Source organism: Bombina bombina, chromosome 6, assembly GCF_027579735.1.
Source record: "Bombina bombina isolate aBomBom1 chromosome 6, aBomBom1.pri, whole genome shotgun sequence".
NCBI classification, from domain to species: Eukaryota; Metazoa; Chordata; class Amphibia; order Anura; family Bombinatoridae; genus Bombina; species Bombina bombina.
Genome location: NC_069504.1, coordinates 949,793,467 through 949,865,555, shown reverse-complemented (window position 1 = coordinate 949,865,555; position 72,089 = coordinate 949,793,467).

The window sequence follows — 72,089 nt, the reverse complement described above, 5'->3', positions numbered from 1 at the left end:
GCTAGTGCTCCCCCATCTTCAAAAGTCACCAGCGGCCACTGATGCTGGCCAGTTTGTATTAGTCAAGAATGAAGGTGAAAATGGCACTCAGAACTGATAACCTGACAACTTGGAGGGACAAACTGATTTGCAGGGTGCGTAAGGTCCAATAAAAAGAGGGCATGCTTTGTGAGGGAGAAGTGCAACAGCAGGAGCCAGATATTTGTCTAACTTCTACCAGCAGCACAAAACAACTGAGTGGAGCAGCTGCATTTTGTTTAGAGGAAGAAGACTGCTTGGTGGGACCTACTGAAGCCCTCTCAAGAAAGGGGTGGTTATCATCCCTCAATGCCAAATCCTCAGGGAACTGCTGGCTGCTGTGATCAAGGGGTTCTTGAGCACATGCTTGCCCTCCTTTTCCCCTGGAGGTGTATTTTTGAGGTTTATGTACTGTCAAGCCTACCTACCTAATTCAGTAACTGCTGTGTGCTGCTACTGCCACTCCTGCTCCTTAACTGCTCTGTGTTGGTCATCATCCCTCAATACCAAATCCTCAGGGAACTGCTGGTCACTGTGTCCTAGGGGCTCTCTGTACATGTTTACCCTCCTCCTCTAGAGCTGTATTTTTGAGGTTTATATACTGTCAAGCCTACCTACCTAGTTTAGTAACTGAGCTGCTTGCTGCTGCATCCACTTCTGCTCCTGACCCTCCCTGCTCTATGGTGGCTGGTGGTCATCATCCGTCAATGCCAAATCCTCAGGGAACATATGGCCACTGTGTCCAAGGGACTCAAGCAAACACACATTTGCCTAGTTCAGTAGCTCTGCTTCCTGCTGCTGCCTCTCCTGTCCCTTTTCTGAGCTAAGTTTCCAAGGCTAACTGTTAACTACAACCTTGTTATGGAGCAGGTGTGTGAGAAAGTGAGGAATGAGGGATTTGGAAAAAAAAAAAAAAAAGAGTTAAATAAAAAAAACTGTAGTGGTTTTATTTTCATTTTATTTTAAATTTTCACCGTCAAACTTGTTCTAGTTCCTGTATGTTTTTTGTGTCCCAGTTAGCACTGAATCTGTTTGTATTGTTTGCATTTGATAGAAATGTTTTCAAGGCTTCCCATAAGCTTTAATTCAATGTAACAAACTTTGTGTCAAACAAAATAATTATCCGAATATTCTGACAACAAGAACCGGCTGAATATTCTGAACTGAAAATGTCGGACAAACCGAACATTTCTCCCGTGCACACATCCAATTCTTGCAATATACTGCAATTAGCAAAACACCACACCTTCTCAGAGAGTCTATCCCTTTTGAACCTAAACTTTATCAAGTTGTACAACTCAGTAAAGAAAATATTGAAACTGATAAAGAAAAAAAAATATTTGTGTTGAAATATTTCTTATGGATAAAATAATACATTTTAATTTGGCGTGTGTCATTAGAAAGGTTTATCATATCAAATGTGAAACGCAAATTTCAAATTGACAAAAAACAAAACAACTAATATGAATATCTTTTCAAAAACCCGTCCAGTACCTCCCTTACTGTATATGCCACCTGCCAAGTAAAAGGACATACGTATCCCCATCTCACACTTGTGGCCAGTGAATTTAGAAGAGCATGTAAAACAGGGACACATGTGCACGTAACTTACAGATGTAGGCTCAGGGGTTTGATACACTGTGTACTTTAAAGTTAAAAACTTCTATCCTTAAAAGGGATAGAAAAGTCAGAATTAAACTTGCATGATTCAGATAGAGCATGTAATTTTAAGACACTTTTAAATTCACTTCTATTTTCAATTATGATTCGTTCTTTTGGTATCCCTTGTTGAAAATGAATATGTACCTATACTACGCTAGGGGCAGCTAGCTGCTGATTGGTGCCTACACACATTTGTATCTTGTGATTGGCTAATTAGATGAGTTAAGCTAGCTGCCAGTAGTGCAATGTTGTTCCTTTACAAAGGATAACAAGAGAATGAAGCAAATGTGATAATAGATGTAAATTGGAAAGTTGTTTAAAATTGCATGTTCTATCCAAATCATAAAATATAGTTTTGGGGTTTCCCGTCCCTTTAAAACTAATAATAGTATTCCGTTCACCAATAACAGATTACTAAATAAATATTACTGAAATAATCATATATTGCATAAAAAAATTACATTTGCTAAATTCCAAAATAAAATGAAAAATGTTGCATTTATAGCAGCACTATTTGCAACCATGTACTGTATACACACTTCTACAAGCAATGTTGCAAACCTCTGCTGCCATAGAGTTAGGGTTGCCACCTCAGCCATGTTTTCCTGGACACTTATGAGTAACACATGCTGCAGGGTGTGCAGAGGGGAACATGAATTGTTCCTCCCTGCACACCCTGTAACATGTGTAACTCATAAGTGTCCAGGAAAACATGGCTGAGGTGGCAACTCTACATAGAGTGCTTAAAGGGATGGTAAACTCAATGCCAATTGCAATGCATCAATGTAAACTACATGTAATTGTAAGTTAAAATGCAATGTTTTTTATTTATTTTTATATCGAATTTATATTTTATTTACCGTTTGTAATTTGTCTCCTTTACAAGTAAAAACTTTGCCCCATGTAAGATTTCAGATTGAGCTCTGTGACGTGTGCAGCTGTCCCACCTCCCGTTTTCGTCACTGGCTCTGCGCGTTCACGATATGGGCATTAAAGTGCTCATGCGCCAAATCGGAAACAAAAGCTCTGTAACGCAGCCCCATTGATGTCTATGGGGAAAGAAAAAGTTATGTTTAACCCCTTAATGACCGGACCATTTTTCAATTTTCTTACCCTTAATGACAATGGCTATTTTTACATTTCTGCAGTGTTTGCGTTTAGCTGAAATTTTCCTCTTACTCATTTACTGTACCCACACATATTATATACCGTTTTTCTCGCCATTAAATGGACCTTCTAAAAATACCATTATTTTCATCATATCTTATAATTTACTATAAAAAATATATATAAAATATGAGGAAAAAATGGAAAAAAACACACTTTTTCTAACTTAGACCCCCAAAATCTGTTACACATCTACAACCACCAAATAACACCCATTCTAAATAGTTTCTAAATTTTGTCCTGAGTTTAGAAATACCCAATGTTTACATGTTCTTTGCTTTTTTTGCAAGTTATAGGGCAAAAAATACAAGTAGCACTTTGCTATTTCCAAACCACTTTTTTTCAAAATGAGCGCTAGTTACATTGGAACCCTGATATCTGTCAGGAATACCTGAATATCCCTTGACATGTATATATTTTTTTTTAGAAGACATCCCAAAGTATTCATAAAGGCCAATTTTGGTATATTTCATGCCACCATTTCACTGCCAAATGCGAGCAAATAAAAAAAATTGTTGACTTATTCACAAATTTTTTCACAAACTTTAGGTTTCTCGCTGAATTTATTTACAAACAACTTGTGCAATTATGGCATAAATGGTTGTAAATACTTCTCTGGGATCCCCTTTGTTCAGAAATAGCAGACATATATGGCTTTGGCGTTGCTTTTTGGTAATTAGAAGGCCGCTAAATGCCACTGCGCATCACACGTGTATTATGCCCAGCAGTGAAGGGGTTAATTAGGGAGCTTGTAGGGAGCGTTTAGGTTTAATTTTAGCTTTAGTGTAGTGTAGTAGACAACCCAAATTATTGATCTAGGCCCATTTTGGTATATTTCATGCCACCATTTAACCGCCAAATACGATCCAATAAAAAAAACTGTTAAATTTTTCAAAATTTTAGGTTTCTCACTGAAATTATTTACAAACAGCTTGTGCAATTATGGCACACATGTTTGTAAATGCTTCTCTGGGACCTCCTTTGTTCAGAAATAGCAGACATATATGGCTTTGGCGTTGCTTTTTGGTAATAATAAGGCCGTTAAATGCTGCTGCGCACCACACTTGTAATATGCCCAGCAGTTAAGGGGTTAATTAGGTAGCTTGTAGGGTTAATTTTTAGCTTTAGTGTAGAGATCAGCCTCCCACCTGACACATCCCACCCCCTGATCCCCCCCTGACCCCCCTCAAACAGCTCTCTTCCCTCCCCCACCTCACAATTGTCACCGCCATCTTAAGTACTGGCAGAAAGTCTGCCAGTACTGAAATAAAAATAATCTTTTATTTTTTTTTATTTTTTTTCATATATTCTGCAGTGATGGATCCCCCCTTACCCCACAACCTCCCTGACCCCCCCATACATCTCTCTAACCCTCCCCCTCTTCCTATTTGCCTCCATCTTGGGTACTGGCAGCTGTCTGCCAGTACCCAATTTGCCCCCAAAAATAGTTTTTATTAACTTTTTTTTATATAAAACCATTGTTTTCTGTAGTGTAGCTGGCCCCCCTAAATAATCTACTTCCCTCCCCCTCCCAGATCCCTTACTAAACAATAGAGCTCCCCCTGCATCTGCCTCTGTATTTTTGTATTTATTAGTTGCGGTCATTTTGCGTGCACGCGTATGCGCGTGCACCCGCCGCCTCCGCCCCCCCCGGCTGCAACCGGAACCGCGCAACCACCGGCAATGTGTTGTTACATTGCGATTGCACCGGTAAGGAACTTGGAGCATACCCTGCTCCTACAAGCTGCTCCCACCCACCAACGAAAGTGTGAACAACAATTGCCGATGTAGAGAGGGCCACAGAGTGGCCCTTTCTGCATCGGTGGGTAAAATAGGGGATTGCAGTGAAGCCTCAATATTGAGGCATCACTACAATCCCTTGTAAGCAGCTGGAAGCGATCATGATCGCTTCCAGCACTTCTAACAACAGATGACGTACCAGGTACGTCAATTGTCATTAAGGGGAGTTTTTCCAATGACGTACCTGGTACGTCCTCTGTCATTAAGGGGTTAAACCTAACACCCTAACATAAAAACCATGTCTAAACACCACTAATCTGCTGCCCCCAACCTCGCCGCAGCCTACATAATGTTATTAACCCCTAAATAAAACTATTAACCCCTAATTGCTACTCCCGATATCGCTGCCACCTACATTATAGTTATTAATCACTAATCTGCCGCCCCCAATGTCGCCGCCACTATACTAAAGTTATTAACCCCTAAAACTCTGGCCTCCAACATCATTAACACTAAATAAATATATTAACCCCTAAGCATAACCCTAACACCCCCTAACTTAAATATAATTAAAATAAAACTGAATAAACCTTACAATTACTACCTAAATAATACCTATTTAAAACTAAATACATACCTGTAAAATAAAACCTAAGCTAGCTACAATATAACTAATAGTTATATTGTAGCTATCTTAGGTTTTATTTTTATTTCACAGGTAAGTTTGTATTTGTTTTAACTGGGACAACTAGTTAGTAAATAGTTATTAACTATTTACTAACTACCTAGTTAAAATAAATACAGTTACCTGTAAAAACATAATTTATGCTTACCTGATAAATTTATTTCTCTTGTGGTGTATCCAGTCCACTGATCATCCATTACTTGTGGGATATTCTCCTTCCCAACAGGAAGCTGCAAGAGGATCACCCACAGCAGAGCTGTCTATATAGCTCCTCCCCTAACTGCCATATCCAGTCATTCGACCGAAGACAAGCAAGAGAAAGGAGAAACCATAGGGTGCAGTGGTGACTGTAGTTTAAAAATAAAATATACCTGCCTTAAAATGACAGGGCGGGCCGTGGACTGGATACACCACAAGAGAAATAAATTTATCAGGTAAGCATAAATTGTGTTTTCTCTTGTAAGGTGTATCCAGTCCACGGATCATCCATTACTTGTGGGATACCAATACCAAAGCTAAAGTACACGGATGAAGGGACGGACAAGGCAGGAACTTAAACGGAAGGTACCACTGCCTGTAAAACCTTTCTCCCAAAAATAGCCTCCGAAGAAGCAAAAGTATCAAATTTATAAAACTTTGAAAAAGTATGAAGCAAAGACCAAGTCGCCGCCTTGCAAATCTGTTCAACAGAAGCCTCATTTTTAAAAGCCCATGTGGAAGCCACAGCTCTAGTAGAATGAGCTGTAATCCTTTCAGGAGGCTGCTGACCAGCAGTCTCATAAGCTAAGTGTATTATACTTCTTAGCCAAAACGAAAGAGAAGTTGCCAAAGCCTTTTGGCCTCTCCTCTGTCCAGAGTAGACAACAAACAAAGCAGATGACGAAAATCTTAAGTAGCTTGTAAATAAAACTTTAAAGCGCAAACCACGTCAAGATTGTGTAATAGACGTTCCTTCTTTGAAGAAGGATTAGGACACAATGACGGAACAACAATCTCCTGATTAATATTCTTATTGGATACCACCTTAGGTAAAAACCCAGGTTTGGTACGCAAAACTACCTTATCTACGAGCCGAGGAAATAGCTACCAAAAACAGAACTTTCCAAGATAAAAGCTTGATATCTATGGAATGAAGAGGTTCAAACGGAACCCCTTGGAGAACTTTAAGAACCAAATTTAAACTCCATGGCGGAGCAACTGGTTTAAACACAGGCTTGATTCTAACTAAAGCCTGACAAAACGTCTGAACGTCTGGAACATCCGCCAGACGCTTGTGCAAAAGAATAGACAGAGCAGAAATCTGTCCCTTTAAGGAACTAGCTGACAATCCCTTTTCCAATCCTTCTTGGAGAAAAGATAATATCCTGGGAATCCTGACCTTACTCCATGAGTAACCCTTGGATTCACACCAATAAAGATATTTACGCCATATCTTATGATAGATTTTCCTGGTGACAGGCTTTCATGCCTGAATTAAGGTATCAATGACTGACTCGGAGAAGCCACGCTTTGATAAAATCAAGCTTTCAATCTCCAGGCAGTCAGTCTCAGAGAAATTAGATTTGGATGGTTGAAAGGACCCTGAAGTAGAAGGTCCTGTCTCAGAGGCAGAGTCCATGGTGGAAGAGATGACATGTCCACCAGATCTGCATACCAAGTCCTGCGTGGCGACGCAGGTGCTATCAAAATCACTGATGCTCTCTCCTGCTTGATTTTGGCAATCAGACGAGGGAGCAGAGGAAACGGTGGAAACACATAAGCCAGGATGAAGGACCAAGGCGCTGCTAGAGCATCTATCAGCGTTGCCTTGGGATCCCTGGACCTGGATCCGTAACAAGGAAGTTTGGTGTTCTGGCGAGACGCCATGAGATCCAGTTCTGGTTCGCCCCAATGTTGAACCAACTGTGCAAACACCTCCGGATGGAGTTCCCACTCCCCCGGATGAAAAGTCTGTCGACTTAGAAAATCCGCCTCCCAGTTCTCTACACCTGGGATATGGATAGCTGATAGGTGGCAAGAGTGAATTATCTTTGAAACTTCCAACATCGCTAGGGAACTCCTTGTTCCCCCTTTATGGTTGATGTAAGCCACAGTCGTGATGTTGTCCGACTGAAATCTGATGAACCTCATTGTCGCTAGCTGAGGCCAAGCTTGAAGAGCATTGAATATCGCTCTTAATTCCAGAATGTTTATTGCGAGGAGGGTCTCCTCCTGAGTCCACGATCCCTGAGCCTTCAGGGAGTTCCAGACTGCCCCCCAGCCTAGAAGGCTGGCATCTGTCGTTACTATTGTCCAATCTGGCCTGCGAAAGGTCATACCTTTGGACAGATGGACCCGAGATAGCCACCAGAGAAGAGAATCCCTGGTCTCTTGATCCAGATTTAGTAGAGGAGACAAATCTGTGTAATCCCCATTCCACTGACTGAGCATGAAGAGTTGCAGCGGTCTGAGATGTAGGCGGGCAAACGGCACTATGTCCATTGCCGCTACCATTAAGCCAATTACTTCCATACACTGAGCCACCGAAGGGCGAGAAGTAGAATAAAGAACACGGCAAGAATTTAGAAGTTTTGATAACCTGGTCTCTGTCAGGTAAATCCTCATTTCTACAGAATCTATCAGAGTTCCCAGAAAGGAAACTCTTGTGAGAGGGGATAGAGAACTCTTCTCTTCATTCACTTTCCACCCGTGCGACCTCAGAAATGCCAGAACTATATCCGTATGAGACTTGGCAATTTGGAAATTTGACGCCTGTATCAGAATGTCGTCTAAATAAGGGGCCACTGCTATGCCCCGCGGCCTTAGGACCACCAGAAGTGACCCCAGAACCTTTGTAAAGATTCTTGGAGCTGTAGCTAACCCAAAGGGAAGAGCTACAAACTGGTAATGCCTGTCCAGGAAGGCAAACGTGAGAAACCGATGATGATCTTTGTGTATCGGAATGTGAAGATAAGCATCCTTTAAATCCACTGTAGTCATGTATTGACCCTCCTGGATCATAGGTAGGATGGTACGAATGGTCTCCATCTTGAATGATGGGACCCTGAGAAATTTGTTTAGGATCTTGAGATCTAAGATTGGTCTGAAGGTTCCCTCTTTTTTGGGAACCACAAACAGATTTGAATAGAAGCCTTGTCCCTGTTCCTCCTTTGGAACTGGGTGAATCACTCCCATAACTAGGAGGTCTTGAACACAATGTAAGAATGCCCCTCTTTTTATCTGGTTTGCAGATAACTGTGAAAGGTGAAATCTCCCTTTTGGAGGGGAAGCTTTGAAGTCCAGAAGATATCCCTGGGATACAATTTCCAACGCCCAGGGATCCTGGACATTTCTTGCCCAAGCCTGGGCGAAGAGAGAAAGTCTGCCCCCTACTAGATCTGTTACCGGATCGGGGGCCAATCCTTCATGCTGTCTTAGAGGCAGCAGCAGGCTTTTTGGCCTGCTTACCTTTGTTACAAGCCTGGTTAGGTCTCCAGACCGACTTGGACTGGGCAAAAGTTCCCTCTTGTTTTGTATTAGAGGAAGTTGATGCCGCGCTCATCTTAAAGTTTCGAAAGGCACGAAAATTAGTCTGTTTGGCCCTTGATTTATTAGACCTGTCCTGAGGGAGGGCATGACCTTTTCCTCCCGTGATATCAGAAAACAGAATTTATGCTTACCTGATAAATTACTTTCTCCAACGGTGTGTCCGGTCCACGGCGTCATCCTTACTTGTGGGATATTCTCTTCCCCAACAGGAAATGGCAAAGAGTCCCAGCAAAGCTGGCCATATAGTCCCTCCTAGGCTCCGCCCACCCCAGTCATTCGACCGATGGACAGGAGGAAATATAAATAGGAGAAACCATATGGTACCGTGGTGACTGTAGTTAGAGAAAATAATTCATCAGACCTGATTAAAAAACCAGGGCGGGCCGTGGACCGGACACACCGTTGGAGAAAGTAATTTATCAGGTAAGCATAAATTTTGTTTTCTCCAACATTGGTGTGTCCGGTCCACGGCGTCATCCTTACTTGTGGGAACCAATACCAAAGCTTTAGGACACGGATGAAGGGAGGGAGCAAATCAGGTTACCTAAACGGAAGGCACCACAGCTTGCAAAACCTTTCTCCCAAAAATAGCCTCCGAAGAAGCAAAAGTATCAAATTTGTAAAATTTGGCAAAAGTGTGCAGTGAAGACCAAGTCGCTGCCTTACATATCTGGTCAACAGAAGCCTCGTTCTTGAAGGCCCATGTGGAAGCCACAGCCCTAGTGGAGTGAGCTGTGATTCTTTCAGGAGGCTGCCGTCCGGCAGTCTCATAAGCCAATCGGATGATGCTTTTAAGCCAAAAGGAAAGAGAGGTAGAAGTCGCTTTTTGACCTCTCCTTTTACCAGAATAAACAACAAACAAGGAAGATGTTTGTCTGAAATCTTTTGTAGCCTCTAAATAGAATTTTAGAGCACAGACTACGTCCAAATTGTGTAACAAACGTTCCTTCTTTGAAACTGGATTCGGACACAAAGAAGGTACAACTATCTCCTGGTTAATATTTTTGTTAGAAACAACCTTAGGAAGAAAACCAGGCTTAGTACGCAAAACCACCTTATCTGCATGGAACACCAGATAGGGCGGAGAACACTGCAGAGCAGATAACTCTGAAACTCTTCTAGCAGAAGAAATTGCAACCAAAAACAAAACTTTCCAAGATAGTAATTTAATATCTATGGAATGTAAAGGTTCAAACGGAACCCCTTGAAGAACTGAAAGAACTAGATTTAGACTCCAAGGGGGAGTCAAAGGTCTGTAAACAGGCTTGATCCTAACCAGAGCCTGAACAAATGCTTGAACATCTGGCACAGCTGCCAGTCTTTTGTGTAGTAAGACAGATAAAGCAGAGATCTGTCCCTTTAGAGAACTTGCAGATAATCCTTTCTCCAAACCTTCTTGTAGAAAGGAGAGAATCTTAGGAATTTTTATCTTATTCCATGGGAATCCTTTGGATTCACACCAACAGATATATCTTTTCCATATTTTATGGTAAATCTTTCTAGTTACCGGTTTTCTGGCCTGAACCAGAGTATCTATCACAGAATCTGAAAACCCACGCTTCGATAGAATCAAGCGTTAAATCTCCAAACCGTCAGCTGGAGGGAGACCAGATTTGGATGTTCGAATGGACCCTGAACAAGAAGGTCCTGTCTCAAAGGTAGCTTCCATGGTGGAGCCGATGACATATTCACCAGGTCTGCATACCAAGTCCTGCGTGGCCACGCAGGAACTATCAAGATCACCGAGGCCCTCTCCTGATTGATCCTGGCTACCAGCCTGGGAATGAGAGGAAACGGTGGAAATACATAAGCTAGGTTGAAGGTCCAAGGTGCTACTAGTGCATCTACTAGAGTCGCCTTGGGATCCCTGGATCTGGACCCGTAGCAAGGAACCTTGAAGTTCTGACGAGACGCCATCAGATCCATGTCTGGAATGCCCCATAATTGAGTTATTTGGGCAAAGATCTTCCGGATGGAGTTCCCACTCCCCCGGATGGAATGTCTGACGACTCAGAAAATCCGCCTCCCAGTTTTCCACACCTGGGATGTGGATCGCACCCATTGAATTATTTTGGTCACTTCTTTCATCGTCAGGGAACTCCTTGTTCCCCCCTGATGATTGAAATACGCAACGGTCGTCATGTTGTCTGATTGGAACCTTATGAATCTGGCCTTTGCTAGCTGAGGCCAAGCCCTGAGAGCATTGAATATCGCTCTCAGTTCCAGAATGTTTATCGGGAGAAGAGACTCTTCCCGAGACCATAGACCCTGAGCTTTCAGGGATTCCCAGACCGCGCCCCAGCCCACTAGACTGGCGTCGGTCGTGACAATGACCCACTCTGGTCTGCGGAAGCTCATTCCCTGGGACAGATGGTCCAGGGTCAGCCACCAACGGAGTGAATCTCTGGTCTTCTGATCTACTTGAATCATTGGAGACAAGTCTGTATAGTCCCCATTCCACTGTTTGAGCATGCACAGTTGTAATGGTCTTAGATGAATTCATGCAAAAGGAACTATGTCCATTGCTGCAACCATCAACCCTACTACTTCCATGCACTGCGCTATGGAAGGACGAGGAACAGAATGAAGCACTTGACAAGAGCTTAGAAGTTTTGATTTTCTGACCTCTGTCAGAAAAATCCTCATTTCTAAGGAATCTATTATTGTTCCCAAGAAGGGAACTCTTGTCGACGGAGACAGAGAACTTTTTTCTATGTTCACCTTCCATCCGTGTGATCTGAGAAAGGCTAGAACGATGTCTGTATGAGCCTTTGCATTTGACAGGGACGACGCTTGTATTAGAATGTCGTCCAAGTAAGGTACTACTGCAATGCCCCTCGGTCTTAGAACCGCTAGAAGGGACCCTAGCACCTTTGTGAAAATCCTTGGAGTAGTGGCTAACCCGAATGGGAGGGCCACAAACTGGTAATGCTTGTCCAGAAAAGCGAACCTTAGGAACTGATGATGTTCTTTGTGGATAGGAATATGTAGGTACGCATCCTTTAGATCCACGATATTCATAAATTGACTTTCCTTGATAGTGGGTAGAATCGTTCGAATGGTTTCCATCTTGAACGATGGTACCCTGAGAAATTTGTTTAGGATCTTCAAATTCAAAATTGGTCTGAAAGTTCCCTCTTTTTTGGGAACTACGAACAGATTGGAATAAAATCCCATTCCTTGTTCCTTTATTGGAACTGGGTGTATCACTCCCATCTTTAACAGGTCTTCTACACAATGTAAGAATGCCTGTCTCTTTATTTGGTTTGAGGATAAGTGAGACATGTGGAAACTTCCCCTTGGGGGTAGTTCCTTGAATTCCAGGAGATAACCTTGAGAAACTATTTCTAGCGCCCAGGGATCCTGAACATCTCTTGCCCAAGCCTGAGCAAAGAGAGAGAGTCTGCCCCCCACTAGATCCGGTCCCGGATCGGGGGCTACTCCTTCATGCTGTTTTGTTAGCAGCGGCAGGCTTCTTGGCCTGCTTACCCTTGTTCCAGCCTTGCATCGGTTTCCAGGCTGGTTTGGGTTGTGAGGCATTACCCTCTTGCTTAGAGGATGCAGAAATAGAGGCTGGTCCGTTCCTGAAATTGCAAAAGGAACGAAAATTAGACTTATTTTTAGCCTTGAAAGGCCTATCTTGTGGAAGGGCGTGGCCCTTTCCCCCAGTGATGTCTGAAATAATCTCTTTCAATTCTGGTCCAAATAGAGTTTTACCTTTGAAAGGGATGTTAAGCAATTTTGTCTTGGATGACACATCCGCTGACCAAGACTTTAGCCAAAGCGCTCTGCGTGCCACGATAGCAAACCCTGAATTTTTCGCCACTAATCTAGCTAATTGCAAAGCGGCATCTAAAATAAAAGAGTTAGCCAATTTAAGTGCGTGAACTCTGTCCATAACCTCCTCATATGGAGTCTCTCTACTGAGCGACTTTTCTAGTTCCTCGAACCAGTACCACGCAGCTGTAGTGACAGGAACAATGCACAAAATTGGTTGTAGAAGGTAACCTTGCTGTACAAAAATCTTTTTAAGCAAACCTTCCAATTTTTTATCCATAGGATCTTTGAAAGCACAACTATCTTCGATAGGAATAGTAGTGCGTTGTTTAGAGTAGAAACTGCCCCCTCGACCTTAGGGACTGTCTGCCATAAGTCCTTTCTGGGGTCGACCATAGGAAATAATTTCTTAAATATAGGGGGGGGGAACAAAAGGTATGCCGGGCTTTTCCCACTCCTTATTTACTATGTCCGCCACCCGCTTGGGTATAGGAAAAGCGTCGGGGTGCACCGGAACCTCTAGGAACTTGTCCATCTTGCATAATTTCTCTGGAATGACCAAGTTGTCACAATCATCCAGAGTAGATAACACCTCCTTAAGCAGTGCGCGGAGATGTTCTAATTTAAATTTAAATGTCACAACATCAGGTTCAGCTTGTTGAGAAATTTTTCCTTGAATCTGAAATTTCTCCATCTGACAAAACCTCCCTCATGGCCCCTTCAGATTGGTGTGAGGGTATGACAGAACAATTATCATCAGCGCCCTCCTGCTCTTCAGTGTTTAAAACAGAGCAATCGCGCTTTCTCTGATAAGTAGGCATTTTTGATAAAATATTTGCTATGGAGTTATCCATTACAGCCGTTAATTGTTGCATGGTAATAAGTATTGGCGCACTAGATGTACTAGGGGCCTCCTGCGTGGGCAAAACTGGTGGAGACACAGTAGGAGATGATGTAGTATCATGTTTACTCCCCTCATCTGAGGAATCATCTTGGGCAATTTCATTATCTGTGGCAGTACTGTCCTTACTTTGTTTGGACGCTATGGCACAATTATCACATAAATTTAAATGGGGAGACACATTGGCTTTCATACATATAGAACATAGCTTATCTGAAGGTACAGACACGTTAAACAGGCTTAAACTTGTCAACAAAGCACAAAAAACGTTTTAAAACAAAACCGTTACTGTCTCTTTAAATTTTAAACAGAAAACACTTTATTACTGAATATGTGAAAAAGTATGAAGGAATTGTTCAAAAAATTCACCACAGTGTCTTAAAGCATTAATAGTATTGCACACCAAATTTCAGAGCTTTAACCCTTAAAATAACGGAACCGGAGCCGTTTATAAATTTAACCCCTATACAGTCCCAGCTATAGTCGTTGCTGAGACCCAACCAAGCCCAGAGGGGAATACGATACCAATTGACGCCTTCTAGAAGCTTTTCCAGCAATTTTTAGATCCTCACACATGCATCTGCATGCCCTGCTCTCAAAAAACAACTGCGCAGTAATGGCGCGAAAATGAGGCTCAGTCTACAACTAGGAAGGCCCCCTGACTGGAAAAGGTGTCTAACACAGTGCCTGCCGTTTAAACGTTCCCCAAGTTTATAAATGCAAATTGTCAGCATACATATGAATAAAATGCCCAAATAAAGCAATCGATTTAGCCCATAAAAATGTCTACCAGTTTTTTAGCCCATAATAAGCCCTTTATTCTGTTTGTTTGACTAAGAAAATGGCTTACCGGTCCCCCTGAGGGGAAATGACAGCCTTCCAGCATTACATCGTCTTGTTAGAAATATGGCTAGTCATACCTTAAGCAGAAAAGTCTGCTAACTGCTTCCCCCAACTGAAGTTACTTCATCTCAACAGTCCTATGTGGAAACAGCAATCGATTTTAGTTACTGTCTGCTAAAATCATCTTCCTCTCACAAACAGAAATCTTCATCCTTTTCTGTTTCAGAGTAAATAGTACATACCAGCATTATTTTAAAATAACAAACACTTGATAGAAGAATAAAAACTACATTTAAACACCAAAAAACTCTTAACCATCTCCGTGGAGATGTTGCCTGTGCAACGGCAAAGAGAATGACTGGGGTGGTCGGAGCCTAGGAGGGACTATATGGCCACCTTTGCTGGGACTCTTTGCCATTTCCTGTTGGGGAAGAGAATATCCCACAAGTAAGGATGACGCCGTGGACCGGACACACCAATTTTGGAGAAATGATCTCCTTCAAACCAGGCCCGAATAGGGTCTGCCCCTTGAAGGGAATATTAAGAAGCTTAGACTTTGAAGTAACGTCAGCTGACCATGATTTAAGCCATAGCGCCCTACGCACCTGAATAGCAAAACCAGAATTCTTAGCCGTTAGTTTAGTCAAATAAACAATGGCATCAGAAACAAATGAATTGGCTAGCTTAAGTGCTCTAAGCTTGTCAAGTATATCGTCCAATGGGGTCTCTACCTGTAAAGCCTCTTCCAGAGACTCAAACCAGAAGGCCGCCGCAGCAGTGACTGGGGCAATGCATGCAAGAGGCTGTAGAATAAAACCTTGTTGAGTAAACATTTTCTTAAGGTAACCTCTAATTTTTTATCCATTGGATTTAAGAAAGCACAACTGTCCTCGACGGGGATAGTAGTACGCTTAGCTAGGGTAGAAACTGCTTCCTCCACCTTAGGGACCGTCTGCCATAAGTCCCGTGTGGCGGTATCTATTGGAACAATTTCTTAAAAATAGGAGGGGGAGAGAACGGTACACCTGGTCTTTCCCATTCCTTAGCAACAATTTCTGAAAACCTTTTAGGCATTGGAAAAACATCAGTGAAAACACGTACTGCATAGTATTTATCCAATCTGCACAATTTCTCTGGCACTGCAATGGTGTCGCAGTCATTCAGAGTAGCCAAAACCTCCCTGAGTAACACGCGGAGGTGTTCAAGCTTAAATTTAAATGTTGCCATATCAGAATCAGGTTGAATCATCTTCCCTGAGTCAGACACATTACCCACAGAAAGAAGCTCTCCTTCCTCAGCTTCTGCATATTGTGAGGGGGTATCAGACATAGCAATTAAAGCGTCAGAGTGCTCTGAATTTCTTCTAACCCCAGAGCTGTCTCGCTTTCCTCGTAACCCAGGTAGTCTGGATAATACCGCTGACAGTGTATTATCCATGACTGCCGCCATGTCTTGCAAAGTAAACGCCATGGGCACGCTAGATGCACTTGGCGCCTCTTGAGCATGTGTCCCTTGAGCGGGAGTCAAAGGCTCTGACACGTGGGGCGAGTTAGTCGGCATAACTTCCCCCTTGTCAGATTCCTCTGGTGATAAATCTTTTAAAGACAAAATATGGTCTTTAAAACTTAAAGTGAAATCAGTACATTTGGTACACATTCTAAGAGGAGGTTCCACCATGGCTTCTAAACATAATGAACAAGGAGTTTCCTCTATGTCAGACATGTTTAAACAGACTAGCAATGAGACCAGCAAGCTTGGAAAACACTTTACAGAAAGTTAACAAGCAAAAAATAAAAACGGTACTGTGCCTTTAAGAAAAATAAAAAAGGTCAGAATTTGAAAAACAGTGAAAAAAAGCAGTAAATCAAACAAAATTTTTACAGTGTGTATAATAGGCTAACAGAGCATCGCACCCACTTGCAAATGGATGATTAACCCCTTAGTTTCAAAAACAGATAAAAAAAAACTAAATAGACGTTTTTTTAACAGTCACAACAAACTGCCACAGCTCTGCTGTGGCCCTACCTTGCCATACAAACGACTTTGGAAAGCACCAAAACCCTTCAGTGAGGTCCTAAGCATTCAGGGAACTCTTTCAAGGAAACTGGATGTCTCAGTCTGCAAAAGCTAATGCGCATTTAGGCGTGAAATTAGGCACCTCCCACTCCTGTCTACACAGTGAGAGGCCTAACAAAACTATCCCTAGGCAAATTTTAGCCAGCCATGTGGAAAAACTGGGCCCCAATAAAGTTTTATCACCAAACAGCATATAAAAAACGTTTAAGGACTCCCAGCAAATGTCTTATATTTCAGTAATTTCAGTGTTACCTCTAATAGTAAGCATGATACTAGTCATTATTAAATTACTGTAATCAGGCTTACCTTAAATAAATCCGGTATCAACAGCATTTTCTAGCATATACATTTCTCTAGAAAAATTTAGACTGCACATACCTCATAGCAGGATACCCTGCACGCCATTCCCCAAGCTGAAGTTACCTCTCTCTTCAGTTATGTGTGAGAACAGCAATGGATCTTAGTTACAACCTGCTAAGATCATCAGAGACCACAGGCAGACTCTTCTTCTATTTTCTGCCTGAGACCAAAAATAGTACAACTCCGGTACCATTTAAAAATAAACTTTTGAATTGAAGAAAAACAACTAAATTACACCACATCTCTCTAACTGCTTCCATGCTTGTCGAGAGCTGCAAGAGAATGACTGGAGGTGGCAGTTAGGGGAGGAGCTATATAGACAGCTCTGCTGTGGGTGATCCTCTTGCAGCTTCCTGTTGGGAAGGAGAATATCCCACAAGTAATGGATGATCCGTGGACTGGATACACCTTACAAGAGAAATAAAACCTAAACTGCCTTACACTAACACCTAATATTACAATAAAATAAATTAAATTATTAAAATACAATTTTCTAAATTACAAAAAGAAATAAACACTAAATTACAAAAAATAAAAAACGAAATTATCAAAAATAAAACCGAATTACTCCTAATCTAATAGCCCTATCAAAATAAAAAAGCACCCCCCCCAATTAAAAAAAAAACTCTAGCCTACACTAAACTGCCAATGGCCTTTAAAAGGGCCTTTAATGGGGCAATGCCCCAAATAAATCAGCTCCTTTACCTTTGTATTTTTTTTTAAACACCCCCCAACAGTAAAACCCACCACCCAACCATCCAACCTATCTAAATAAACCTAAGCTAACCATTGCCCTGAAAAGGGCATTTGGATGGGCATTTAGCTCTTTTACATTGACCAAACCCTAAGCTAAAAAACCCCCACCCAAAAAACCCTTAAAATAAACCTAACACTAACCCCCAATGATCCACTTACAATTATCGAAGTCCGGACATCCATCTTCATCTAGCCGGCGAAGTCATTATCCAGGCGGCAAGAAGTCTTCATCCAGACGGCCTCTCATCTTCATCAAGCCGGCGAAGTCCTCATCTAGACGGCATCTTCTATCTTCATCCATCCGGCGCAGAGCGGGTCCATCTTCAAGACATCCGGCGCGGAGCATCCTCTTCTTATGATCGTCGCTTTCCCTTTAAGTGACGTCATCCAAGATGGCTTCCCATACATTCCTATTGGCTGAAATATTTCTATCAGCCAATAGGATTGAACTCTCATTCTATTGGCTGATTGGAACAGCCAATAGGATGAAAGTTCAATCCTATTGCCTGATTGCAACAGCCAATAGGATTTTTTCCTCTTTAATTCCTATTGGCTGATAGAAATCTTTCAGTCAATAGGAATGTAAGGGACGCCATCTTGGATGACGTCACTTTAAGGGAAACTTCATTTTCCAGCGACGATCGTAAGAAGAGGATGCTCTGCGATGGATGTCTTGAAGATGGACCCGCTCCGTGCCGGATGGCTGAAGATAGAAGATGCCGTCTGGATGAAGACTTTGCCACCCGGATGAAGATGGATGTCCGGACTTCAATAACTGTTAGTGGATCATCAGGGTTTTTTTTTGGGTGGATGTGTTTGGGCAATGTAAAAGAGCTAAATGACCCTTTTAAGGGCAATGACCATCCAAATGCCCTTTTCAGGGCAATGGTTATCTTAGGTTTATTTGGATAGGTTTTTATTTGGGGGGTTGGTTGGTTGGGTGGTAGGTTTTACTGTTGGGGTGTGTTTGTATTTTTTTTTACAGGTAAAAGAGCCGATTTCTTTGGGGCAATGCCCCTCAAAAGGCCCTTTAAAGGGCCATTGGAAGTTTAGTGTAGGCTAGTTTTTTATTTTATTTGGGGGGGGGGGGCTTTTTATTTTGATAGGGCTATTAGATTAGGAGTAATTTGTTTTTATTTTTGATAATTTCGTTTTTTATTTTTTGTGATTTAGGGTTTATTTTTTGTAATTTAGAAAATTGTATTTTAATAATTTAATTTATTTCATTTTATTGTAATATTAGGTGTTAGTGTAAGGCAGGTTAGGTTTTATTTCACAGGTAACTTTGTATTTATTTTAATATTTAGGTAGTTAGTAAATAGTTAATAACTATTTACTCGCTAGTCTACCTAGTTAAAATAAATACAAACTTACCTGTGAAATTAAAATAAAACCTAAGATAGCTACAATATAACTATTAGTTATAGTGTAGCTAGCTTAGGTTTTATTTTACAGATTAGTATGTATTTAGTTTAAATATGAATTATTTAGGTAATAATTGTAAGGTTTAGATTTATTTTAATTATATTTAAGTTAGGGGTGTTAGGGTTAGACTTAGGGTTACGTTAGGGTTAGGCTTAGGGGTATATTTATGTAGAGTTAGTGATGTGGGAGGTCAGAGGTTAAGGGGTTAATAATTTAAGTATATTTTGTTGGGTGCTTGCGGTTTAGTGGTTAATAGGTTTGTTATAGTGGTGGTGTGGGCGGCAGATTAGGGGTTAATAATCTTTAAATTTGTTTGCGATGCGGGAGGGCGGCGGTTTAAGGGTTAATAGGTTTATTATAGTGGCGCCGATGTCGGGAAGCGGCGGAATAGGGTTTAATAATTTTTTTAAATGGCGGCGATATCCGGAGCGGCAGATTAGGGGTAAATTCATTATAGTGTTTGCAATGCGGGAGGGCCTTGGTTTAGGGGTTAATAGGTAGTTTATGGGTGTTAGTGTACTTTTTAACACTTTAGTTATGAGTTTTATGGTACAGATTTGTAACGTAAAACTAATAACTACTGACTTTAGATGGCGGTACGGATCTTGACGGTTATAGGGTGTACCGCTCACTTTTTGGCTTTCCAGGCAAACTCGTAATACCGGCTATAGGGTGTACCGCTCACTTTTTGGCCTCCCAGGCAAACTCATAATACCGGCTATGGGAGTCCAATTAAAAAAGGACTATTTTAAAAGTGCGGTACTGATGTTAGGTGACGGCCAAAAAGGTATGCGGTACACCTATACCTACAAGACCTGTAATAGCGGCCTAACGTTGCTTTTTAACTCCAAACTCGTAATCTAGCTGATTGATAATTATGAAATAATCTCCAGTTTAATAGGTTAATCATTTATATTTGTTAATGTTTCAACTGCACTTTATTAGAAGGAGAAAAATAATAATAACTCACCAATATGTTCAGCTAGCTCCCAGTAGTACATTTCTGCTATTTCAACAAAGGATACCAAGAGAATGAGTCAAATGTAATAATAGAAGTAAATCTGAATGTTGTTTAAAATGGAATGCTCTATCTGAATTATGAAAGAAAAAAAAATGTATATCCCTTTAAGCCTATTTCCTAACTATCTATGTTTGTAGAAATAACATGCCTCTTATTTACAGTAAAAAATGTCTTAGAATACACAGAAATTCATAGTTTTGAGAACTGCAAAACCAATAATATGTGATAATATCTTCTATATAGATAAAAGCCCAATATAATCACACAGAAACCTTTGGTAGAACAGGACATTTGTAATATATTAAAGGGCCAGTAAACCCACTAAATAATGTTAAATAATTCTGCACATAGTGCAGAATTATATAACATTAGCCTAGCGCCAGTTTTCTAAATTAAAGTATTTCAGAAATATTTATCTATAAAAACATAATTTATGTAAAAACTTACCTGATAAATTAATTTCTTTCATATTGGCAAGAGTCCATGAGCTAGTGACTTATGGGATATACAATCCTACCAGGAGGGGCAAAGTTTCCCTAACCTCAAAATGCCTATAAATACACCCCTCACCACACCCACAATTCAGTTTAACGAATAGCCAAGTAGTGGGGTGATAAAGGAGTAAAAAGCATCAACAAAGGAATTTGGAAATAATTGTGCTTTATAGAAAAAAATCATAACGACCATAAAAAAAAGGACTCTTGCCAAAATGAAAAATGAATTTATCAGGTAAGTTCTTACATAAATTATGTTTTATTTCATGTAATTAGCAAGAGTCCATGAGCTAGTGACGTATGGGATAGCAATACCCAAGATGTGGAACTCCACGCAAGAGTCACTAGAGAGGGAGGGACAACATAAAACAGCCATTTCGCTGAAGGAAATTAATCCACATCCCAAAATATAAGTTTATTCTTAAAAAATAAAAATAAAAACTTAAATCATAAGCAGAAGAATCAAACTGAAACAGCTGCCTGAAGAACTTTCCTACCAAAAACTGCTTCCGAAGAAGCAAATACATAAAAATTGTAGAATTTAGTAAATGTATGCAAAGAAGACCAAGTTGCTGCTTTGGAAATCTGATCAACTGAAGCTTCATTCTTAAAAACCCAAGAAGTGGAAACTAATCTAGTAGAATGAGCTGTAATACTCTGAGGCAGGGCTTTACCCGACTGCAAATAAGCTTGATGAATCCAAAGCTTTAACCACGATGCCAAAGTAACGGCAGAAGCCTTCTGACCTTTACTGGAACCAGAAAAGATAACAAATAGTCTAGAAGTCTTCCTAAAATCTTTAGTGGTTTCAACATAATATTTCAGAGCTCTCACCACATCCAAAGAATGTAAAGATCTCTCCAAAGAATTCTTAGGATTAGGAAACAAAGAAGGGACAACAATTTCTCTATTAATGTTGTTAGAATTCACAACCTTAGGTAAGAATTTAAATGAAGTCCGCAAAACTGCCTTATCCTGATGAAAAATCAGAAAAGGAGAATCACAAGAAAGAGCAGATAATTCAGAAACTCTTCTAGCAGAAGAGATGGCAAAAAGGAACAACACTTTCCAAGAAAGTAGTTTAATGTCCAAAGAATGCATAGGCTCAAATGGAGGAGCCTGTAAAGCCTTCAAAACCAAATTAAGACTCCAAGGAGGAGAGATTGATCCAAGGAGGAGAGATTGATTTAATGACAGGCTTGATACGAACCAAAGCCTTTACAAAACAATGAATATCAGGAAGTTTAGAAATTTTCCTGTGGAATAAAACAGAAAGAGCAGGGATTTGTCCTTTCAAGGAACTTGCAGACAAACCTTTATCCAAACCATCCTGAAGAAACTGTAAAATTCTAGAAATTCTAAAAGAATGCCAAGAGAATTTATGAGAAGAACACCATGAAATGTAAGTCTTCCCAACTCGATAATAAATCTTTCTAGAAACAGATTTACGAACCTGCAACATAGTATTAATCACTGAGTCAGAGAAACCTCTATGACTAAGCACTAAGCATTCAATTTCCATACATTGAAATTTAATGATTTGAGATCCTGATGGAAAAATGAACCTTGAGATAGAAGGTCTGGCCTTAACGGAAGTGGCCATGGTTGGCAACTGGTCATCCGAACAAGATCCGCATACCAAAACCTGTGAGACCATGCTGGAGCCACCAGCAGCACAAACGATTGCTCCATGATGAACTTGGAGATCACTCTTGGAAGAAGAACTAGAGGCGGGAAAATATAAGCAGGTTGATAACACCAAGGAAGTGTCAACGCATCCACTGCTTCCACCTGAGGATCCCTGGACCTGGACAGGTACCTGGGAAGATTTTTGTTTAGATGAGAAGCCATCAGATCTATTTCTGGAAGCCCCCACATCTGAACAATTTGAGAAAACACATCTGGGTGGAGAGACCATTCTCCTGGATGTAAAGTCTGATGACTGAGATAATCCACTTCCCAATTGTCTATACCTGGGATATGAACCGCAGAAATTAGTCAGGAGCTGGATTCCGCCCAAACAAGTATCCAAGATACTTCTTTCATAGCTTGAGGACTGTGAGTCCCACCCTGATGATTGACATATGCTACAGTTGTGATATTGTCTGTCTGAAAACAAATGAATGGTTCTCTCTTCAACAGAGGCCAAAACTGAAGAGCCCTGAGAATTGCATGGAGTTCCAAAATATTGATTGGTAATCTCGCCTCTTGAGACTTCCAAACCCCTTGTGCTCTCAAAGATCCCCAAACAGCTCCCCAACCTGAAAGACTTGCATCTGTTGTGATCACAGTCCAGGTTGGATGAACAAAAGAGGCCACTAGAATTATACGATGGTGATCTAACCACCAAGTCAGAGAAAGTCAAACATTGGGATTTAAGGATATTAATTGTGATATCCTTATATAATTCCTGCACCATTGGTTCAGCATACAAAGCTGGAAAGGTCTCATATGAAAACGAGCAAAGGGGATTGCGTCCAATGCTGCAGTCATGAGACCAAAAACTTCCATGCACATAGCTACTGAAGGGAATGACTGAGACTGAAGGTTCCGACAGGCTGCAACCAATTTCAAATGTCTCTTGTCTGTTAGAGACAAAGTCATGGACACTAAATCCATCTGGAAACCTAAAAAGGTTACCTTTGTCTGAGGAATCAAATAACTTTTTGGTAAATTGATCCTCCAACTGTGCCTTTGAAGAAACAACACTAGATGATTCGTGTGAGATTCTGCAGAACGTAAAGACTGAGCGAGTACCAAGATATCATCCAAATAAGGAAACACCGCAATATTCCGCTCTCTGATTACAGAGAGTAGGACACCGAGAACCTTTGAAAAGATTCTTGGAGCTGTCGCTAGGCCAAAAGGAAGAGCAACAAATTGGTAATGCTTGTCTAGAAAAGAGAATCTCAGGAACTGATAGTGATCCGGATGAATCGGAATATGAAGATATGAATCCTGTAAGTCTATTGTGGACATATAATGTCCTTGCTGAACAAAAGGCAGAATAGTCCTTATAGTCACCATCTTGAAAGTTGGTACTCTTACATATCGATTCAAAATCTTTTGATCCAAAACTGGTCTGAATGAATTTTCTTTCTTTGGGACAATGAATAGATTTGAATAAAACACCAGACCCTGTTCCTGAAACGGAACTGGCATTATTACCCCTGATAACTCCAGATCTGAAACACACTTCAGGAAAGCCTGAGCCTTTACTGGGTTTGCTGGAATGCTTGAGAGAAAAAATCTTCTCACAGGCGGTCTTACTCTGAATCCTATTCTGCACCCCTAAGAGACATTACTCTGAGTATGAGGTGATGAGGCGAGCGCCACAGTAGGCTGAGGTGACAGTTATTAGCTAAAAGTTAATCCGGTGGCTGAACAAGTAAAATTTAATACATGTCAAACAGATATACAATAAAAATAGATATACAATAAAAATCATGGATCCATGTACAACAAATAATAAAATCAAATAGTAAGTCCTGACGAAATCGGAAAGTCACAGTCCTGTGTACTGTATATGAGAACACCAATAAAAACCAGTCCAGAAAAGTAAAATCCAAAGTGTCCGTAGTTGAATGGGGTAAATGGTAAGTGATCATGTCAAGGTGAAAAAAAACAGCAATGTATTGTGTTGTGAAAAAATCAATCAATAAAAAACTTCAATAAAAAAAACATAATTTATGCTTACCTGATAAATTTATTTCTCTTGTAGTGTGTTCAGTCCACGGGTCATCCATTACTTATGGGATATATTCTCCTTCCCAACAGGAAGTTGCAAGAGGATCACCCAAGCAGAGCTGCTATATAGCTCCACCCCTCACATGTCATATCGAGTCATTCGACCGAAACAAGACGAGAAAGGAGAAACTATAGGGTGCAGTGGTGACTGGAGTTTTAATTAAAATTTAGAACTGCCTCAAAAAAAGACAGGACGGGCTGTGGACTGAACACACTACAAGAGAAATAAATTTATCAGGTAAGCATAAATTATGTTTTCTCTTGTTAAGTGTGTTCAGTCCACGGGTCATCCATTACTTATGGGATACCAATACCAAAGCTAAAGTACACGGATGATGGGAGGGACAAGGCAGGAACATTAATCAGAAGGAACCACTGCCTGTAGAACCTTTCTCCCAAAACCAGCCTCCGAAGAAGCAAAAGTGTCAAATTTGCAACATTTTGAAAAGGTATGAAGTGAAGACCAAGTTGCAGCCTTGCAAATCTGTTCAACAGAGGCCTCATTCTTAAAGGCCCAGGTGGAAGCCACAGCTCTAGTGGAATGAGCTGTAATTCTTTCAGGGGGCTGCTGTCCAGCAGTCTCATAGGCTAAACGTATTATGCTACGAAGCCATAAAGAGAGAGAGGCGGCCGAAGCCTTTTGACCTCTCCTCTGTCCAGAATAAACGACAAACAGAGAAGAAGTTTGCCGAAAATCCTTAGTTGCCTGTAAGTAGAACTTCAGGGCACGGACTACATCCAGATTATGCAAAAGACGTTCCTTCTTTGAAGAAGGGTTAGGACATAATGATGGAACAACAATCTCCTGATTGATATTCCTATTAGAAACAACCTTAGGTAAAAATCCAGGTTTAGTACGCAAAACTACCTTGTCTGAATGAAAAATCAGATAAGGAGAATCGCAATGTAAGGCAGATAACTCAGAGACTCTTCGAGCCGAGGAAATAGCCATCAAAAACAGAACTTTCAAAGATAAAAGCTTAATATCAATGGAATGAAGGGGTTCAAACGGAACACCCTGAAGAACTTTAAGAACCAAGTTTAAGCTCCACGGAGGAGCAACAGTTTTAAACACAGGCTTAATCCTAGCCAAAGCCTGACAAAAAGCCTGAACGTCTGGATTCTCTGCCAGACGTTTGTGTAAAAGAATAGACAGAGCAGAAATCTGTCCCTTTAACGAACTAGCGGATAAACCCTTTTCTAAACCCTCTTGTAGAAAAGACAATATCCTAGGAATCCTAACCTTACTCCATGAGTAACTCTTGGATTCGCACCAACATAAATATTTACGCCATATCTTATGGTAAATTTTTCTGGTAACCGGTTTCCGAGCCTGTATAAATGTATCAATAACCGACTCCGAGAAACCACGCTTTGAGAGAATCAAGCGTTCAATCTCCATGCAGTCAGCCTCAGAGAAATTAGGCTTGGATGGTTGAAAGGACCCTGAAGTAGAAGGTCCTGCCTCAGAGGCAGAGACCATGGTGGACAGGACGACATGTCCACTAAGTCTGCATACCAGGTCCTGCGTGGCCACACAGGCGCTATCAGAATCACTGATGCTCTCTCCTGTTTGATCCTGGCAATCAGATGAGGCAGCAACGGAAACGGTGGGAACACATAAGCCATGTTGAAAATCCAAGGGGCTGCTAGTGCATCTACCAGCACCGCTCCCGGGTCCCTGGACCTGGATCCGTAACAAGGAAGCTTGGCGTTCTGGCGAGAAGCCATGAGATCCAGTTCCGAAGAATCAGTTGAGCAAATACCTCCGGGTGAAGTTCCCACTTCCCCGGGTGAAAGGTCTGGCGGCTTAGAAAGTCCGCCTCCCAGTTCTCCACGCCTGGGATGTAGATCGCTGACAGATGGCAAGAGTGAGACTCTGCCCAGCGAATTCTCTTTGAGACTTCTAACATCACTAGGGAACTCCTGGTTCCCCCTTGATGATTGATGTAAGCCACAGTTGTGATGTTGTCCGACTGAAATCTGATGAACCTCAGTGTTGCTAACTGAGGCCAAGCTAGAAGAGCATTGAATATCGCTCTTAATTCCAGAATCTTTTTTGGAAGGAGTTTCTCCTCCTGAGTCCATGATCCCTGAGCCTTCAGGGAATTCCAGACTGCGCCCCAGCCTAGCAGGCTGGCATCTGTTGTTACAATCGTCCAATCTGGTCTGCGAAAAGTCATTCCCTTGGACAGATGAATCCGAGACAACCACCAGAGAAGAGAATCTCTGGTCTCCTGGTCCAGATTTAGTAAAGGGGACAGATCTGAATATTCCCCATTCCACTGACTCAGCATGCATAATTGCAGCGGTCTGAGATGCAGGCGCACAAATGGCACTATGTCCATTGCCGTGACCATTAAGCCGATTACTTCCATGCACTGAGCTACTGATGGGCTTGGAATGGAATGAAGGACACGGCAAGCAATAGGATTTTTGATAACCTGGACTCCGTCAGGTAAATCTTCATCTCTACAGAATCTATAAGAGTCCCTAGAAAGCGAACCCTTGTGAGTGGTAACAGAGAACTCTTTTCCATGTTCACTTTCCACCCATGCGACCTCAGAAATGCTAGAACTCTCTCTGTATGAGACTTTGCATTTTGAAAACTTGACGCTTGTATCAGAATGTCGTCTAAGTACGGAGCCACCGCTATGTCTTAGTACCGCCAGAAGCGAGCCCAGAACCTTTGTAAAAATTCTCGGGGCCGTAGCTAACCCGAAGGGAAGAGCTACAAACTGGTAATGCCTGTCTAGAAAGGCAAACCTTAGGTACCGATAATGATCTTTGTGAATCGGTATGTGAAGGTAGGCATCCTTTAAGTCCACTGTGGTCATATACTGACCCTCTTGGATCATGGGTAGGATGGTTCGAATAGTCTCCATTTTGAATGATGGAACTCTTAGGAACTTGTTTAAGATCTTTAGGTCCAAGATTGGTCTGAAGGTTCCCTCTTTCTTGGGAACCACAAAGAGATTTGAGTAAAATCCTTGCCCTTGTTCCGTCCGCGGAACTGGGTGGATCACCCCCATTACTAGGAGGTCTTGTACACAGTGAAGAAAAGCCTCTTTCTTTATTTGGTTTGCTGATAACCTTGAAAGATGAAATTTCCCTTGTGGAGGAGAAGCTTTGAAGTCCAGAAGGTATCCCTGAGATATAATCTCCAACGCCCAGGGATCCTGGACATCTCTTGCCCAAGCCTGGGCGAAGAGAGAGTCTGTCCCCCCACTAGATCCGTTTCCGGATAGGGGGCCCTCTCTTCATGCTGTCTTAGGGGCAGAAGTAGGCTTTCTGGCCTGCTTGCCCTTGTTCCAGGACTGGTTGCTTTTCCAACCCTGTCTGTAACGAGCAGCAGTTCCTTCCTGTTTTGGAGCGGAGGAAGTTGATGCTGCTCCTGCCTTGAAATTACGAAAGGCACGAAAACTAGACTGTTTGGCCTTTGATTTGGCCCTGTCCTGAGGAAGAGTGTGACCCTTACCTCCAGTAATGTCAGCAATAATCTCCTTCAAGCCGGGCCCGAATAAGGTTTGCCCTTTGAAAGGAATATTAAGCAATTTAGATTTAGAGGTTACATCTGCTGACCAGGATTTAAGCCATAGCGCTCTGCGCGCCTGAATGGTCGAATCCGGAGTTCTTAGCCGTTAGTTTGGTTAAATGCACAACGGCATCCGAAACAAATGCATTAGCTAGCTTAAGGGCTTTAAGCTTGTTCAAAGTCTCATCCAATGGTGCTGTGCGAATAGCCTCTTCCAGAGACTCAAACCAGAAAGCCGCTGCAGCAGTGACGGGCACAATGCATGCAAGGGGCTGTAATATAAAACCTTGTTGAACAAACATTTTCTTAAGGTAACCTTCTAATTTTTTATCCATTGGATCTGAGAAAGCACAACTATCCTCCACCGGAATAGTGGTACGCTTGGCTAAAGTAGAAACTGCTCCCTCCACCCTAGGGACTGTCTGCCATAAGTCTCGTGTGGTGGCATCTATTGGGAACATTTTTCTAAATATCGGAGGAGGGGAAAAAGGCACACCGGGTTTATCCCACTCCTTGTTAATAATCTCTGTAAGCCTTTTAGGTATAGGAAAAACGTCAGTACACACCGGTACCGCATAGTATTTATCCAGCCTACATAATTTCTCTGGGATTGCAACCGTGTCGCAATCATTCAGAGCCGCTAATACCTCCCCTAGCAATACACGGAGGTTCTCAAGCTTAAATTTAAAATTTTAAATGTCTGAATCCGGTCTCCCTGGATCAGATCCGTCACCCACAGAATGAAGCTCTCCGTCCTCATGTTCTGCAAATTGTGACGCAGTGTCAGACATGGCCCTCATATCATCAGCGCGCTCTGTCCTTAACCCAGAGCTATCGCGCTTGCCTCTTAACTCAGGCAAATTAGATAATACTTCTTTCATAACATTAGCCATATCTTGTAAAGTGATTTGTAAATGCCTTGATGTGCTTGGCGCCACAATCTCATGCACCTCCTGAGCGGGAGGCAAAGGTACTGACACGTGAGGAGAGTTAGGCGGCATAACTTCCCCCTCGTTGTCTGGTGATAATCTCTTTACCGGTAAAGACAGACTTTTATTTAAAGTAACATCAATACAATTGGTACACATTTCTATTGGGCTCCACATTGGCCTTTAAACATAATGAGCAAGCAGATTCATCTGTGTCAGACATGTTTAAACAGACTAGCAATGAAGCTATCAAGCTTGGAAATTTCTTTCAATAAGTTTACAAGCAATATAAAAAACGCTGCAGCGCTTTTAAAAACACACAAAAAAAAAAAAACTGTCACAGTTGAAATAACAACGAACTAATACGGTTATAGCAACCAATTTTAAACAGTAAATGTATGAAATTAGCAGAGGATTGCACCCATTAGCAAAAGGATGATTAACCCCTCAATACCCAAAACGGATAATCAATTTAAGATTTAACGCTTTTCTCACAGTCAAACACACTGTCACAGGTCTGCTGTGACTGATTACCTCCCTCAAAAATGAATTTTGAAGACCCCTGAGCTCTCTGGAGACGTCCTGGATCAAAGAGGAAGAAGCAGGAAGACTGTGCTAGAATTTTAACTGCGCAACAAGGCGCTAAAAAAAGGTCCCTCCCACTCATATCACAACAGTGGGAGACCTGATATAACGGTGTCTATGCAATACATTAGCCATGTGGAAAAAAATCATGCCCAAAAAGATTTATCACCAAAGTACCTCACAAAACGAATAACATGCCAGTAAACGTTTTAAAAAACAACTTTCCAGTGTTATGCAAAGTTATCACTAAGCCTGCTACCAGTCCCTTCTACTGCAGTTAAGGCTCATACATTTATTTCAGTACTAACAGTATTTAAAGTTAAATTCTAGTCCCTAGAAAATAACTCAACTGCGCATACATTTATCAGCCTGATACCAGTCGCTACTACTGCATTAAAGGCTGTACTTACGTCATATGGGTAACAGCAGTGTTTTCAAAGTCAATTCCATTCCTAGAAAATATTTTACTGCACATACCTCATTTGCGGGGGACCCCGCATGCTATTCCCTTCTCTGAAAGTACCCCACTCCTCAGAATGTGCAAGAACAGCCAGTGGATCTTAATTACGTCTGCTAAGATCATAGAAAAAACGCAGATTCTTCTTCTAAATACTGCCTGAGAGAACAAACAGCACACTCCGGTGCTATTTTAAAATAATAAACTTTTGATTGAAGAATGTTACTCCTGTCTCCTCTCACAACCTCCTTTGTTGAGACTTGCAAGAGAATGACTGGATATGACATGTGAGGGGTGGAGCTATATAGCAGCTCTGCTTGGGTGATCCTCTTGCAACTTCCTGTTGGGAAGGAGAATATATCCCATAAGTAATGGATGACCCGTGGACTGAACACACTTAACAAGAGAAAAATATTTTTAGGAGTGATGCATCTTAAAATAAAATTGATGTGATGAAAAACAGTGTAAAAAACTTCTGTGAAAAAAGGATGTGTAAAAGTGAAAATTATAGTGGAATCCTTAGTCCGTGAAGGTCCGTGGGTGTCTTCAGTATATAACAAAAAATTTCCTAAAAAACCTCTGAAAAAAGAACAATACTGCAATACAGGTATATAGATAAATGCAAATACAGGTAATACACTTACTTTGGTTATGTCGATGCGTTTCAGCCTCTGGTTAGGCCTTTATCAAGACTTAGTCGAATAACGAATATACTCCATTTTAAATAAATAAGAAGATTTGTCAGTGTCAATATCTGAGGCAGGATCTTCTGAATCAGATAGATCCTCATCAGAGAAGGATAAATCAGTATGTTGCCGGTCATTTGAAATTTCATCAACTCTATGAGAAGTTTTAAAAGAACTTTTACATTTATTAGAAGGCGGAATGGTAGACAAAGCCTTCTGAATAGAATCAGAAATAAATTCTTTTAAATTTACAGGTATAACTTGTGCATTAGATATTGAGGGAACAGCAACAGGCAATGAACTACTACTGATGGATACATTTTCTGCATGTAAATGTTTATCATGACAACTATTACAAACCACAGCTGGAGGTATAATCTCCACAAGTTTACAACAAATGCACTTAGCTTTGGTAGAACTGTTATCAGGCAGCAGGGATCCAACAGTGAATTCTGAGACAGGATCAGATTGAGACATCTTGCAAATGTAAGAGAAAAAAACAACATATAAAGCAAAATTATCAATTTCCTTATATGGCAGTTTCAGGAATGGAAAAAAATGCAAACAGCATATCCCTCTGACATAGAAAAAGGCAAGAGGCAAATAGGAATGGGGTCTTAAATAATGAAAATATTTGGCGCCAAGTATGACGCACAACAAACAGAAAAATATTTTTTAGTAGACAACAATTTATTTCAATGATCAAATTGTTCACAATCTTTTTATACAGGGAGTGCAGAATTATTAGGCAAGTTGTATTTTTGAGGATTAATTTTATTATTGAACAACAACCATGTTCTCAATGAACCCAAAAAACTCATTAATATCAATGCTGAATATTTTTGGAAGTAGTTTTTAGTTTGTTTTTAGTTTTAGCTATTTTAGGGGGATATCTGTGTGTGCAGGTGACTATTACTGTGCATAATTATTAGGCAACTTAACAAAAAACAAATATATACCCATTTCAATTATTTATTTTTACCAGTGAAACCAATATAACATCTCAACATTCACAAATATACATTTCTGACATTCAAAAACAAAACAAAAACAAATCAGTGACCAATATAGCCACCTTTCTTTGCAAGGACACTCAAAAGCCTGCCATCCATGGATTCTGTCAGTGTTTTGATCTGTTCACCATCAACATTGCGTACAGCGGCAACCACAGCCTCCCAGACACTGTTCAGAGAGGTGTACTGTTTTCCCTCCTTGTAAATCTCACATTTGATGATGGACCACAGGTTTTCAATGGGGTTCAGATCAGGTGAACAAGGAGGCCATGTCATTAGATTTTCTTCTTTTATACCCTTTCTTGCCAGCCACGCTGTGGAGTACTTGGACGTGTGTGATGGAGCATTGTCCTGCATGAAAATCATGTTTTTCTTGAAGGATGCAGACTTCTTCCTGTACCACTGCTTGAAGAAGGTGTCTTCCAGAAACTGGCAGTAGGACTGGGAGTTGAGCTTGACTCCATCCTCAACCCGAAAAGGCCCCACAAGCTCATCTTTGATGATACCAGCCCAAACCAGTACTCCACCTCCACCTTGCTGGCATCTGAGTCGGACTGGAGCTCTCTGCCCTTTACCAATCCAGCCACGGGCCCATCCATCTGGCCCATCAAGACTCACTCTCATTTCATCAGTCCATAAAACCTTAGAAAAATCAGTCTTGAGATATTTCTTGGCCCAGTCTTGACGTTTCAGCTTGTGTGTCTTGTTCAGTGGTGGTCGTCTTTCAGCCTTTCTTACCTTGGTTTTTCCACACGCTTCTTGTGACCCTGTTGACTATTTTGAATGAAACTCTTGATTGTTCGATGATCACGCTTCAGAAGCTTTGCAATTTTAAGAGTGCTGCATCCCTCTGCACGATATCTCACTATTTTTGACTTTTCTGAGCCTGTCAAGTCCTTCTTTTGACCGATTTTGCCAAAGGAAAGGAAGTTGCCTAATAATTATGCACACCTGATATAGGGTGTTGATGTCATTAGACCACACCCCTTCTCATTACAGATATGCACATCACCTAATATGCTTAATTGGTAGTAGGCTTTCGAGCCTATACAGCTTGGAGTAAGACAACATGCATAAAGAGGATGATGTGGTCAAAATACTCATTTGCCTAATAATTCTGCACTCCCTGTATGCACACTTTGAGACACCAGCTACAACTGAGAATGTGCAAGAGTTTACAGTACACACACATATACGAGTCTATGATTGGCTCATGGCATTGACATGATACATGGGCCTGGCAAACTTAAGTAAATTTTGAAATTTGTCAGAATTTGTTTTTTACTGCTCTTTTAAAAATTTGAGTAAGTGCTATTGCATTGTCTTTTTACTATGTTGTCGGTTATGCAATTCCAACGTGTATTTAACGATCTTTTAACATTTCTATATTCCACAAAGCAATTTGCAGAATGTATCCTCAGCAGAACATAATAGACAGGGGAAACCAGGGTTTCAACATGGTGACACCCATTACTTTATATAAACTATAGCTTTATACTTATTTCTTTAAACAACTAAATTAAATTTGAAAAACACATCTATGTAATATTCTGAGGCTAATCTTTCTTTTAAATACATCATTATAGCCAACATTTATTTACTGCTTAATGCCTCTAACATAATGCATTATTTACAAATCCCTTTAAAGCAATGCTGTACCATTGCAGAATATTAATTTGTTCCCCTTGCATAAATAAACATCAGTATAATTATTTAATTATTTGAGACATCATTTGAAAAGCCAGTGAATGGAGCTGTAAATAATTCAAGTAATAGTTTCAGAACTTTAAATGCTTCATATGTTTTACACTGAAGCAACAACAAAAAAAAAACCACATTAACAAGATGCAGTCTCCAGTTACACAAATTAGCATTTTGTTGAAGCTTTGTTCCATCTGAAATCTCTAAATATGATATACTGTCACAAGCGCTTGGCAAATGAAAGAGTTTATATTAGGCTTTGTAAATCAGACCCTTAACACATCTCCCTGAAACATGTTCGCACAAATAGCTATGCTGCCACTGTTTTTTTTTTTTTTACCTATTTCATCTGACATTTAAAACATTTCTTCAAATGTATTTCATATTCCAATTCCATATCTCATCTCTCTATGCAGAGTTTGTTTTTATCAACAGAACAAGATTTATAGGATTGCTGTGTGGTGTTCTGTTATATTGAATGCAATGAATTGGTTATGGATCTAGTGTTTTTGCTAGTAAAAACTTTAAAGGTTGTGTCAAATACAAATGTTCAATACATCCCAATCCATATAACTTGTGTAGCGTGCAAAATAAAATAAATTGCCATTGAGTAACGAAGCAGCCCATACTGCCGTTTGTAAAGTAAGTACATACGATGAAATATGAGTCACTAAACCTTACCAGCGAGCATTGTTCTGCTGGCAGAATACTATGGCACCCACACAGATTCCATTAATTAGCTATATTAATATTATTCCTAATTAGAAATGAGTGAAATACTCCCGCATACTTTTTCCTAGTTAATTTCATGAGAGGAATAATGTTGTGAAAATTTAAATGAAATCTGTTTTGCACAACAAAAAAGTTTTGCACATTAAAGAAATGGTAAAAAAAAAATTAACTTGTTTCAAAATCAGGTCCGGAATCAAGGGCGTTAATTTATCACTTCTAATGAAGATGCGCTGTAGCTTACTTTTTAATTTAGCCATGCTATTATAGTACCCCGTGGTTCAGCCACCGATTTTAAAAAACTTTTTTTTTGGTGAACTAAAAGTTTGAACTGCTCTTCAATCAGCACTCTAGCTACTAAAAAGTACCCTATGCTACAGCATCAATTGGAGCAAAAAAATTACAATTGAAGTGGATGGCCGGAGCAAGGGATATTAAAATAGCATGGCTAAATTAAAAAATAAATTATAATGCATTTTCATTAGAAGTGATCAATTAAAAATCCCTGTAAAATATCACTGATTTTAAAACATGTAAAAATTTACCATCACTTTAAGAGCACCTGTCCCACATTTTACAAGAATGTCCCAGATTGGGTGCTCTATCCCTTTTTTTTTTAAAATGTCACATAGGAAATTAGGAACCACCAAAACTCCAGGAATGTAATGCACAGTAAGAGACAACAGAGTCTTGCCCCTGATTAAACTGACCATCTTCCTAGGTAGCTGAGGCTCTATCCCTGGTCTCCAGGCCTCAGGTTAAAAAAAATAGTTTGGAAGTTTGCAGGACATTACCTGCTTCACCTGAGCTGTTGCCCATTACCTGCTTCACCTGAGCTGTTGCCCATTACCTGCTTCACCTGAGCTGTTGCCCATTACCTGCTTCACCTGAGCTGTTGCCCATTACCTGCTTCACCTGAGCTGTTGCCCATTACCTGCTTCACCTGAGCTGTTGCCCATTACCTGCTACATCTAAGCTGCTGGCCCTGACCAGTTAAACCAGAGCTGCTGGCCATTGTCTCCTACACCTGAGCTGCTGGCCATTGTCTCCTACACCTGAGCTGCTGGCCATTGCCTCCTACACCTGAGCTGCTGGCCATTGCCTCCTACACCTGAGCTGCTGGCCATTGCCTCCTACACCTGAGCTGCTGGCCATTGCCTCCTACACCTGAGCTGCTGGCCATTGCCTCCTACACCTGAGCTGCTGGCCATTGCCTTCTACACCTGAGCTGCTGGCCATTGGCTTCTACACCTGAGCTGCTGGCCATTACCTGCTTCACCTGACCTGATGACATTATCTGCTATACCTGGCCCGAGTACAATTACATACGCTATTCTATGTTCTGATCATTAACTGCCATAAATGGGCTGCTGGCCATAACCAGCTAGACCTGAGCTGCCAGTCCATACATGATATAAATGAGCTGCTGGCCATTACCTGCAATACTTGACCTGCGGGTCGTTACCATGTTAAAAATTGACCTTCTAGTCATTACCTACAATACTTGAATAACCAGCCATAACCTGATAAACCAGAGCTGCTGGCCATTGCCTTCTACGCCTGAGCTGCTGGCCATTGTCTTCTACGCCTGAGCTGCTGGCCATTGTCTTCTACAACTGAGCTGCTGGCCATTGCCTCCTACACCTGTGCTGTTGGCTATTACCAGTTAAACCGAAGCTGCTGGCCATTACCTTCTACACTTGAGCTGCTGGCCATTGTCAATTAATATGACCCTGGGGATAGTCTCCCTAAGGGTGATGGGGGAAACCAGACGTGGACTCCTTGCCCAATGTGCTTAGAGGGAGATGGCTGCACCTCACTGGCGAGGCCCAAAGGAGGCCGAAACGATCGTCTGGGGTTGTCATGTTCCTTGTTCAGAGGAGAATTGCCTGGTATTTCGGGGCTGGACTGACCATATTGGCGGGATCAGACTGATATACTACAGGAAAGTTTTCCTCTGTGAAAAGCACAATTGGGCAGAAAGAAGCTACTTCCAGGTGGCAACCGGGCCATAGAACAAGCTATTGATGCTGCTGTTCGTTCCTGGCAGACTGCTTCTCATTCTGTTTTGCATATGTAAATATGACCCTGGGGATAGTCTCCCTAAGGGTGATGGGGGAAACCAGACGTGGACTCCTTGCCCAATGTGCTTAGAGGGAGATGGCTGCACCTCACTGACGAGGCACAAAGGAGGCCGAAACGATCGTCTGGGGTTGTCATGTTCCTTGTTCAGAGGAGAATTGCCTGGTATTTCGGGGCTGGACTGACCATATTGGCGGGATCAGACTGATATACTACAGGAAAGTTTTCCTCTGTGAAAAGCACAATTGGGCAGAAAGAAGCTACTTCCAGGTGGCAACCGGGCCATAGAACAAGCTATTGATGCTGCTGTTCGTTCCTGGCAGACTGCTTCTCATTCTGTTTTGCATATGTAAATATGACCCTGGGGATAGTCTCCCTAAGGGTGATGGGGGAAACCAGACGTGGACTCCTTGCCCAATGTGCTTAGAGGGAGATGGCTGCACCTCACTGACGAGGCCCAAAGGAGGCCGAAACGATCGTCTGGGGTTGTCATGTTCCTTGTTCAGAGGAGAATTGCCTGGTATTTCGGGGCTGGACTGACCATATTGGCGGGATCAGACTGATATACTACAGGAAAGTTTTCCTCTGTGAAAAGCACAATTGGGCAGAAAGAAGCTACTTCCAGGTGGCAACCGGGCCATAGAACAAGCTATTGATGCTGCTGTTCGTTCCTGGCAGACTGCTTCTCATTCTGTTTTGCATATGTAAATATGACCCTGGGGATAGTCTCCCTAAGGGTGATGGGGGAAACCAGACGTGGACTCCTTGCCCAATGTGCTTAGAGGGAGATGGCTGCACCTCACTGACGAGGCCCAAAGGAGGCCGAAACGATCGTCTGGGGTTGTCATGTTCCTTGTTCAGAGGAGAATTGCCTGGTATTTCGGGGCTGGACTGACCATATTGGTGGGATCAGACTGATATACTACAGGAAAGTTTTCCTCTGTGAAAAGCACAATTGGGCAGAAAGAAGCTACTTCCAGGTGGCAACCGGGCCATAGAACAAGCTATTGATGCTGCTGTTCGTTCCTGGCAGACTGCTTCTCATTCTGTTTTGCATATGTAAATATGACCCTGGGGATAGTCTCCCTAAGGGTGATGGGGGAAACCAGACGTGGACTCCTTGCCCAATGTGCTTAGAGGGAGATGGCTGCACCTCACTGACGAGGTCCAAAGGAGGCCGAAACGATCGTCTGGAGTTGTCATGTTCCTTGTTCAGAGGAGAATTGCCTGGTATTTCGGGGCTGGACTGACTATATTGGCGGGATCAGACTGATATACTACAGGAAAGTTTTCCTCTGTGAAAAGCACAATTGGGCAGAAAGAAGCTACTTCCAGGTGGCAACCGGGCCATAGAACAAGCTATTGATGCTGCTGTTCGTTCCTGGCAGACTGCTTCTCATTCTGTTTTCCATTGTCAATTAAACCTGAGCTTCTGGCCATTACCTTCTGCCATTACCTTCAACGCCTGAGCTGCTGGTCATTACCTTCTATGTCTGAAATGCTGGCCTTTACCAGTTAAACATGAGCTGCAAGCCTTTGAATTCTACACCTGAGCTGCTTGCCATTACCAGTTAAACCCAAGCTGCTGGACATTACCTTCTACACCTGAGCTGCTGGCCATTACAAGTTAAAAATCCGACCTGCTGGCCATTGCCTTCTACACCTGATCTGCTGACCATTACCTTTGACGCCTGAGCTGCTGGCCATTACCTTCTACACCTGAGCTGCAGGCGATTACCTGCTTCACCTTACCTGATGGCATTCTCTGCTTCACCTGATCGGATGGCATTAAATACTCTATCCAAGGTGCTGATCATTACATTCCATAAATGGGCTGCTGGCCATAACCTGCTAAACCTGAACTGCCAGCCCTTATATGCTATAAACAAGTTGCTGGCCATTACCTGCAATAGTTGACCTGCTGGTCATAACTATGTTAATAATGGACCTTCTCATCATTGCCTACAATACTTGAATTACCAGCCATTTCCTGAAGTACTTTATCTGCTGACCATTAACTACAATTATTGACATGCTGTCCATTATGTCAAATACCTGATCTGCTAGTCATTATCTTCAATACTTGATTTACTGACTGTTGCCTCCAACACTTGATCTACTTGCCAAAATCTACATTAACTAACCAGATGGTCCGTTCTCAACTAAACCTAATCTGTAGGCCTTTACCTTTTGTAATTGTCCTGCTAACGATTATTTTAGTACTCAGTTGGTTGGCCATTATCTTTAATGCCTGGCATTAGGGCTGTTGCCTCCAATACTTTATTTGCTGGCTATTAACCCAAACACCTGTCCTGATGGCTTTTAACCCCAACACCTGACATGCTGGCTCCAACCACCAATACTTGACCTGTTTGCCATTACTGTAGTCTAATAGTCCTGACTGTTGGGCACTATTCTGCCAAGTCTGTCCTGCTAGCCATTCTCTACAGCCTAAATACTGGCCATTCTCTGCTACTCCGAGTTAGCGATGAATACTTAAATGGACAATAAATTAAAAACTAAACATTTGTGAATTAGATAAAACATGCAATTTTAAGCAACTTTCAAAATGTAAAAAAAAAAAAAAAAAAAGCTGTCCAGCAGTAAAGTAGTGGGAATTGCCCTTATTAGACACTGAGGATTAGTAGGAAGTACACCATCAGTATTCAGATATAGCTTGTAATTTTAAATACTTTCCATTTTACTTCTATTATCAAATTTGCTTTGAGACTGGGAGGTGGAGAGCAGGGTAGGGAAGCAGCTGTCTGATGACCGCTGCTTGATAATTCTGACTGCAGGTTCCTTCGTGCGAACCTGCAGCCAAAGGGAGGAGACGTCCTTGATAAATCGAGCCCACTATGACAATGATCCTATCCTAATAAAACAAACAAACTCTACTCTGTAAACAATAGTTAGTTTTCATAGACCAATGTTTTCTTTGTTAAAGGGACAGTGAAGTCAAAATTAAACTGTAATGATTCATATATAGCATGCAGTTTTAAACAACTTTCTAATTTACTTATATTATGAAATTCATTTTGTTCTCTTGAGATCCTTTTTTTAGCGTAAACCTGGGTAGGCTAATAGGAGCATGCATGTGCCTATATGTATGACAAAGCTATAAAGAATGTTGCAAACACTGCTGCTATATAGCTTTAGGACACATGTACACTCTTGAGCGTACTTAGAATTACTCTTTAACTAAGGATACAAGAACTAAGCTAAACTGATAATCAAAGCAAATTGAAAATGTGTTTAAAATGTACTCTAGCCAATCTATTCAAGTTTAATGTTGACTTTACTGTCCCCCTTACAGTGAAGGTAAACTTTGGTGAATTAAAGCCCGTTTTTTAAAAAAACTATTAAAAACAGGGGCATTTTCATTCATCAAAGTTTACAAAGCAGCCGTTTTGATTAAAAACTTACCTTTTTTTCTTTTCACAGCCAGAGCAGCTTCCCCCTCCTGGAAATCCTCTCTTCACATGTCAGCAATGACTAATCCAGCTTCCTCCAATCACGGCTTTCCCCCCAGGGTAGCTATTGCCTGAGGCCATGCTGTGATTGGAGGAAGCGGGATAAGTCATTGATGACGTGTGAAGAGAGTATTTACAGGAGGGGGAAGCTGCTCTGGCTGTGAAAAGAAAAAAAGGTAAGTTTTTAATCAAGGTAAACTTTGATGAATGAAAGTGCCCTTGTTTTTAATAGTATTTTTAAAAAATGGGCTTTCATTCATCAAAGTTTACCTTCACTTTAAACTGATATAGCCTGTTATTTTGAAGCATCTGATGATTGGCTGTGTATGCAAGATATAACCAGGCAGGCAACCAACTGACTCTCTACACATGCACTTATCCCAGACTGAGAGAAAAAGTCTTCGGATCGATTCTCTGGACATGTTTAAATGTCAATATAGGGTTGTTGTTTTTTCTTAAAGTCCAGAATGATCTGGCATATATACCCATCTAGATGTTCCTAACAAATTGGAGCATTATATTTTTGCATTAGGATGTCCTTAAATAATTGAAAATCACATTCTCAAATCTTTTGTCACACAATCTAATTTAGGGATTTCAAAAATTGCAAACAAATTCAGAGCTTTATAAATAATCTGTTGTCTGACAAATATACAGTTTTAGCAGCCTTTGCTTCAGCATACAGTGCAGAGTAAGTATTCTCCATTTTCCAGTTTGTTTGAAGACTGCTGGTTTCTCAACAGAATTGTTGGCAGTACATTAAATAACACTGTTAAATCTCTGGATTGGCTAATTTGTCAGACTAAATAGGCTTGGAGCTTTAGACAGCTGGATAAATGTAACACTTTTACACTACAGTGATGATAACAATGTAGGCATTTTGTGTAGCGTTTAAAATATGCAACTTTCCATGTGATACAGAAACTAGTATCTGTGTACGTTTGTTTACAAAATTACGATAGTATGCATTTCCTGGTGTCTGAACCCAATTATTTTTCTTTCGTGATTCAGATAGAGCATGCAATTTTAAGCAACTTTCTAATTTACTGCTATTATCAATTTTTCTTCATTCTCTTGCTATCTTTATTTAAAAAAAGAAGGCATCTAAGCTAAGGAGCCAGCCAATTTTTGGTTTAGACCCTGGGCAGCACTTGCTTATTGGTGGGTGAATTTATCCAAAAATAAGCAAGAACAACCCAAGTTGTTCACCAAAAATGGACCGGCATCTAAACTTACATTTCTTGCTTTTCAAATAAAGATACCAAGAGAATGAAGAAAATGTGTTAATAGGAGTAAATTAAAAAGTTGCTTAAAATTGCATGTTCTAGCTGAATCACAAAAGAAATAATTTGGGTTCAGTGTCCCGTACATATTGTCAGCTTTTAAATATTCTATCTATTGCATAAACAAATGTTTTTTTTTTTATATCACTATTACAGATCTTACCACCTTGAAAAATATTTAATAGTGAGCTATCATTTGCCTATTGTATTGTCAATGAAAGTATCAAAGGACATTTCAAAAGCTTTAGGTTACACGCACCGAAAATAAATAAAATACATAAACAAACTCATTTGGGAAGATCACAAAGTCTCTACATGTAGTAGAATTCCTGGCAGAGAATCACAATGGTACATTATTGTACAAAATATCTTGCAGCATCCTTAGGTTATTACGAAGACGGCATGCTAGCTGCTACATTTACTGAAATCCACAAGAACAGGGCTAAAAATCACAAAAACAATAAGAGACAAACATCAAAGCATCAGTGTGTACATTTCTGTAGACACCTACTGGTAACATTGCAAGGTAGAAGAATAATATTAAAAACAAACATGAAAAGCTAAACTTGGCACTTGAATATGACAAGGTGAGAAGCTTATATCATAAACAGTGAGATCACTTGCAGAAACTCATAAAACACATATTAAACATTACTTTGGTGTATGTAAGAATGTTATTAAGACATGAGAAAGCATTACGCACGGATGCATTGACTGGGCACAAGACTGAGCACATGGTGCTGTATTCATTACTAAAAGCTGAACTTTTCTTATACCTAAATAAAACACTAAAGAATCATTTATGATGGAGCAGTTGTGCCAGTCACAGGCATAATTATTTTATTATTATACTTTATAAAGTGCAAACATATTCTGCAGCACTGTCCATGGGTACAATTCAATCAAATAAAACAGTGATAAAAACTTGTAAGAGACAAAATTTACAAACACATACAGGATTCAGCGCTGCGGGATCTGTTGGCGCTCTACAAATAACCGATAATAATAATAAAAAGATTAATTGAGGGCCCTATTCCCGTGGGAACTTACAATCTAAAGGGTAGGAGGTTGAGAAACAGAAGGGGAGGACTGCAAGAGTGAGAAAGATGTTAATGCAGGGAAATATTAGGTGAGTAGAATTAATTTATTACTGAGTTGGGTGGTAGGCTGCTCTGAACAAAAAAATCTTCAGTGAGCATTTAAAAGAAGAAAGATTAGGGGAAAGCCTGACGAGGGAGAGTGTTCCAGAGGGTAGGTGCTGCACAACAGAAGTCCTGCAGTCTAGCATGGGACACAACACAAATGCTGTATTTTTTATTATTATTATTTTGTTTTATATTTTCCAGTAGTGTTTTATCATTTTATAGCTTAGTGATCAGCAATTGCCTTGCATTTGTATTCCAGAATCACCAGACATTAAGATTTAAATGCTTAAATTTCTGTCTGACAAAGCAAATACAAGAATCTGTCTTTCAGATAGAACATGCATTTTTAAGCAACTTTCAGATTTACTTCCATAATCTAATTTGATTTATTCCCTTGGTATCCTTTGTTTAAAAGCATGCACTAATAGAGGCTAATTGCTGATGATTGGTGGCTACGTATATATGCATCATGTCATTGGCTCACCCAATGTGTTCCGCTAGATCTAAGTAGTGCTTTACTGCCCTTTTAACAAACAATGTACAAGTAAATTGAAAGTTGTTTTAAAATATGATCTATTATGAAAGAAAGAAAAAATTGGGTTTCATGTGCTTAAACTAAAATACGATGCAATTTATATGAATAGATACTGAATTATAGAACACAATATTGAACCTTTTTATTACTTGCAAACACTAAATATGTTATTTTAACTGAAAAGATAACCACTTGTTTATGAATTCAGTTGTCCGTTTTAGAAAAAGATTTTAGAGGTCAAAATAACAGTTGGTTCACAGCAGTTACAAATAACCATATTATCAACATTTAAAAAACAAATCCAAATACACAGCTCTAGGGTATTCACATCTGATGACTGCTAAAGTATGTGCCAGCAAGCAGTTCAAGCGCAGCCTTTGGGAACTGAAGCGTCTTGCTGCATATGGTCATATTGGTAAATTGTCTGTAGGGGGCAGCTCCGGCAACAGCACAGCAGTGAGTGAAAAACAGTGCTAGAAATACCCTGTAAAATAAAATATATACTGCAAGATCTAGGGCTACTGCCAATAAACAAATGTATACCATATTTTATGATCATATATTTATAAAACACCAGTGTATTCTACAGAGCAGAATACTCAAAATGCATTACAATTAAATGTGATAATAAAAACTGGACAAGAGGGGAGGCCTAGGCTGAACAGTTTACAATCTAAAACAGAGTACTCCATGTACCAGCACTGTACACTATGAATGACTGTATTTATATATATATATATATATATATATATATATATATATATATATATATATATATATATATATATATATAATTCTTCCCCCTTTCCATGTAATTTTAAGGGACCCTGTAGTATAATATTTGTTTATCATTTATGTGTCCCAAATGTCTTGTTATATCTACTGCCAAGCATTAAATGTAAGGAAATTGATCCTTCATGTTAAAGTATTCAAATAAAGTTTTTTTTTTTTTTTTTTAAACTAAACCCATTAACCTAGCACATGCCCATAACAATAGGCTGAGCCCCCATGGGAGATTAATCTGCACTATGGTCTCCTTTATACATAGATTTTGAAGACAAACTATATTTTCAGTGTTGGTAGGGATACAATAGCCAAAGTAGTTTTATTAAATAACAAATACAGGCAAACAAAAACACACCAGCAAGAAAAATGGACCATTGGGAACACACTGAAGGGGAGAAAATGTTAGCGTACAATATCCCTTTAAGTCTGTAAATTAAGAGCTCTGAGAGCTGCTAGAGCAAACAATTGAAGCAAAAATATATAGAAATGTATTCCAAACATTTTCAATCACACCCATAATGTTACTTTATTTCAAACATGCAGAACAATCTTTAATTTACAAGGAGTTTTCTGCCCTTTTATGTAAGGGATGACCATGACCAACTCCAGTCCTAAAGCATCACCAACAGTCCTGGTTTTAATTTTGTCCTTGCAAAGAAATGCACAGCACAAGTTCTGATGCTTTATTTTACTGCAGGGAGAAAGGTAAAACCAGACCTGTTGGTGGAGCTTTAGGACTGGATTTGGAAACTCCTGTGTTAAAGTGCTATAAAACATGTTGAAATCTGTGCATATCCTAAAAGGGCTAATAAAGTAAAAATAGTTTGCATTATAAAATTGTTAAAAAAAATGCTTGCAATTATTTTTAAATCATTTTCAAAAATAAGGAAAATTACTTACATATCTATGCTGACTGGAGTAGTCTGATCCACCTCCATGCCCCCTTATAAGTATTTAGCATCAGAAACACAGGCATTGTGCTCCACAGCTGCTTTTTTGCTTCTAGGCATGCTCCAGCAGATAATGAGTGATAAAGTCTTGCATTCTACCAAATCAAAGGTAGATATAGATACAGCCATAGAAGGAAATGTGTGGGGGAAGTTAGAGCTGTACAGTTTGTAAACTTAAAAAATAGGTGAGCCACTGCAGTATAAATTTGCAGGTAAAGTAATTAAAGTCCATATTATATTTTGTCTCTATCCCAACTTGTTTTATGCCCCTTTAATTGGTTTAGATAATATTCATCCAAGGGATTTAAGAGACCTTCGATCAAGAGAACTTGACCTCAATTGGAGGGAAATGAATGGAAATGGAAACTCACATATGTAACATTTTACAACCAGCATTTTGTTGCCGTTTTTGAATTTTGAAAATTTTGAAATAGATTTTCTATTTCAAAATAATATCCTGAAAACTTTTCTACTGCAACTTGTATAAATATTAACTATTATAAAGCCATATATAAGAATACGTTAGTTATAAAGAAGTAAATTAGAGAAGAATGGAAAAAAAACTCAACTTGACCATAAAACAAATTAAGTGTAGGCAAGCCTTAAGAAGGTCACTGTAAAGGAGCGTGGGACGCTCCAGAATAAGAATTGAATTAAATCAATAAAATAATTAGTAAGATTGAATGCAGTAGAATTTACAAGAAGCAGAGTAATTTCTGTTTTGTGAAAAAGTAAACCTTAGTTTAATCAATAAATAAGCTATTCAAATTTCGATCTATAGTCTTTACAGGTACGCACATTGCATACTGCAAAAGCAGCTGTGGAGGTATAATAAAAACAAAAAAGGTAAAAGATAAAAGAGATACAATACCTTTGCCCACATTAAACCCTTAAGCATTTAAAAAAAATCTATGATAACTAACTCAGCACTTTCTGATGAGTGATTAAGGCAATAAAGCTTTTAAAAACATGAATCACTTGTTTTCCTAACACATTAGATCAGGGTGAAAACACGAGAGGAACAGCACTATAAATTCATAAAACCAGCAATTCTGTGAAACTCCACACTGAAAAACTTTTATGAGAATCGATAGACTGGTCACAAGCTTGACTTGATTTTAATAATGCAACTGTAATATGAAGCATTGGTGTTGATTTCATCTGCAGTTTAACTATCACCTAAAAAAACTAACAACAAAAAAAAACTAATGGGAAACTGACTTCCTACTGAAGGAAAATTAGTACATACATATTATATACATACATACACACATACATACATACACACACACACACACACACACACACACACACATACATACATATACACACACATACATACATACACTCACCGGCCACTTTATTAAGTACACCTTGCTAGTACCAGGTTGGACCCTCTTTTGCCCTCAGAACTGTCTTAATTCTTCATGGCATAGATTCAACAAGGTGTTGGAAACATTCCTCAGACATTTTGGTCCATATTGACATGATAGCATCTACAGTTGCTGCAGATTTGTCAACTGCACATTCATAATGTGAATCTCCTGTTCTACCACATCCCAAAGTTGCTCTATTGGATTGAGATCTGGTGATTGTGGAGGCCACTGGAGTACAGTGAACTCATTGTCATGTTCAAGATACCAGTTTGAGATGATTTGAGCTTTGTGACATGGTGCATTATCCTGCTGGACATAGCCATCAGAAGATGGGTACACTGTAGTCAAAAAGAGATGGACATGGTCAGCAACAATACACTCAGGTAGGCCGTGGCGTTTAAACAATGCTCAATTGGTACTAAGGGGCCCAAAGTGTGCCAAGAAACTATCCCCCACACCATTACACCATCACCACCTGAACCACTGATACAAGGCAGGATGAATCCATGCTTTCATGTTGTTTACGCCAAATTCTGACCCTACCATCTGAATGTCACATCTTAAATAGAGATTCATCAGACTAGGCAATGTTTTTCCAATCTTCTACTGTCCAATTTTGGTGAGCCTGTGCGAATTGTAGCCTCAACTTCTTGTTCTTACCTGATAAGAGTGGCACCTTCTTCTGCTGCTGTAGCCCATCTGCTTTAACACCTTGAGTGCTAATGACGTCTCTGAGCCATTGCAGAGTTTCCCACTCTGGTGCTAACGACGGCTCTGAGCCATCACTAGCACTCTCCCACCTTGAGGGAGATCTGGGGGCTCCCACAACTTTATTTATTTAACAATGTTAAGTATAGGAGCAGGGGGCATGCTACTTAGAAGCGTGTATCTCAGGCATCTAAGCAGTTACAGACCCCAAGGCCCACCACTGGAAAGGTGTAAGTCTTGGGGATCTGGAAAAAAAGTTAAAACATTTTTTTCCCAAAAATAAAAAAAATTAAAAAAAACTTTAAAAAGCTTAGCACCCAGGTGGGAAAGTGCTTAGCACTCAAAGGGTTAAGGATCGACATGTTGTGCATTCAGAGATGGTATTCTCCATACTTTGGTTGTAACAAGTGGTTATTTGAACTGCCACTCACTAGCTATTTTCTCTTTTTTGGACCATTCTCTGTAAACTCTAGAGATGGCTGTGCGTGAAAATCCCAGTAGATCAGCAGATTTGGAAATACTCATGCCATTCCATCTGGCACCAACAACCATGCCTTGTTCAAAGTCAGTTAATTCCCCTGTCTTCCCCATTCTGATGCTCGGTTTGAATTTCAGCAAGTTGTCTTCACCATATCTAGATGCCTAAATGCATTAAGTTGCCGCCATGCGATTGGCTGATTAGCAATTTGTGTTACCAAGCAATTGAACAGGTATACCTAATAAAGTGGCCAGTGAGTGTATGATCATACACATACACACACATATATATATATATATATATATATATATATATATATAGATAGATAGATAGATAGATAGATAGATAGATAGATAGATAGATAGATAGAGAGAGATATAGATGTAGGAGGGCACTCACAGGGCTTGCAATTTTATTTCCAAATGTGTTTTACATTGGTTAAAATGTCGATGTTTCAACCTATTTGTGGGCCTTCTTCAAGACAATTATAATCTGAAAAAAATACAAAATATTAGATACAAATAGAATCTAAGGGGACAAAACAACATACAAAATACTAAACGTATATTTAATTACAACAGTGACAACCCTTCACCACAGAAAAAAAGCACGCAGACTCATAACTGAGCTCAATATATTAAAAAACCAAGTAAAAGAAAGAAACGGTCACATTACTCTCACACTGTGGCCCCAACAGCAGCTACGGTCGACCATATCATAAATAAATAAGGCGTAACTCTCATTGTAAGAAGAAGTTCATAAATACTAACCGTCTTTGCCTTTGACAATATTTTTGCCACTGCCACGGTCTGTGATCCATTGTGGGCACTGCATCGGTTTATGAGGTCCATAAGATTTATTTTGTTGGTTGCATGCAACATGCAACTGTATTATAAGCTTGAGTTGGCTGAGATGGTATTGATTAAGCTCTTTGTGCCTTTTACTATATGACACTACAGCCATATGATTCCCTTTTAATAGTGGTCTTATAATTTGTGTCAGCCGTTACTCATTGACTGTAGGCTTTAGACCGGGCTTTTACACCTTATTGGGGTTAATATGAGTGTACTCTAGGTGTGGATTTATACTCCAGTGTTTCGCTGTCTAGTAGGATAGTTATAAGTTGATCACCTTAATAGGTGGTGTATACGGGTTGCGTCTGCACTGGATTATCAGGTTGGTGGGTGTGTGTCCATGTGCACTGATGATTGGCTGCTGCCTATATTGAGTGCTCCATTTAAATGATCACACATGTCTCTTCCAGTATCATCGATACTGCTGCTCAGCTGGGAGTCCGGCTCATACGCCGCTGTAAGTTATGCATGTTACACTACAATAGTAAGTTACTCAGTGTTTGGTCTTGTTTCCCACACAGTACTAGCCTTTGATATATATGTTTTGACATGATATTCTAGACAGACTGTATTCCTTGATTAGGTTAGGTGTATCTGTTTATGGGCTGTGGCCGGCTGCTCAGTAGCCATTGGGTTAGCAGTATGCGTGGTATTAATCATACTGTGGTTTTCTACTCATGTGTACGGTTTCGGATTGTTAGTCCCGGTTTGGGGTAGGGGAATTTGTTTGTGGGCTGTCTGCTCATAGCCTGTGTGTTGGGCAGTACGTGTGTGAATGTTCACATTCTGCCCTTCTCTTATGTGTTCTGGTACAATTTAAGTGGCCCGTATATCTTATGAAGCATTAGTATCACTCACCTAATAAACAGCTGCCAGCGATTAAATATACAAGATATATGAAGGCACTCACTGGTCTTTTCAAAGTATATTTAATTAAATAAGCGTGACGTTTTGGGGGGACACTGAGGAAGGGGAGTGTGTCCCTAAAACATCACACTTATTTCATTAAATACACTTTGAAAAGACTAGTGAGTGCCTTCATATATCTTGTGTGTGTATATATATATATATATATATATATATATATATATATATATATATATATATATATATATATATATATATGCACGTTGATTGGAGTAGCCGTGTTAGTCCAGAGATTTAGATATCAAAATAACAAGAGTATTGCATTGAGCAATGATACTTTTTTTTTTGTTTGTTTTTATTGAACATTTTTATTATAAGCATAAGTTATCACAACTCTTTCAAACATTACAGATATGAAGTAAACACAAAAATTACAGGAGTTACATCTCGCATTATATTGAAATGACATGGATATTGCAATACATAACCAGGCTTTCACCTCCATTCCTAACAGTTCTAAAGGTCAAACTATACCTGAGTGAGGTGAAATGAGGAGTGAGCAGGAGTGTTCACAGGTTGGGAGAGTCGTTGTCAGTTGGTAGGTTAAGGTTATGGCGTTTTCCGCCTTTTGTTCTGCTTTTCAAAAGCGAAATTACGCTAGTAGTCAGTTATTATGTGGGTATTGCCTGCAGAAGCAGCTGAGTGGAAGCGCGGGGCCGACAAGGGCCACCGCTCCAAAGGAGTGAAATCTAGGTTCAGCCATCTTTGCACTGTCGTGGGCTAAAGTACCCCCTCTGGGGGGGAAGGAGGTATTAGATGGGGGGGGGGAGGGGAGGGAAAGGGCTCATTGAGTGGAGGGGGAGGGGGGGGGGGGTGGGGGGGAATGCACAGACCGTCCTGGTCCCATATCAGGGGCCAGTGACACTGAGGGGCAGAAGATCCTAACGTTTAGTTCTGAGGCTCTGTAGGTAGGCTTCCCAGGGTTCCCAGACAAGACAGAAAATTTCTGACTTGCGCCGGACTCTGTAGACAAAGTCTTCCATGGACTTGACATAATTTAGGTATTCCATTACACTCTGCCATTTCGGAGGGTGCACTTTTTTCCAGTTCCTGGCAATTGCCATTTTAACTGAGGTGAGTATGTATATAAGAAGGGTTCTCTTGTGCGGGGGCACTTTCTCCAAACCCAAGTGCAGGAGAGCCATTCCAGGGTCCTTTATCTCTGGAAGGCCCATCAAGCTACAGACCCTACTGGTCTTACTCCAGAGTGACTTTAGGTTGGGACACGTCCACCAGGTGTGTAGTGGGGCGCCAATGCCACCACAGTTTCTCCAACAGGAGGGGGAGTGATTAGGATAGAGGGTCTGCAGTTTGGTCGGGACCAGGTGCCACCTGGTGAGCATTTTAAAGTAGAGCTTGTACATCGTGGTGCAATGTAAAGCAGCCTTGGTCTTGGCGATGGCCAATGTCCATTTCTTAGGTGAGTATATCGTTTTTAGATCCGCCTCCCAGGAGAGCATGTGTCTCGTCTTTGGAATTGTAGGGGGAACCAGTAGGCATCGATAGTGCGCCATGAGGGGTTTATAGGTCTGGAGGCCCGTTTTCCATCTAGATTCCCAAGCCGTAAGACGCTGTGGGGCATCTCTCAGGAACCCCCACGCTTTTAGTAGAGATCTTAATCTTAGAAGTTCAAATTCCAAATGCCGCGGGACCTCAAAATTTTGCCACCATCTCGTCTTGCGTTAGAAGACGACCTTCTACGTAAAAGTCACCTACTGTCAAAATCTCGACCTGCCGCCACCAGTTCAGTCTCATGTTAGGGAGGGTCTGAAGTATGGGGAGTACAGGCTGGATAGGAGAAGGATGGGGGGCGATCTGGGTGTGGTGTCGCAATTTATACCATAGCATTTGGCATCCTCTCACAATTGAGTTAGAGATGGTGTGTACGGTGGCAAGATGCGGGGGGAACCACAGCAAATCAGATAGATCTATATAAGCAGGTAGTGATGCCTGTTCCAGTTCCCTCCATCTCGTGGGAGGGAGGTCTCGTCCCCAAGCCGAGACATGAGAGATCATTGCCGCCTCATAGTACATCCTCACGCTTGGCAAGCCTAGCCCTCCCTGATCCAGGGGGGACTGTAAGATTGAGGCCGCGACTCTAGGTCTCTTGTTGTTCCAGACATATCTATTGAAAAGGGTCTGAAAGTTTTTCAGGAGCTTTTCTGGAACTGGGAGGGGAATACATCGCAGAATGTACGTTAGCTTGGGTAGTAGCATCATCTTCAGGGCTGCAATTCTACCCATCCAGGAGAGTTCGTCGTATTTCTTGGCTCTCAGGTGTTTGTCAACTGCCTTCAGCAAGGTGTGGTAGTTCTCCTGGAGGACCGTCTCCTTGTCATGAGACAAGAAGACCCCAAGGTGCCGGATACCTCTAGTAGACCATTTGAAGGAGTATTGCTGTTGCAAAGCTCTCTGTTCTTGATGGTCAAGATGGATCGTGAACGCCTCCGTCTTGGCTACATTTATTTTGTAATTAGAGAGTACACCGAATCTTTCAATGAGAGCCATCAACGGTGGGAGCGATAGGGTCGGCTCAACAATGAAAAGTGTAAGGTCATCAGCGAATAATGCCACCTTTTGCACTGAATCGTGTAGCAACAGACCCTGGATTCGGGTGTCCTGCCTAATGGCTTCTGCTAATGGCTCCATAACCATCGCAAAGAGGAGCGGCGACAGGGGACATCCCTGCCTCGTTCCATTCCGTATGTGTATCCTAGGGGAGCAAAAACCTAGCCCCTTGACCACTGCTGTGGGAAGGGTATATAGGGCCTCAACTGCCTTACAAAATGAGTGCGGGATCCCAAATGTTCTCAGAGTTTCAAACATATATTCCCATCTCACCCTGTCGAACGCCATTTCGGCATCTAATGACAGGGTGATAAGGGGCAAGCCCATATCATGTGATTCAGCGAAGATGTTCAACAGTCTACGGGTATTGTCAGTGCCCTGTCTGCCTTGGACAAACCCAACTTGGTCTAGGTGGATTATAGAAGGGAGGCGCTTCCCTAGTCTTGTCGCAAGGGAAATAGGTCTATAGCTCCCGCATTCCTTGGGGTCCTTCCCTTCTTTAGGGATGGTCATAATGTTGGCCTCCAAAAATTCCCTTAACATCTTGCCTACTTTAGCCACATCGTTAAACAGTCGGAGTAGAAGAGGAGAAAGGAGAGAGGCAAAGGTTCTGTAAAAGAGAGAGGAGAAGCCATCCGGACCAGGGGCCTTGTGAGGCTTAAGGGACAGGATGGCCGCCTTCACTTCTTCCAAGGTAAATGGTCTGTCAAGTTCTTCAGCAGACTCCTTGCTCAGCTTTGGTAAACGCAACTTGGTTAAGAACTGCCCCAACTCCTCACCGCTCGTCGGTAGACCGTTAGAACCGCTGTCTAGATCATAAAGGGCAGCATAATAGTCTGAGAAGGCTTGACCGATCTCCCTAGGAGAGTGGACCATGCCACGGACAGAGTTGATGGTCGGGATCCTACTGGCAACCGCCCTATTACGAAGTTTGCGGGCCAAAAGCCTATCGGCTTTGTTCCCTTTGCTATAGTATATTTGTTTTAATTTGAATAGGTTGGTTTGTACTTTTAAAAGCTCTCATTTGTTGATCTCAGACCTTATTACACCCACCTGGGTGGCAAGAGCGGGGTCCGGGGCTTTTTTGTTGGCCATCTCTAGGGGTCTCAGTTCGGCGTACAGTTTCGATAAGGGAATCTTATGAGCCGCTTTCCATTGGGCCTTTTTCTTTATGAAATGACCTCTCAGGTACGCTTTGAGGGTGGCCCAAACTATTTCGAGACTCGTATCCCCAGTGTCGTTATGTGCCAAAAAGTCTAGGATGATTTCATTTAGGTGCGGAATCTCTGTTTCCGCGAGACACTGGTCTGGGAGTTTCCAGGACGGCCTACAGTCAGGGGACTGTAGGGTTGAGAGTTGGGCACTAACCATATCGTGGTCTGACCACGGACAGGGCTTGATCTTTGACATAGCAAATTTGTCCAGTGTCCATGAGTCGCAGAGCAGATAATCCAACCGGGAGTATGAATTATGAGGTACCGAGTGGTGTGTGTAGTCTAGTTCGGTCGAAGCTAAGCATCTCCAGACATCAAACAGTCCAAATTGATACATTAGCCTACGGAAGGCCAATGACAGTGAAATTAGGTTACGGTCAGTTGGGTGGCTTGTGTTTTTTTTCTTGTCAAGCACTGGGTCCCAGACTAGATTCAGATCGCCCCCCACCAAGAGATGTCCTCTCTTGATGAGATCTAACTTGTTTAAAAATTTTCGGAGAAAGGGGATCTGTCCCTTATTCGGGGCATAAATGGATGCCAACGTGTAGAGGGCCCCATTTAGGGCACAAACTAGGATAAGGAATCTACCCTCAGGGTCTCGTTCAATATGGTCTATCCTACAACTGACATCTCGGTGGATCACTATGGCTACTCCTCTTTTCTTTTTCGTATAGGAGGCAGTTTCACAGATCGGGTACAAAGGGGAACTCCTGGGCTGTTTAGAGCCCCTTTCCCAGTGGGTCTCCTGCAGAAACATTAAGTGTATTTTGTGGGTGAATAGGTAGTTATACAGAAGACTCCTTTTAGTAGGCGTGTTAAGTCCCTGGACGTTCAAGGTGGCAGCCGAAACGGGAGCCATGTTGTGAGCGGATGTCTCCTAGGTAACAGGTGAGGACCTCAGTTGCGGGCAAGGGGATAGGTTTTAAGGTGGGTGGTGCAGGTAAGTGGGGGTAAGGGGATATGGGTGGGGAAAGGAGGGAGGCGGGTGTTGGGAGCACTTCAGGCCACGAACAGGGTGTCTTGAGCTTCAGACGTTACTAGCGTATGTCGATGTGTATATATACACTATCACAATGAGTGATCTCGCAACTAACAGTTGGAGAGCACAACTATAAATGTGTGGGGGGGAGAGGCCAGCAGAAATAGCCGAGCCCCAGTCAGTTAGTTTAAAACGTGCAAAAATAAGAAGAGAGAGAGAGAGAGAGAGAGAGAGAGAGAGAGAGGGAAAAAGAGAGAAAAAGAAAACTCTCTCCCCCCTCTCTCCCATCCCCAGTCTTTATTTTAATTATCTCGCTGTAAGCGAGAGTCTTATATTATATTACTGTAATGGACTCATATTGTTATCTCTGGTATAAGGCTAAGACAAAAATTGGGGTTAGGAAAGTCTAATCTCGGCTCTGCTAGAATGAAGGTTGGGGGAGAAAGTGAGAGACTCGTGTGTTAGTCTGTATTCAAAGTTCTCTGTCTATAGTATCCCCCCGAGGGAGGTTGTGTGCATACAAGGTGCTCTTGTGGGGCAAGGTATTCCAGGCCCCAAATTCCTGCTATTATGGACAGAGATGTTAGAATGGACAGCCCAAGCAATAAAAAAGAAAAACAACCATAAACAACAGCAACATCCTTATATACAGACAATATATGATGGCTATCATCAGTTTGCAAGGGCTAAACTTGGGAGGGGTGTCGACCTTGAACCTTAGGGCTATTTTCTCATGGAAACCTGATGGCCGCCAGGTTGAGAACTAATCTAATTCCTGATTGATCAGGTATAAGTGGGGGTGGCTGTTAATATAAGTGGCATAAGATCGTCTCAATCAAGGGGGCATATATTCAAGACGATAATGAGTAGCTATAAATGTGTACTTAACATTAGGGATATTGGTCACAAGTGGGGGTTGAAGTGTGTGCAACTCCTGATGATAGCCATCTAAACTTTGGGCGAAAACATAGTAAACCACAGGCGATAGCGTTTCTTGCCAGATATTGGTTCCTGTACATCTTATGTACCCTGAGGTATATACATAAATATCAGTGAGAACAGCAACAAAGTAAACAGTAACAACATGAATAAGAATAACAACACATAATGATGGCCATCAGCCCAAAAGGAGAAACTTGGGGATTGTATAATTCTGGGACCTCAAGGCTGCTATTTCATGGGAGATGAATGCCAAATAGATGTTCAAGTGACCCAACTCCTACCTATCCCAATAGGGAGAAAGATGGCTGCTTCAGTGATTGTAGCTTAGAGGGATATGGGTTTTCAAATATGTGTAGCATTTTTTAATTCTAAGGGGTATGTAACCTAAGGCAAGGGTGTAAAGCTATTTACGGCACACATTACTTCTTAGTTATTTCTCTTAATTGGAGATTAAGGCAAGCGCAGCACTGGATAGTGCCCATCTAAGCATTGGGGCAAAGAGGGGTAGGGATTTACTCTTTTTCGCAGCACTTGTTAGTCTAAAAGAAGTAGGCAATCTAGAGTAGGAGTGCAGAGCTGTTATTAATGCACTCTTCTACCGTGGGATATCTTTTTAGTGCAGCCAGGGCATGCGCCCCTCTAGGCAGTGGTCATCTAGGGAAAGCGTTAGAACATAACAAGCCACAAGCTGTAACATCACTTAACTGTCCTTGATGAGTTAGATAAGTACAATTACAAATAATTATAGGCACAAGGAGGTAGAGTAGGAAAAGGGGGGGAAAGAGGGAGGAGGGAAGAAGAGTAGTGTAGAAAAGTGTAAAGAAGAAAGAGGAGAGAAACAGGAGGGGAGTGGAGGGAAAACAAGGGGGAGAGACAGCCAGAGAACATTAATGTAGAAAACATCCATTATGTCTTAGCAGTCTCACCAATTTTCGTGTACCCTCGGTACACACGAGTCAGTCTCTGTAGTAGTAAAGAGTCTCTCAATTATAAGTCCCCAGTTGGAGAGATAACAATCAGCACATCAGAGCAATGACCAGGATGGAATGTCTCATGTGGGAGTGTCTCTAGTTTTTGATATTGAGGTATCCGGTCACTGCTGGGTCTCTGCGGAAGGGAGCCCCACTCAGGGGCAGATGCTCTCAGGCCTCTACCTGGTACAATTGCTTGGGGAGGTACCGGTAGGTCCTGTGGTAGTAGATCCCATCTTTGGAGTAACTCCCTTGCCTGTTGAGGTGAGGATGCTGCATATTGATATCCATCTTTATTGATGTAGAGCTTAACAGGGAAGCCCCACCTGTATTTAATGCCTTTGTCCTTCAAGATTTTAGTGTAGGGTTGATAGTGTCTTCTTATCTGGAGGGTGTGGGGAGAGAGATCTTGGAATACCTGGATGTCAGCATACTGCTCCGGGAGTGACTTGTCACCTGCCAGGGTTCTCAGGAGTTTCTCTCGAAAAGTATAATAGTGTAGACGGGCAACCACATCTCTTGGCTTATCGCCTTCGGCCGTCCTCGGCCTCAGGGCTCTATGGGCTCTGTCAAGGAGCATCTCTTTCTCAATCTCCGGACCAAGGACTGCGACAAAAAAATCTTGCAGGAATTTTTCAAGCTCCTGTGGGGGCACAGATTCAGGGATACCCTTCACCCTAATATTGTTGCGACGAGTCTTGTCTTCGAGGTCTGCAAGTTTGAGCTCCAGGTCAGTAATCTGTTCTGCAAGACTCTGCGAGTAATCTAAGAGGTTGCCATGATCTACTCTGAGGTCTTCCTGCTTGCGCTCCAGCGCATCAGTTCTTTCCCCTATAAGGGCTAGGTCTCTTTTCAGATCAGCATGGCCCTTATCAAACTTCTTAGAGAGGGAGTCGTGATGCGAGGCCAGAAGCGACCTGATAGAGTCCATAATGTTGTTATCGGTGTCAGCATCTGGGTGTTGAAGACGGCCTGTGGCCTGGGTTAGTGTTGTTCTGATGTGAACATCGTTAAGGCTGCTTGTGTCCGAGGCATCCTCCTCCGAGCCAGATTGCTGTCTAGGTGTATGTTGGCTAAAGTGGTCGGCAACTGTTCTCTTCGGAGGTTTGTGGGAATTTTGTTTTCTTTTAAAGGCTTGCGGCATCTTGTGCTTTTGCAATTGTAGTGGCATGAGATATAGAGGACAAATAGTGGGAAAGAGTAAAGACTGTTTTGCACTATAAAGATATCTGTTATAGGACCGACTGGGGCTATGGCATCGATGCGTAGAGCTATTACATTGTCTTCACGATTCCTGGCATCTCCTATGAATTGTGACTGAGCTAGCTAAGAACTGTGCCTTAAGATCTGAGAGCAGAAATAGTTTTCACTGAGGTGTATAGTCTAATCTCTCCCCTAGGGGGTTGTCCCCTTAGGACGATGTGGGGTAAGGTATGGGGGTATGACCCGCAGGCAATCAGGGCCGGCGGGAAAGGGAGGGGAGAGACCGGTGAGGGAGCTGTGGTTAAAAGACAGAATCTGCACCTTAACTATCTTCCTGGGGTGTTACATAACAATAAAGTTGTAGGTGTAGAAATGTAAGGGAAAAGAGTGGCTCCCAAAAAGAGGGCTTAGAGTATGTGGTTCCTTAGTCTTATGATTATGGGAGTAGAGAGTCGTCGTTCAGGTATATATCTCTTTAAAAGCTGCCAGTAGAGATATCTGATAGGTCTCCTTAACCTAAGTTGGTAATATAAAGTTACAGGACAAAGGGTTCCCCACGTGTGGTTCAGCTGTTTATAGTATATAGTGTAGGCAGGTTGGAACTGTAGACATTAATCAGGGAGCAAAATTGTTGATGTTGAAGCTGCAGCTATGCAAAATTAATGCTGTCAGTTAAGCTGCAGAGCGTCTCTGTTAGTCACCTAACACACACAGTCCCAGAGGATACCTTTAAAAGCACTGTAGAAATAAAAGTGAGGAGATTGTAGGAGGCTCAAAGTGTTAATATTATTATCTCCTGTTATAACCTGTTACAACTCTAGCCCCCTCAATACTGTGATCTCTAATGAGGCCTTCTCAGATTGCCACGTGGGTGTGGATCAGGGAGAGATTAGTATATAAGTCTCTATTGGGAGCCCTCACAGTAATGAGTTTAAAAAGTACCTGCGTGTGTTAGAAGGATGCTGGGGTCTCCAAGGCTAAGGGGCCCAAGACCAAAGAGCCGGATTGTTCAATGAGGGCTCGATGTCAATTACACCTCCTGCGGGAGGTCTACAGGCCTATCTGCAGTGAGGCGGAACCCTCTCGGGCCATGCGGCAAGAAGGAGGTCAGCGCTGCCGCACAGTACAGCTATACAAGGGAGCGTGGAGTAAGGTAAAAGTTGCTCCGGGATGTGAAAAATGTAGCTGGAGGCTGTAGTGGGTAGGAGGCCTGTTCTGGTGAGCGGTGGTTAGAGGTGGATGCGGCTCAAGCTCTCGGCGCTGTTTTGTGGCGCTCGGTTAGCTCACTACTCCTTATATGTTATTTTTAGTTTGCAAAGAGTCCTTTGTTAAAAGTTCTTTTGGGAAAATTGTGGACTGAGCTCTTCTACTTGTGCACTACGGGTTGTAAAGCTTGGGGACGTTTGTTATATAGGCAGTCCACAGGTCCCTTTTATTATCTCCTTAGTCTGACCACTCTGTTAGCTTTCACTTAGACTCCCTGTTTATTATTCGGTGGCTGAGCTGTTCCGGAGCAGGTCTCCTACTCCCCGGAACCAAGTGAGATAAAAATAAGCTCAGGCGTTAGAGGCCTCCAGGTCCCCTCACAAATAGGGTTATGTTGGGATGCCAGGTTGTCCGCACATTAACAGTGTCTTTACCTGTTTCACTTCTGTGTCGGATCGCAGATCTCTGTAGCACTTTTTCTTGTAGGGTATAGCGGAGCCTTCTCTTTCACTACTGCTTGGTGACGTCAGCCTGTAATGGCGCTCGTTCGCGCCTTTCTGTTTGTAGGTCACACAATCGGGAAAACCGCTCAAGTACTTGAAATGCCGATATACTTCTCTCTATCAACTTATATATACTCCCTCAGGCAGCCGATCAGTCCATAGCCAGCCTGGGAAGTAGATAGTGCAGTCTGTGGGGTCAGCTCTATACGGTGTTCTGTCCCAGCTCCGCTTGCAATGTGGTCCCAAACAGTGGATATGAGCAGTGAATCACCGCTTCAGAGTTAAGATGGGACTTCACACACTTCGTTAACTGAAGTGACTTAGAAAATAGTAAAATAAATTAAGAAAAAGGCTTTTAAAATCCTAAATGTATTAGAATTATGTAGGAGCTCTGTCACTTTGCTTCTGCTCTGTTCACAGGCTAACTCCCCCCCCCCCTCCAATGATACTTTTTTTATTGGACTAACTATACATCGGAAGAGTTCCTTCCTTTATCAAGTCTAAAGCAATACTGACCAATTCAATGGAATTTACAGATTATATCTTAAAACACAGAATAGCTAAGAAGACAGAGAGTGCAGGGAGAGGAGGAGGTGTCATAAAAATCATGAGGGAGGCTTAGGTAACAGGCAGTGTCCAGTGTAGGAGAACAGGCAGGGGAAATAAATAACTTTACATAGAGCATATACTGATATAAAGTTATATATCAACATTGAATCAATATCCATAACGATGTGAAATTGTATATACAGGGGGAATACAAAAGTTTAAAAACCAAACAAAAAAACCCCCCATATATTCCACATATAAAAAATGTGGAATATACAATGTAATTGACTGAATGAAAGTACATTACAAAAAAATTTGATAATGTGTTAAGAACACAAATGCATTATCATTTTCATTTCAAAGGTTTTTCTTTCCATGGTGTTTTTGAAGTTGCCTCTGAGAATTTTGATTTTAAGGTTTTGGATGGAGTGGTCAGGTTGGGTGAAATAGTGACCAACACGGTACAGTATTTTGTTTCACAGTGATTTTTGATTGAGTGTCTGTATAAGTTCATCCGAAGTTTCTGCTTTAGGTTCGGTGGTCGTCTGTATGCCAGGATTGGGGGTTTTGGAAAGATTTTTTTTGAGTGTGGGATCCTCTAAGAGTAGTGGCTGTAAGTCTTTTATGATTTTTCGTATCCCTTTCACAGCAGGGTTGAATTTGACTACTAGTGGGATACGCGATATGTTTTTCTTCTCCCTGTATTGTAGTAAGTGTTCACGTGGAGTATTGAGGGCAGAGTTAATTTTTGTATTTATAATCCTTGTTTTGTAACCTTTTTCTCTGAATGATTGGGACAGTGTGATGAGGTGTTTGTCACGGTCCTTGGTATCTGAGCAAATTCTGTGGTGTCTTGTAGCCTGACTGTAGATTATGGATTTTTTAATGTGATTGGGGTGGGAGCTGGAGCTGTGGAGGTAGCTGCATCTATCTGTTGGTTTCCTGTATACAGATGAGTGCAGTTTGCCATTTGTGATGGATATTGTTGTATCCAGGAAGCTGACACAGTCTCTAGAAAATTTAATTTTGAGCTTGATTGATGCATGAAATAGAGTAAATGATTTATGAAAATGTTCGAGGTTTTTTTCTCCTTCTGTCCATATGATGAAAATATCATCTATGTAGTGAAAGTATTTGAAGGGTTTGTGAGGGTGAGTGGCTAGGAATCTCTGTTCTAAGTCAGCCATGAAGAGGTTTGCGTACTGTGGTGCCATTTTGGTGCCCATGGCTGTTCCCATGGTTTGTAAGTAGACGGAGTGGTTGAAGATGAAATAATTGTGAGTAAGTATAAATTCTGTAAGTTTACTGACTGTAGATGCACTATATGTCTGGTTAGGGCTGTCGTGTAAGGGCCCTCATGATTTTTACGACACCTCCTCCTCTCCCTGCACTTTCTGTCTTCTTAGCTATTCTGTGTTTTAAGATATAATCTGTGAATTTCATTGAATTGGTCAGTATTGCTTTAGACTTGATAAAGGAAGGAACTCTTCCGAAAGCTTGTCAACTTATAAATCTATAGTTAGTCCAATAAAAAAAAAGTATCATTGCTCAATGCAATACTCTTGAAATCTAAATCTCCGGACTAACACGGCTACTCCAATCAACGTGACTATGGAAGATACTGTATATAGCCATAATAAGAAGCAAATCATGAAAATGATCACAAAAGAAACACAGATCAACAGTGATATATACTTCCTATCATCCTGCAAAAAAATGAATCTCATTCCAAATGGACTGAAAATTAAGAATCCACTTGCAACCACTCATAACTGTGAGTATGCTGAAAAACTTTGCAGACGTACCAGTGAGAAACTGAGAAATAATCTAATTCATCAACTATACAGCAAAAAGCAAAAAATAAAAAGACCAAAAGCAGCTCCTACTACAAAGACTACAAGAAAATAATGGGTCCAATGAAGAAATTAAAAAAGAAATGCAACACTTCCACAAAGCACAACAACAAAATTTTATCAAGAAGAAAAAGAAGAAACTTGCAGGCCTGTCACAAAACAGAATAAAACACCAAATGCAAGAAAATAGAGCTCCATGTTACAGATCAACTACAAGTTCAACAACAAATGACCAAAACATCCACAGACAATAACAGCACCTCATTCAAAACACAAACCATCACCAACCAAGAAAACCATGTAGAAAACTCAGGGATTGTGAACCTTTCAAACTACCACCTGTCAGGGCCAGAGATATCAGTACTGTGCAAAGGATTATCATTCTGTCCAAGTACAAATCTAGACAAAATCCAACTGTACTCAGACTTAGAAGAATTCTTCAGGAGATTGCGGCTCAAAGAATTCTTCTATGACAAAGAAAATACCAGCACTATGGAGGACTACAATGGAAGGAAAAAGAACACAATCTTCACACCTGCACCAGGATGCAACACAAAATTGGACAGCTATATTGAAAGCTTCCGGTTGAGAACTGCATCTCTGCTCAACACACAGCAGAAAAAAATAATGTATAACCTCTCACACTTAGAGAAAAACGCTATAAAAAATTTAAGAAATAATGAAAATATTACCATTAAGCCTGAGGACAAGGGAGGAGCAGTGGTGATCATGAATACACAGGACTACATCACAGAGGGAAATAGACAATTATTAGATCAAACTTATTACAAAAAACTGGAAAAGGACCCCACCCAGGAATACACTTTGCAACTTAGAAAACTAATTAAAACTTTCCCTAAACACACGCAACATAAACTGGACAAACTGTTGCCCTCTAACCCTAGCATAGGGACATTCTACATGCTCCCAAAAATCCACAAATCAGGGAACCCAGGAAGACCAATAATAACAGGCATGGACACTCTGACTGAGCAAATATCGGGCCTAGTGGAGAATATTCTTAAGCCCTTAGTTATTAACACCACTAGCTCTATAAAATACACCACTGATTTTCTTAACAAAATCGGTCAGATAACAAAACTGCCAGAGGATATTATACTTGTGACAATGGATGTGGAATCCCTGTACAACAATATTCCACATAAAGATGTTATTGATGCCTGCTTAAACTTTTTTTTCCTCCGACAGCCCTAACCAGACATATAGTGCATCTACAGTCAGTAAACTTACAGAATTTATACTTACTCACAATTATTTCATCTTCAACCACTCCGTCTACTTACAAACCATGGGAACAGCCATAGGCACCAAAATGGCACCACAGTACGCAAACCTCTTCATGGCTGACTTAGAACAGAAATTCCTAGCCACTCACCCTGACAAACCCTTCAAATACTTTCGCTACATAGATGATATTTTCATCATATGGACAGAAGGAGAAAAAAACCTTGAAAATTTTCATAAATCATTTAATCTATTTCATGCATCAATCAAGCTCAAAATGAACTTTTCTAGAGACTGTGTCAGCTTCCTGGATACAACAATATCCATCACAAATGGCAAACTGCACTCATCTGTATACAGGAAACCAACAGATAGATGCAGCTACCTCCACAGCTCCAGCTCCCACCCCAATCACATTAAAAAATCTATAATCTACAGTCAGGCTACAAGACACCACAGAATTTGCTCAGATACCAAGGACCTTGACAAACACTTCATCACACTGTCCCAATCATTCAGAGAAAAAGGTTACAAAACAAGGATTATAAATAAAAAAACTCTGCCCTCAATACTCCATGTGATCACTTACTACAATACAGGGAAAAGAAAAACATCACACATATCCCACTAGTAGTCAAATACAACCCTGCTGTGGAAGGGATACGAAAAATCATAAAAAGACTTGCAGCCACTATTCTTAGAGGATCCCACACTCAAAAAAATCTTTCCAAAACCCTCAATCCTGGCATACAGACATCCACCTAACCTAAAGCAGAAACTGGTCCATAGGAAGCTACACCTTGAGAAAAAGAACACACAGAATGGAACCAAGTGCTGCTATAAAGCTCTCTGCAAACTGTGTCAACACGTTTGTGAAAGCAGCACAGCAAATCACAATAATAAATCCTATAACATTAAAGGGGCATATTCATGTATATCTGCAAATGTGGTATACATCATTGGGATGCTATATTGGAGAAACAAGCCAAAAACTGCACCTTCGGATGAACTTACAAAGACACTCAATCAAAAATCACTGTGAAACAAAATACTGTACCCCTGTTGGTCACCATTTCACCCAACCTGACCACTCCATCCAAAACCTCAAAATCAAAATTCTCAGAGGCAACTTAAAAACACCATGGAAAGAAAAACCTTTGAAATGAAAATGATAATGCACTTCAACTTGTTTAATTCTGGACTAAATGCGGACTCTGGGTTCTTAACACATAATCAAAAATTTTTGTAATGTACTTTCATTCAGTCAATTACATTGTATATTCCACATTCTGTTTTTTAAAAATACTATTAAAAACAGGGGCTATTTCATTCATGAAAGTTTACATTGCAGTCGTTTTTTTAAAATATTTACCTTTTATTCCTTGCAAGCTTGGAACACCGGAGCATCGATTCCTCCGCCCCCAGGTCCTCCTGAGGCCGCGCACACTCACAAGATATATGTATACTAGTCTGTGATTGGCTAATGTCTGTCACATGATACAGGGGGCCGGAAAATGGGACACTTTTTTGTGGTCAGGAACAAAAATCTACTGCTTATTTGAAATTCAGAGTGTTACTGCATTTTCTTTGTAATATGTACTTGTTAATTATGTAATTCTACTGCACTGAGTGGTCCTTTAAGTAAAGGAACTGAAAAAACTAAAAATCTCAGTTTTAATGCACAGTGAATATATTTTTTAGTGCTGTGTGTCAATATGTCTGTACTATGCCTTATCTGCAGCTACCTTTCAAGATTGCTCCTTTGCAAATAAGCAACACATTCACAAATACAAAGGTCAATAAAAAGTCAAAGGAGCAGTTTTGAAAGCAGATATATATATATAAAAAAAAAAAAAAAAAGCTCAGAAAGGTAACTGTCTGACCTTTTAAAAGTAAATGTTGATTATTTGCAGAGTTACTGTTCTGAACTATATTTTTGTAGGTTTGCTTTCAGTACTGCTTCATTGACTTTATTCATAAACGTGATGCTTATTTGCATAGGGTCAGTCTTGGAAGTAGATGCAGACTAAGCATAGTACAGACAGATTGCTGTATCCGTGTGGCAATTGGCTGCACGAGTAATACTGCAGTTTCTCTTACTCTCGTGACAGCTCATTTCTGGGAAAACCTGTATTAAAGAATTTGTATGAATAGATTATTTTATGTTTTATTTTTCTCTTTTATAGCAGGTTTGTAGAATGTCAGGCTCAGCCACCACATGTGCCCCTATGGTATGTGACCCCGCAAAGGCCGAGTGGAAAACAAAATAAAGACAAAAATGAACTGATAGAATGGCAGATAAATGAAGGATTAAATGGATATGAAACCATATGTTTCATTGTTCAATAAAAAAGCAGTAGGTTAAACTTAAAAAATCATTGCAATATATATTAGTCATCATTTGTCCATTAATTGCTGCCACAGCCCTACAAGAAGGTTGTGGCCTCTACAGGAAGGCTTATCTAGCTAGATGTCAATCTTCTAGAACAACTTGAGATAGTTTACTATTCAGATAATGCTGGTTTACTCATGCTCAGAAGTGGCAGAATGCAACGTAAGTTCCAAAAATGCATCCTCTCATCTCTGAGGGCAGCCAGTGACTACAATGAGAAAGTCTAAGTGCTCATTTTGCAAGAAGCAATCTGCTTCTTTTCATGATTACTTTGAAAACATACTTGAAAACGAGAGAAATCTCAATGTATCCTTCCTGGTAAAATATTTTCATAAATAAATTTAACATATTTGTTTTTGCTACAGGGGCACTGTTTCATATCCCTTTAAGAAATTATAGACAAATTAATTGGAAAGACATATGATTACATACACTGCAGAATCTGTTAGCATTTACTAAAATAAATAAACCATCATCCACATCTTTATAATTATCACCATCATCACCATATAATTTACCTAAACTGGAAAAGTAATACAAATAAAAGATTAAAGCATCAAAGTTTGATAAACAAAGGAAATGCTCCATCAATGTTTTATTGAAGACACTAATTTAAAATCTTACAAATAATGTATTGAAAGTTTATTTGACCATGTTATTTTTACAGTGAGAGCAAAATATAATATAAGGATGTGACTAATCGCCCAATATATCCTTACCCCTCTGCTTCTCTACAGGATAGCTGGCTAGTAACTAATTCTCTATTGTCGTTATTATAGTAGAACAACCTCATGGGGCTTATCTGTTTACTCCTGCCAAGACATATTGTGTCATCTTGGCACTGTCATTATGATGTCATCCACCATACAATGTAGGCCAATATGTAGTAATAATGTCACATCCAATAAATATCAATGATGTACGAGCCGTGCATCATTTATAATAATAATTTAAAAAAAAAAACACATTGAAATGAGTCTTATTTCTAACAACTCTGAACTAAACTGTATAGCTCACATTTGATTCTTCCCATCAGGATAGCAGCAAAAGAGTTCATTTGTGAGAGGTCTGCCAATTCTGCAAGATGTCACATATTGAGAACATATGTCCTGTTGTCCACGTCCGACTTAAGATCATTATGCAAAAGCCAAACTGTGTTTACCGAACCTATGCAATTTTTGCATTAGTTAACCTACAGATTTGCAACGTTTTTCAAACGCTAAGATTTATCCTTAAAAAAAATAAATGGAAAACTAACATTAATTCAATACTTGAACTGAGAGATAATTTGAAAACATTACTTATTCTATGCAGCTTCTAATGCTGCTAACCAGATTTCTCAGCAAAAACCAACATAAAACGACATTTCCACTGAGAACCTGCAGGTATTGTAATAAAATTATGTAAATTGTTCAGCAGAGGAGACACTAGTTTCTTTGTAGTTTGGGAACCAAATATGTATCATGGAATAAATCTTCAGCTGAGCTTCAGATTGAATTGCACTGTAGGGTTTTGCAGGGGTTTTAGTTCAAGAGGCAGCTACAGATTACAAAAGACGAAGGATGTCATTCACTTTACTCACTGGAGAAAAGCACTAAAAATCACATAAATACAATATACAATACTAGACTGCAGCCATTTACTGTTACTACAGTACATATGCAGCTAAAGATTATTTTTAGTAAATCCACAAAGTAAAAACCTTAAAGTTGTGTTCAGTAATGTTTATAAGGCAACACAAAAGGGGAGAATGCAGATGCATATTTATTTATCTCACTCTACAAAATATGTATGTATCCCCTAACCCCTTAAAGACCGAGGACGTGCAGGGTACGTCCTCAAAAAAAAGGCAATTAACGCCTGAGGACGTACCCTGCACGTCCTCGGTGTGGAAAGCAGCTGGAAGCGATCCCGCTCGCTTCCAGCTGCTTTTCGGTTATTGCAGTGATGCCTCGATATGGAGGCATCCTGCAATAACCTTTTTAAGCCATCCGGTGCAGAGAGAGCCACTCTGTGGCCCTCTCTGCACCGGAGATCGGTGGCTCCCTGCGTTGGTGGGTGGGAGCCGGACCGGGAGGCGGGTGGCGGCCATCGATGGCCCTGGTTATGTGCAGGGGGGGCGGGATCGTGGGCGGGGATGAGCGGGGGCGCGCACGGACGCGCGCGCGTGCACGGGAGGGCGGGGGGCGGGCGCGTGCACGGGGAGGGAGCGGGTGGGAACCACTACGCTACAGAAAATTTATTAATAAAAAATGTTAAAAATGTTTAAATGTCTAAATATTTAAAAAAAAAAAAACGATCAGCAAGGTGGTGGGGGTTTGTCTGTGTGGGGGGGGGAAGCTACACTACAGAAAAAAGCCAAACAAAAATAAAAAAAGCACTTTTTTTTTTGCAAACTGGGTACTGGCAGACAGCTGCCAGTACCCAAGATGGCCCCCAATGAGGCAGAGGGGAGGGTTAGAGAGCGGTTTTGGGGGGGATCAGGGAGGTTGGGGGCTAAGGGGGGGATCCTACACCCTAGCATATGTAAAAAAAAATTTTTTTTCAAAAACCCTTTTATTTTAGTACTGGCAGACTTTCTGCCAGTACTTAAGATGGCGGGGACAATTGTGGGGTGGGGGAGGGAAGGGAGCTGTTTGGGAGGGATCAGGGGGTGGGATGTGTCAGGTGGGAGGCTGATCTCTACACTAAAGCTAAAATTAACCCTGCAAGCTCCCTACAAACTCCCTAATTAACCCCTTCACTGCTAGCCATAATACATGTGTGAGGCGCAGCAGGATTTAGCGGCCTTCTAATTACCAGAAAGCAACGCCAAAGTCATATATGTCTGCTATTTCTGAACAAAGGGGATCCCAGACAAGTATTTACAACCATTTGTGCCATAATTGCACAAGCTGTTTGTAAATTATTTCAGTGAGAAACCTAAAATTGTGAAAAATGTAACTTTTTTTTCAATTTGATCGCATTTGGCGGTGAAATGGTGGCATGAAATATACCAAAATGTGCCTAGATCAATACTTGGGGTTGTCTACTATACTACACTAAAGCTAAAATTAACCCTACAAGCTCCCTAAAAGCTCCCTAATTAACCCCTTAACTGCTGGGCATAATACACTTGTGGTGCGCAGTGGCATTTAGCGGCCTTCTAATTACCAAAAAGCAACGCCAAAGCCATATATGTCTGCTATTTCTGAACAAAGGGGATCCCAGAGAAGAATTTACAACCATTTATGCCATAATTGCACAAGTTGTTTGTAAATAATTTTAGTGAGAAACCGAAAGTTTGTGAAAAAATTTGTGAAAAAGTGAACGATTTTTTGTATTTGATCGCATTTGGCGGTGAAATGGTGGTATGAAATATACCAAAATTGTCCTAGATCAATACTTTGGGATGTCTATTAAAAAAAAATATATACATGTCAAGGGATATTCAGGGATTCCTGAAAGATATTAGTGTTCTAATGTAACTAGCGCTAATTTTGGAAAAAAGTGGTTTGGAAATAGCAAAGTGCTACTTGTATTTATGGCCCTATAACTTGCAAAAAAAGCAAAGAACATGTAAACATTGGGTATTTCTAAACTCAGGACAAAATTTTGAAACTATTTAGCATGGGTGTTTTTTGGTGGTTGTAGATATGTAACAGATTTTGGGGGTCAAAGTTAGAAAAAGTGTGGTTTTTTTTCAATTTTTCCTCATATTTTATATTTTTTTTTATAGTAAATTATAAGATATGATGAAAATAATGGTATCTTTAGAAAGTCCATTTAGTGGCGAGAAAAACGGTATATAATATGTGTGGGTACAGTAAATGAGTAAGAAGAAAATTACAGCTAAACACAAACACCGCAAAAATGTAAAAATAGCCTTGGTCCCAAACGGACAGAAAATGGAAAAGTGCTGTGGTCATTAAGGGGCTAATGTGTGCTAACCTAAACCTTTCTATTTCATGAAATGCTACAGCACTGCTGACCCTCAGGCCCCAAGTTATCAAGGTCTGTCGGACCTGATCCGACAGTGCGGATCAGGTCCGACCGACCTCGCTGAATACTATTGCGTATTGCTCGCCGTATTCAGCATTGTACCAGCAGCTCACAAGAGCTGCTGGTGCAACGCTGCCCCCTGCAGACTCGCGGCCAATAGGCCGCCAGCAGGTGGTTGTCAATCAACCCGATCGGGTTGATTTCCGGTGATCTCTGTCCGCCTGCTCAGAGCAGGCAGACAGGTTATGGAGCAGCGGTCTATGTGACCGCTGCTTCATAACTGCTGTTTCTGGCGAGTCTGAAGATTCGCCAGAAACAGGGGCCATCATGCTCCTTACGGAGCTTGTTAAATAGAGGCCAGAGAGTCTTCTATTACCGACCCTTTCTTTCCTTTCTGCTCTCTTAATTCCAACTAGCTGGTTGCTCCTGAAATTCCGTTGCTGATCCCCCCAAGCTCAGCCAAACTGAAAAAATGCTGGTTGGCTCTCAATATAGTACAAGATTAGGTAAATGTCATATTTGGCTGTGACTTCAGGTTACTTTTATCACCTTAAATGGGACAGTCTAGTCAAAATTAAACTTTCATGATTCAGATTATAGGGCATGCAATTTTAAACAACTTTTAAACCAATTTTTTTTTAATTTTATCATCATATTTGCTGTGTTCTTTTGGTATTCTTTGTTGAAAGCTAAACTTCAAATGTTAATTTCTAAGCCCTTGAAAGCCGCCTCTTATCTATATAGCACACATGAATTAGCGCTGTCTAGCTGTGAAAAACTGTCAAAGTGCACTGAGATAACATTGTGCTAACTCTTGTGGAGTTATTGGTGAGTCAACACTGATTAATTAAAATGCAAGTTTGTCAAAAGAACTGAAATAAGCGGGCAGTCTGCAGAGTCTTAGATACAAGATAATCACAAAAGTAAAAAGTATATTAATATAACTGTGTTGGTTATGCAAAAATGGGTAATGGGTAATAAACAGGTATTATCTATCTTTTTAAACAATAATGATTCTGGAGTAGACTGTCCCTTTAATGGACAGACAACAGTGCAGGAGAAGATGCATCAGATTACCAAGATGCACTAGGATTAAAGGAAAGAATTATGGGAGAGGAAAGCAATGAGAACGTTCCCATTCCTGTGTGCAGCTTGTTGGCAAAGAGGAGGCCATACTGCTTTGTGCCAGGTGACTGCAGCCTGGAAACTAGACCTGTGCATTTGCCACTTTTTAAAACTAATACCAAATATATACGTCGCCAGCAGCATTCAGCTCTTTTCACACTAAGAGCTGTGCAAATCCAGATCTTTGTGTGTTGCACTTTCAAAAGAAGGAATCAGGCTCCAAAAAAAGCCCAATGCCGCAACAATATTCAGCATTCATTTTTAAATGAAAGTGATGAATGAACAGGTCTACTGGAATCCCTAATGCATTGTGCAAAAAACCCTTGGCTCGGGCCTTGCAACTTGATGCTTATTGTAGTTAATTCTAGCCAAGTGAATCTGTTGGCACTCTACAAATACCTGATAATAAAAAGTGTGTGGCTACCAAACAAGATTGGGACCTAAGAAAACAGGTAAATGGAAAGTACAGTGGGCAGCATGGCCTGCAACAACGACTCACAAAATGTTAAAGAGCGATTGTAGAGCACATCATCTAAACAGCTAATTGCTATTAAATTTGATTCATTCTCTTGGTATCCTTTGTTGAAGGAGCAGCCATAAACTGCTGGAAGCTCGCTGAACACATAAGGTAAGCCAATGACAAGAGGTATATGTGTGTAACCCCCCAATCAGCAGCTAGCTTCTATTAGTGCATTGCTGCATCTGAGGCCATCTAGGTACACCCTTCAACAAAAGAATATCAAGGGAACAAAGCAAAATTTACATAACAGAAATAATTTAAAAAGTTGTTTAAAATTGCATGCTGAATCATTAAAGTTTAGGTTTGATTTTACTGTCCCTTTAATATGTTCTCAATGATCCATTTTACTTTCCGGAGTGTATTAAATTGTTTACAAATATCTCATTTACCATTTAGTAATTCTGTACTGGCTATAGAAAAGCTATATTAACAAGAGGGAGTGGTAAGAAGACCAGCCCATTTAAAAGGGTGTTACTGCAGCAGCTTTGAATACAATTAACTCATCAGCTGCTTTTCTGAGTACGTTGTAGCTTTAAATGTCATTGGCCAGTTACGTTATGTGCTCTTTTGCCCGTGCACTCCTACTATTATTGTGGACAAGATATACAACCAGTTTACATGCTTGAGCTCACCACATGTCCAGATACTAGTAGGGACCATTGTGCAAATGAAAGCTTATTCTTGGCCATTCAAATTCCGATCCCGGCCTTTTGTGGGGCACTAAATTAAATATTTTTAACTATGAAAAACAAAAATGGAATGAGATCTCAAAATAATAGATTTCTGACTAAAATGGGTTTGGAGTGGCTATCTGAGCACCTTGGATAATTTATTTATTTTGGGCAATGACTTTCCAATTGTTTCCTGTACATTACAGAAAAACCATTGCAATAAACTTTAGTTTTTTTTTTATTTTGCCAAGTTCTTTTACTCCATGCAAATAAACATTTTATATTTACATCTAAAAAAAAAGGTTTATTTTCCCTTTAAATGACAAAAAAAGCCCGTGTGTAAAGAACATACTTCCTAACATATATATGTAGCTGATGATATTGTCTAAGAAAGTACCTTAACCCTTTTGTGACAGGGCTAAAGTGCCTATATCGGAACAACTGTTCCGATGTAGACAAATTAAAACCACACGATCGCAAGATTTCAATTATTGGATCGTGTCTGGGGGGGCGTCCCTAACACCCTAGGGAACGCCCTCCAGACCGCAATCAAATCCTGGAAGCACAGAAGGTTTCAGGACAGCCATCTATTCCGCCATAATTACACTGGGCTTTAAAGCCGTTATGACGGAATAGAAAGTCATAGCTGATGGCTGTCCTGAAACCTTCTGTGCTTCCAGGATTTGATTGCGGTCTGGAGGGCGTTCCCAATAATTGAAATCTCGCGATCGTGTGGTTTCAATTTGTCTGGAGCATTCCTAAAAAACTGCTGCCATATAGTGCTCCAGACACGTGTACACTCCTGAGCATACATCCCCGCTTTTCAATAAAAACAATACCAAGAGAACGAAGAAAATCTGATAAAGAAAATTAGAAAGTTGTTTAAAATGCCATGCCCTATCTAAATCATGAAAGAATAATTTTGGGATTAACGTCCCTTTAATAACCTTTCTAAAGCCAAATAAATAACACCCCTATATAAGTGCTGAGACGTTGTGAAATAAAGAATAATAACGTGTGCAAGTAGAGCAGAAAAAAAACAATCCTAACATTTGACATTCGAGTTTCAAGCTGGTTATAGGATATGTCAGAAAGAGTTCGGTCTGTTACATACGCCTTTAAAACAGAAGCAAAAGCAATTACAGTGTATAATTGACCCATTATTTTTACATTTAGGATTCCTGACATAGGTTAATTCCTGTTCACCACAACAGCTAGAGATTTGGTTATTGGAGCTTACCTTTCTGATAATGCATAAGTCATTTTGACCTTCTGTCTGGCTGTCCTTCACTTCCTTAGGTTAAACGCATTAAAAATAACAATAACACAAACCTTCTGCTGCTGAAAATGGCTAAGATCTCATCTGTCATATTATCAAGCATTACAAATACTCTGCCATTTAAAGGGCATTAACAAGCTAACTTACTTTTGTAACCATATGGTCTTAATTACCACTGGGATGGTGCCCATGTTATGTCCGTTTGCCATGTTATTTCTAATGAACAAAGCAGCTAATTTCTCAGGGCAACAGGTTTCGGGTCAAAATGCTTACATTAATTTCTGTTTTTTTTTTCTTCAGAACATAGACGTGAGAAATGAATAAACTATACAAGACGAGAGCAATTTGAACTGGATTGGTAACCTGTAGATTAATATAATAAAGTGACATTAATTTATCCTGGAAATTCATACCAGCCAATAATTTAACATATAAATCTCGAACTACATTTTAAGG